We start from the raw sequence: 72,089 nt of genomic DNA on the forward strand, positions 1-72,089 counted from the left end.
TAGCAGCAGGCCAGCTGGTTTCAGAGGTAATAGCAGTGCCTGGAGCACACTGGTGTCCATTTTAGATTTAGACACGGTGCTGTTTCCTCCCCTCTAATTACTTTCTTCTTTTCCTCACACACTCGCATTCGATTCAGTGCTGTGAGGTAAACGCGTATTTATGCAGAACACTTCTTTGTGTTGCTCTGTGTGAGACTGCAGAGGTGAGCAATAAATCTAGTAGTAAACACAGATTAGATTTTTATTTATTTATGTAATAATCATAATAATAATAATCTATTGTGGAAACATACATGAAATAGAAACTCTGCAGAGTTGAGTTGGAGGTGAGTGAACTTTTTACAAAGTAGTTGAACTCCAGTTGAGCACTGAGCACTGTTCTTTGTGTTTAGAATTAATATTATATCTCCAACTCACGCCTTGACGTCGACGGCCCATTAAAATACTGGACGTGTAGACAAGCAACTGTTAAAACAGTTTCACAGTTGCTTGTCTTTTTGATTTTGACAAGTTGAATGTTCAACCAACCACTCTAAGGGCCATTTAATCCAGTAGTTATGCCAGTCATGCAAAGTAATATTCGAAAGATCACTTTACTGTAAATGGTGCTTTGATTGGTTGGCTCTGACATGTCTGCCTAATTGCTGCTCTGAGCTACAGTTAGGGATGAAGCTCAGAGTACTGTGACTTTGTCCACCCTTCTTTGACAGACAACCACACACTCACAGAAAGCGTTTAATTCCAGTTGGTCTTGACACAAAAAGCTGTTAGACTAAAGAGGTGTAAATGTACATGCCCATGCAAGTATGCAATAACACATGTGCAAACACAGAGACACAGCCACCAACACATGAGATTTTGTAACTCATTTGTGTAACCCACCCATGGACCGATGAGAGGGTGTGGAGGCTATAAAAACGCTGACTGCACCTATCTATGAATAATGCTTCTCTTTGTATACTTGTATAAATGTGTGTGTGTGTGTGTGTGTGTGTGTGTGTGTGTGTACACAGCTGAACAGAGGAAAGAAACGACTGATTCACTTCCAACCCTCTCATTGTATCAGCAGCTGTTTCTCTTTGATGTGATTATGAGTGGGAGAGGTAGAGAAAGATTGAGAGGGAGAGAAGGACACTGAACATATGTATGTGAGAGATAAATTAGAAGAAAGGATATTAACACTCAATGTGAATTGCTGCACAGGTGTAATGTTGTAATAGCCAAATAGTTCCAAGTCCTTTGGGGGCCACGTTACTCAAACCGGGTGTCCGACTCAAGTTGTTGTAAGTGATGGTAACATGTTTGAGTTACTTTTCGTATTGATGTATCTTGTGTCTACAGAATTCCACTATTATAAATTCACACTGGAAGCCGAGACTGTAGTCAAACACGGTGTCCATCCATTATTGAGAATGCCATTGAGACTAGACAGAAAACTTAGTACTTTGTTGCCTGGTGAGGGAGGAACACATGTTGTCCTTTGTCATTCAGAGATGATGATATTCAAATACATGCTGGATTAGTTGTTTTTTTTGTATTCGGCTCTTGTTTCAACTCTCACCCATACCCTAGTGTTATCTGATGTGACTATACACAACCATTATCTTGCCTTTTAACATCAAAAATAGTAGCAACATTGGTGATATAATCTAGGGCCCTCAAATAAAAGACTTAAAATATAAAGCCCCAAACGTTGCAGTCTCCAGTGTGACTGTTGAACAGAATGAACAACATAACGATGTATTTGCTGTTCTCAGAGCTGTATCAGTGGGGTTAAAAACTCTAGCGTGTCCTGACAGTGTCAGGCAAGGCCACGTGGTCATAAAATCAAAAAGGTTTGACCCTTTGTGGTCAAGAGATAAAAGTTGTGTGAGCTGAAAGTACATGGAGTGCCCAAAGTGAAAGGGTTTTTATTCCCCAGAGTGCATACATTTGCTCAGGTTCAGAACAGATTTCTTGTGCACAGCTGGAAATTGCTGAGGTCAGAGTGTTCACCCAAAATATTAGAATTCATCCTCCAGGAACCATAAATATCCCCAGCAGATTTAATGGAAATCTGGCCATTAGCTTTTGACATCTTGGGTAGAAAGTTGACAATTTGACCTGAAGGTATCCCCAGAGGAAAACTCTGGGGATACCTTGGGAAATGGAAATGGTTGAAGCATGAGTGTACAGTACGTTTGGGCGATGTTTCTTCAGAGCTCAACTGACAGCCCTCATATATATATCCATTTTGACCCTTTTTTTTTCTTTGAGCAAAGAAACAATACTAGGACAAGCGTGTATTCTATGAGGTATTTTTTTCACGATGGGCTTTTTAAAAAATTCTTTAATTAAATCAAAGAGCACACTGGGGAGACACTTCTAATCTGTTTCAGTAGTCAGCTTGAAGCCCTATGTATTTGTTTTTCTACAAAATAAGCATATGTGTTTGTTTTAGTGTCTGCGGGGTGCATGCAAAACATGCACTGTGTGTGCACTCGTGTCACTCGCAAGTATATTTTACTGTGAGTGAGAGCTCACAGGATGTGAGTTTTCCTCAGTGTATGTGTTTTTGCGAGGGGAGTATCCTCTTACGTGCATATGCCTACTTACTGTGCCTAGTCATGATCAAGTGTAATGCAGTGCTCTTCCTCAATTTAACTTGTGAGGGAGGAGCAGGATCAGCCCAATATTACTGCTGAAAATGAGATGTCACGCTCGGCTCACTTTGGAGCAGCCGGCCAGGCTCTCCCTAACTGATTTAGACTGTTTGTGTGGGAATGTCTGTGCTTGTGTGTGTGTTAGGGAGAGGGTGACACTAGTGGAGGGGGAGAGAGAGACAGAGAGAAAGAGGGAAAGCGGTGGATAAAAAAGGAAGAGAGGAACAGGAGAGACCAATAGAGAGAGACAGAGAGAGAGAAAGGAGCTGTGTCAGTTTCTCTGACATTTATTTGCACAAATTATTCATAGATAGGCAGTGTGTTGTGTTCTGACGGCCTGAGGTGGGTTGTGACAGGTATCCTGCACTGTGACTGGAACAGGAAGATAGGTAGCATCTCATTATATATAGTTCCACTTACAGACCGAGCCATCTGTCACCTTGTACCCTTCTGATGCATCATCGACAATTATTGACACACTGCTTGTCTGCCCTGGTAATGTTAATTTAAGAGAACCACAGCAGCCGAAATGAAGTGAGAGAAAATGAGTAGGGGAAAAAGATAACTGGACAGACTGAGAATGGTATATGGAGAGAGAGAATTAATATACTAGTGGCAGGGATATGATAGATAGATAGATAGATAGATGCTCTCAGCAGTATTTCTCATGCTTGTCATGGGTCCATTGCGCATTTCTTCATGGTCTTGATGCAGATGAAAAATCAGTATGCCTCTGAAAACCCTCTCCCCTTCTCTCATCGTTTCTCACATTTTTTCTCTGTCTGACTGTAGTCTCAACTCATCTATTCATCCACAATGCCACTCCTCTGCCTTTCCAATTTCTTTTGAAATCCTTTAGAGCCGACTGATTAATTATTTACTGTTATTTATCTATTTGTCTCTATTAAATATAGATACATTTCAACCAGGAGGTATTTCTTTTAGAAACATGTTGAATTTTGTTTATTTGCATGTTTGCCATTTATGTCTAACTTGAATTCCATTCACTAACACTCAGATTTACTGGTTTGTTAATGAACAATTAAATAAAGTAAGTGACTGTGCATAATAGTTTGAAATAGCTTGTTAATCTACAGGAAATTAGAAACAAAATTAAACATTAAAGCATGTTTTGAAATGAGCAGTGTTTCTTTTGATTGCAGTGTGATGTTAAATTCTTCTGGGCTGTTTATAACTCTAACGTCTCTTTTTATTGGTATTATTCTTTTTTTTTCAGTTCCAGGCCCAATTTTGTTACCTGTAACCCTGGCAGAACCACTGAGGACCTAGGAAGAGCAAAATAACCAACTAAATTTGGTGTACAACCTCAAACACCTGCCAACCTGCCTCCTGCCAACCTTCCCACACCAGAAGTTATTCATAAAGGATACGCTGCAGACGAGAGAAAGGAGCACTTTTGTGTCCTGACAAAGATAGCCGAGGAGTGAGAGAAGGGGACAGAGAGAGGATACAGGTAGATTCTTTTATATAAAAACTGGTTTTACCATGGACTCCTTTGCATGACCAATAGCTTCAGACATGTGTTTCTATATTGTCATTCACATGTGTGTTTCCCCAAGGATATACCCAGCATGTCTGACCAGTATGTACTTGTAGATACACAAAGCCCATACCAGTGAAGATATAATCTTACGTGTATGCAACAATACAAACTGACATGACCTCACTGTTACACATGTGCTCTGCTTTACAGTAGCCTGGAGCTTTTTGTCTGTATGTATATTTGCATATGTGCGTCATGAACGTTACATGACAAAAGTGTATGTGCATTGCGTGAGAGTGTGTGAGGCTTTTGGCATACAGTTTGGCAATGGGGTGAAAGCATTAGTTAGTGTCTTCACAGGCATGTATTAAGCCATCTTCACTGCCTTTATTGCTCTGATTTTACAGGCAACACTGTTATTAGTGCTGACAGTACTTCACTTACCACAGCTATTATATTCTGTCTGTGTACGCATATGTGAGTGCGCTGTGTGTGTCAAGCAAAAGAAGTAATTGTTGTAATTATTTCATCTCCGTTCTCTTTCCCGCCTACTGTGCTTGTGTTGGAGAAAAACTCACTACTCTAAGACAAATGTAACCTCAACTCAGTTTATCTACCTTTAGCACCATATTGTGGTGATCATATGTCATTATATGAATTGCTGCTGTCAGGAACAGACTTATAATCACCCCGAATAGTCAAAAATTCAATGCTTCGATAGAAAAAGCCTGATTCGACTGCCAATCTCGTATCTTCACAGTGGTGTTGTGAAATGAGGATCATGACATTTTGGCTATATGGGGGTGCCAAGTGTCTGATATTATTATAAATCTTTTTAAAGTGTGTGAATAAATCAAAAGTTGTAAAAATAATAAGTAATAATACGCCTCAGTTAAGCTATAAATGCACAGTGTAAGTTACAGTGACTAATGAATAGAGACTGCAGCAATTGGCCTGATTAAAAAAGTGTGCACCACTTACAATTTAGGATGTATCATTTCTAATATCTTTGCATTGGTAAAAATTTATTTATTTATATACAATTATTGGTGGAGTCCCTATGCCTTTATTGTTTAGAAATGTGACTAATCAGTTGGTATAAATTTGGTTACATTACATTGAGATTGATTCTTCCTAAAGTCTTTCCCTTATCTCCACTGTCTGTCAACTACTACCAATGCCAAGGTGTGTCAAATTAGATTAAGATTAGATTAAGAGCAGGAAAGGCTACACGTCCTTCAGAATTTCTAAAAATTAAATGTTTGGAGACACTTTGGACTTTTGAAAAGAGACACGGTACATGCAGTTTCCAAAATAACCCTAACCCTATACAGGCAGTGCGACTAACCTAAAAACTAACTCACCTGAAGTGGCGACATGATGTGAGTGTGGAGAAGTCTGCCTCCACCTCCCTCTCAGATTCAGCGCTAGCTATTGCCCCAGATAAATATTTTAGAGGTTAAAAACAAACTGCATAAATGAGATGCTTACGTAGTTGAAGTACTAGAGAAACCATGTGAAGTAATTTATGATTCAGTTAATTTATCATAATCACATCATTCTCTGTACTATATTGAATTGCATAGCTTATGCTTATTATTTTGCATTGTGTTGTATCTAGGGCTTGACATCAACTTTTTTGTTCACAAGTCAATGTGGCTCGTGGTTTTCCAAAGTTACTAGCCACACAGCATTTTCACTAGCCACATTTTTATTATTGGGAAAATACGTTTTATATAATTAAAGATGACTATGGTGTGCTAAAATTGGTGTGCGAAAATGTACTAATTTTATCATTAGCTCTAATAAGGTTTTGTGTAAAGCGCCTTTTTTGAAAACATGTTTGAAACATAATACTTAAACACATAAAAAGAGTAGCTTCTTATTGTATATAATGAAAGGGCTGTGTGGGTGTAATAAAAAAAGATAAAAACTAAACTGAAAATAAATTGTCATCAGAAACACTGTTTATTTACAACAGCTTTAAATACTGTAATACAATAAAATGATCTGCATTAGAAATAAGAGCAAAGAATAACAAATTATTTTTGTCTAAGAACAAATCCACAATTAAGGCAATGGGATCAACATTTTATGTAGGCCTATATAATTTTTTGTGCACTTTTGGATTGTTTGTTTTGCATCTGACTTTCCTCAGAGCACTTACTGGATTTATGTTGATCATCATGAAGCTCTGGTAACTCTGGGTAACTGTAGATATGTCCACCTGAAACAATACAGGTCTTTATTTTCCAGATTATTCCCATACAAACGCATCTCCTGTTTTCCTACATGGCATGAGTATTTTTATTTAAACATAGAATCAACTCTGGAAAGGTAGCTGTGATATGACGATGTAATGTGACATAAGGGCAGCCCTGCTAGAAGTTGTTTTTTTTTTCTTTTTTAAACACCACCATGTCCCTTAATCCTGAAGATATCTATGGTCCTGAAGATATTTTATAGCATTTAACAGCTCTTTCCTCCTGGCTTTTCTCTGTTTCACCTCTGCCTTTTCTCTTTCTCTCCTTTGCATTTTTTCTATGCACACTCACTCAGTGCGTGTTGATGTATGTGTGGTATAATCTCACACGACTGTTTGTGAGATTATACCATCAGGTTAAAACAAGACAGGAGGCTGACAGCAGCCCTCAGTCCGACGGCCAGTTTGATCTCCACAGTCAACTTGTTTACAGTGTTGTCGGTCAAGACAATAGGCTTCATGAATGGACCAATGAGCAAACATGTGCAGTTAGTACTCATGGGAGTTGTAGTGTCAGAGTGTCAAATTGCAATTTGTTTGTAATTTCAGATGCCAAAGTGGCTAGTGTGATCCGCCATAGCTGAAATCCACCCACCATGGCTGAAATGGGTCCTCTACAAGAGGCCTGGGAGTTTCAGGGTTCTGCACAGCATCTTAGCTGTTCCTAGGACTGCACTCTTCTGGATAGAGACTTCAGATGTTATACATCTGATGTTAAATATGTTAATCTGTAATCTAACGTAACAAAACCACACAGTCATTAAAAGGGACAAAACAACCCAAAGCCAATCCCTAAAGTTTAATAAAAACATTACAGTGAAAGCCACACCCAAGAAGACAGAAACAAGCAGTTATATTGGAAGCGCTAATACTCCAACTTTAGTGTGTTGCTTTGTCTTTAATTTGTGAGTCATTTTGGTGTGTGTTTGTGTATGTATGGTCGCATGTGTACACATAAGACTACCTACCGATATCAGATGTTACTCTCAGTAGCTGTAACCATATGGAAATGTATTTATTGGTGCACACAGTTACATCTGACAGTGATACAGTCACATACATAAGTAAATCCCCTTTTTTTTTTAGATTGAAAGATTTTTGTTTAGTCCACGTGTCCAACTCTCAGTGGGCTCTGAGGATGGCACTCTCAGTTAGTCAGTCATTTCAAATCACTTGGCCCCGTCAGGTATAGGAGCAGAATGGCCTCTAGGGGCCCCTTATAGGGCTTTTTGAGTCTGACAGGAGCACCAAAACTTTTTGATGCTTCTGATTGACAACTAGTGGGAGGAAATGCACTTAATAGCGCTGCCCAGGACATAGTGAGCGCATTGTTGTCTTTCTTCTACTGTATATTTAATGAACTAATAAGTTTGCATTTCAAGACTAAATCAATCCCCTGTGAATACAGGCTAACTTTGAATGCTGTTCACATAGATTGAGGATAAGTTCCCAGTGCAATTCCATAAAAAATCTGACCGTCTAGGTGACAGATGCAGTACCAAAGACACATGATGGAATAGTGTAAAACTACTATTACAGGGATGATTGCAGTGAGCCAAAGGCACATCATTCCAGGCGTGCTAAAGAGAGGATATTTAGACATTAACATTACTTCAGTTAACCAACAGAGAAACTATTAACCGTTATAGGCTATTAAGGGAGGCAATTATTGACTTACTTGATGGGATTCAGAAAGACATTTAGCCTGCCACTCTTAAGATTTCAAAGTCATTACCAATATTGTTCTGTTAACACTTCAGCTGTTTGCATACGGCTCCTTCCAGTCATATGTGGACTGTGCTCATGCACTATTGTTTCTTGGAGGGAAGCACCCCTGGCCTAATTAAACATGAAGGAAAGTAATAATCTATTCTGTAACCCTTTGTCAAGCAGGTAACAAACCATGCCCTGATGCTGTAAGCAGAAGAAGTTCATCCTTGTGATGACTGCCTCACTTGTTAATGTGCGTGCACTCAAAACTGACAGAATTAGTTGAACTTGCTAAGGAAATGCTTGCTTTTGTTGTTGTATGTTCCATGTACTGTATCACCAATCCCATGGTGCCACACTTAGCAAACAAATACCTGAAATAGTGAAAATTAGGCTTTTGTGACTGCAGCAGTGTGAATGCCAATGAAGACGAGATTGTTACAGGAACAGCCCGAGGGAGCTGTTGCACTGGGAGCACACAGGACTCACACTGTGTATTTATTCTTATAAGAGCTGACCAGTATAACCGCAAATGACCATTTAGTAAGTAAAGCAGAATTTTAGGTTAAGGTTAAAGGTTAAAATTGCAAAGTGGACCTCCTCACAGGAACCTGAAAGAAAACAAATAATCAAATCTATTAAGGGCTATGAAAATAAGATGTATTTTTGTGAATGTGAATGAGTGTGTGTGTGTGTGTGTGTGTGTGTGTCTTCAACATGGCTGTAAAAGTACATGTGGAACTACTCAAGGCCAGTTATTTAGACTGTGCTTCGAGACTATACAGTACATTTCAGCTGAGGCCAAGGATGTGCACTCCTGTTCAAGCACTCATTTTCACTAAAATGGGCCCTGTATCCACTCATACTGATGCAATAGTGCACACAAACACCTCCACTACATTCAGAGAGAGGGAAAGGCTCACTGTTGATGAGGGATGGATGTTTTTGCATATGCAACAGCCCAAGTGTCTGCTTACATTCCGATCTACCCCATTTAACCATCAATCTAGCAAATCCTGCTTTAATTATGAGCCATGCCTCCTCCTCCCCCAAAACTCAATCACAACAAATAAAAGAGCCTTTTCAGCTATAATGGGATTATTGATTGGGTGGCAGCCTAGAACTGAGACTTTGTGTATGTTTCATTCTGGCTATGTGTGTATGCAACAACTACGCAATGTGTCCATGTATTGTTGTGTGTGCAGTTCAGATGGACATTTTTTGTGCAAGTCTGTGTGTGTGTGTGAGAGAGAGAGAAAGAGCGAGAGAGGGGGAGGGAGAGAGAGGGATAGAGAGGGAGAGAGAGAGAGAGAGGGCTGAAGCATTAAATTACCTCACAGTTTGAGTCTCATCAAGGGTGTGTCATGTTTTACTGATGAGTTCTGAGCCTATTTTGATGGATACCCACTAAGACTTTCATTACTTTGCTTTTCTCATTATCTCAGATGTCAAAGTGGCTGTAAATTGTCCTATGTGGGTACTTTTCGTCTTGAAAAAGTTACTGCAGCTAACTTTAGATTTAATTGCCGCTAGTAAATTTGCATCTCAGGTAGCTGAGAACCAAAATGGCACCTGTAAATGACCTTTTTTTTTATTTTGACTCCGTGGTGATTCCTATTTCTCAAGTTTTTTGCTCGCCCTATCACACATGCACATTTAAATTCTCTTTAGCTGCTTTTTCACTGCTGCCAACCAAGTTTCAACACAGGCTTATTTAAAAAAAAAAAGAAGAAAAAAACCCACTCAAAACCATTAACTTGTGTCTGAATTGGACCATACCAAAACCATACTGGGGCTCCAAATTGTGTTTTTTTGTCTTTTTAAAATGTTTATCACCCATACATTGCTCAAACATGTTCATATCCGACAGATCTTAGCTTAGTGTAACTGTACTTAAATTTACATTCTTGTTTGTAAAACATTAGTCAACTGATTGTTGTATGAGCATCTAGTCCATCACTTACTGGCACTACAATTTGCTGAAAATTACACCCACTTACCCAACTGTGGATACCTCACAATTATATATGCCAAATTTGCTGTTTATATCTTTTGCCACTTTGTATGTAATTGCACTGCATTAACTTTTCTGAGAAAAAAAAGAAAGAATCAATCAAAGAATTAATGTCCTACATTGATGCATGCATGTGCGTTTATGTACGAGTCCAAACATTTGGATTTTAAATCATGTTCTGACTCATTAGTTATAAGCACACAATATTTGCTCAACACCCGCGCTTTGGCTGCCCTTGTATAACAACAGCGACAGAGTACAAGAAAACAGAGCAGCAACCTACTGATATTATTAGACGTTAGCGGAGATCTGCACTTAAGTCATGTCTTTTCCCACTGTGTGTTTGTTTAAGATTGTGTATTGCAATGATGCATGCAAATTGAAAACAAACTTCAATTCCTCATCTTATGTCCTCTTTTCCAGTCTCCTCTTTCATACAGTCACTATCATTGAGTTCACACATGCAGGCTGTTGATTAAAATTCAACAGTGAGGGAGAATGGTAAGAGGACTTACACTGTTTATATGCACAGATCTATCTATCTGCACTCACACCACTGTCGTCTATACCTCTGTCTGTCACCGATATCAATGGGGCATTTTCTTTCCATTACTTTTTTCTTTTGCTTTCTTGCTGTTAAGCTACATATATTTTTACTCCCCTACATCTCTTTGTGAAAAACAGTGGCTGGTGCTCTATTTCATATTCCACCTTGCCTCTCTCGCACTTACTCTCTTTATCTCTTGCTGGTTTACTGCCTCTCCTACTCCTTTTTTTTGTGGTGTTACTGTGGCTGCCGGTGTGCCAGTATACTGTGTCTAGCATTTACTAATCCTGCTCACATTAGGTTACATCACTGGCCCTTTCCTTTTTGATACAGTATTTGCACCACTCCTGATGAGAGATGGTAAAACAGTATGTTACACACATAACACACACACACACGCGCGCAAATCAAATATTTATATAAATATACATCAAAAGTCATGTTATGTTGTGTTTTGTCTCAACCCAATTATCTTTCTCCTGCTTAAAATCAACTTTTTTACTTCACATTTTTCCTGGCTCCCAACATTGTCCCTCATTCTTTCCTTCCACTCTTTGAAATGTTAATCCGCTTGCCAGGTCTGTTGGCTAATGAAGCTGCAACCTTGAAGTAATTATTGGTGCCTTGTCTGTGTAAGAGTGCCAGTGACAGAAAAAGAACTAAAGAGAAATAGCAATTATAAATGTAACTGCAAAAGAGAGAGACAGTCCAATATGGTTCTCAAGGTATAGTGTATCCTCAGTACACTGACAATGTAATGTATCAAGCTTTACTCTCAGTGCTACAGTGGTTGCTGTAGCAGACACCAACTATCACACCAAACTATCACTAAAATCACACATAGATACAGTACATGCACGCACACACACACACACACACACACACACAGATACAACACACCACACACACACACACACACACACGTTTGTTCCACTACCCCCGTGGGGACATCTCATTGAAGTAATTCATTCCCTTGTTCCTTAGTCTTACATTAACTTGAATTTTAGCCACATCTTAACCCTCAAAAAGCAGTCTCTACCATTGGGGTCCCCATGGTGACACTTGTCCCCCATGGGTTAGTGTGCATTCAGGTTAAAGTCCCCACCGAGATATAAGAATATGAAACACACACACTCACAGCCTGTAGCCTGTTTGACTACCCTTAATTAGAGAAGAGAAGAGAAAAAAGAGAAGGGAAGAGAAGAGACATAATGGGAGTGGGGGGAAGGGTGAAATGGGGATGATCTGAGAGGAGATAAAGAGAACAGAGGAGAACGCAAGACATGAAGAGACATCATTGCTTTGATAGCAGGGGCATGTACATAACGTGCAAATGAAGAACATTTAAGTCTGAGAAAGAGCAATGTGTTTTTGTAGGAGGAGAGTAGGAGGTTGCCCGAGCATCATTTTATCCTTGCTAATCGACGCTGACATTCACATTACGGCCCTGCTCTCCACCAGATGAAAACAGAACATTTTCTAGCGTCATTTTCTAGTACAGGCGAAAGGGGAAACTGTTAAAATGATTAATAGAAAAATAGCTGGTTGGTTGGTTTTTGGTTGTGTATTAATTTATAATCTTACTGTTTGCTGATGCCTGATGGTGAACTCACCAGTAATGATGCTTTCTATGATCCATTTAGTATTTTATACTTATGCTGGGCAGAACTTCGGTGCAAATTGATGGTTTTTAAGCATCAATTTACTGCCTGACAGACTAGAGCAGGCAGCCAATTAGTTTGTTTATTATATATTTTAATCACATGTTCAAATTTCCGTTATTGGACAGGAATTTACGAATGGACATGGTCTTCATTCCGCTGGACCTTATAAAATAACTAAACACAGTTTGGTCATATAATTCACCAGGAGTGTTACCAGCAAACCAAGAGAGTGGGAGAACACAAGAGAAGAAACAGCAGGAGAGTATTAGAGAGAAAGAGAGACACCCCATATGCAGCGAGCCATACATGTTGCATAAGCTGACCTATCTAGTGCTGTAATCAGAGCAATATGCTTGCAACAACCTAATTCAGAAGCAACTGCTAAACAATAGCAGTTCAGCTAAAAAAATATATATTGTGACTGACAGTCAGAGGTTGAGGCAGGGGAAGAAAGAGAAATAAGATCAAAGAAAGAATGAAGCATCATTCAGACAATCCTCCCATGGTGATTTTGTGCATCTACACCCAGCTTGGGGTTTTTCTTTGAGTGCATTTGTTTCATGGGCAGATACTCCTCACAGCAAGGAGTAGTGCATGTGTGTGAGTGTATTTTGATTGGATATCTATGTATATTTTATGAGTGATGTGACATTTCTAGGAGCATGTAATCTGTAACGTTCACTGTTCTCAGGAAAAAGGGGGAAGTAGGTGGGGGATGGGGGTTTACGGAGATCAGAGTATGGCCGTATATGTCTACTAAGGCCTTAATAGCCTACGCCGTTAAACAGGCTGTTCAAGTGTCTTCTGTTTCAGTGAGGTTTCACATCCTCCAGACACTCTTTGGCATCTTAATTGTCATAACCAGCATCAGCAAGTGTAGCTGTCATTGTACAGTATCACTAGTATCAACTATGCCAGTTACAGCAGGGGTGAAAAAAACCTATGAGGAATATAACTTATTTTGTTCTTTGATTCCCCATGCACGACTCTCTGGAGCTTCCTGTAGTCTAGATTCTCTGTCTTCTAATAAGGGAATGTGATATGTTGAAGTGAAGAGAGCGTCAGCAGCATCAGCAAGAATGAGGACACTCATTACCTGCCCTGTGGAGAGATGTGAAACCCGACTGAAATTAATCAAATACGTGGGTATTAGTAAGATATCGACTGAGAGGCTGCTTTTAGTCTACTTGAAGCTATTACTGTAATAAAAAAAAGCAGTTTGGAGAGAGAGGTCCAACGCCGATAGCTGTGAGGGAATCCACATGTTGTACCTGGCAAGTTAAATAGAACGATCACAGACTGCCTTTGATGGTTGCTTTAAATTCGTTGATGGAGGTTCTTCCTCAGTCTCTTAACCAAGTGCAGAAATTTGACACTACTTTTACTTCTGGACTGACATGCGACACCCACTGGTGTAACGATGAATGATATTAGATATCTCACTTCTTACAGTCTCACCGTTAAGAAGCATCTTTGATATCATGCAATTACTCGGCTGTCTGCGCTCAATCTTATTTATCAGTGTGATGACAATGGTTGTGCTATATTGTGTGGCGGCTGTGGCTCAGGAGGTAGAGCAGGTTGGCTGTTAATCGGAAGGTCGGCGGTTCGATCCCTGGCTTCCTGGTTGCGTGTCGAAGTGTCCTTGGGCAAGATACTGAACCCCGATTTGCCCCTGGCGGCTATTCCGCCAGTGTATGAATGAGTGTGAATGTTAGTTTCTGTTTGAGCACTTAGGCTCAGTGTATGAATGTGTGTGACTGGTGAATGCAGATGTAGTGTAAAAGCGCTTTGAGTGGAAAAGACTAGAAAGGCGCTATACAAGTACGGAGCATTTACATTTACATATGTGTGGAACTGCAGTGAAGTGGTGTTTATGTTTGGCCCAGTTGCTTAGATTAGACATCTGTTTGAACAGAAACCACTGATTGTAGTCTCACAGCTCTGCAGAGTTTTTCACCGTGTTTATGACATGAGTATCACCGAGTCAGACTTCACTTTCAGATATACTGTATTTTATTTTTATTTATCTTATTCCATTTTGAGACGATCTATCTGTGCATATGAACTTACAATAAAATTACTTTATGAAGCAATATGTGGCTTATTTTAACACCGAATATTGTAATAGCCTAATGAATGTCTGTTCACATTACTTTTGTAAAACAACTGACAGACACTTGCAGAATCTAAAATCATGCAAGACACAGGACTGATGTGCTGATATGCTCAGTAAACAAGCAAGCGTCTCAACTTGGTGTACACATGCCAGATTCACGGCTGCTGTGAAGAACTGAACTGAGGTGTCACTGATTTTGAGTTCAGCTCCCAAGCAATGCTGCATTTTATCCAACCTTTTGCTCTGTGCTGTTTTTCATGTCACTCTCTGCTGCAGCCTTCTACTCAAATGTGCCATTAAAAAGTTTGGATATACAGTATTTTTAGAATAGTTGCAGGAAGTTATTACTGGGCCATAATTTGTGTGAATGTGTGTGCAGTGGGGTCTCAATTAAGATGCACACATACACACACACACACACACACACACACACACACACACACACACACACACACACACACACACACACACACACACACACACCTATCACCACCACACACATACATAGCCAAGAAGATGAAACTGGAGCACTAAATGAGGAACAGTATGTCGTCTGAGACCTAGCCCTGTGTTATTTTAAACCTGGGAAGCATGTCAGGGTTATATTATCTAGGTAGCCTAGAACGAGAGCGACCTGTTAGTTACTTAGTGCACACTGCACGGGTTGGTAAATAGGTGTAAAGCCCTAAAAGTTGTTTAAAAGACAATCCAACTCACAAACTTTGCCCCAGTAAACAATATAGAGACAGAGAAGTTTTGCAGATCATTCAAGAGTGTGACATATTACAAAATGTAAGGTTTTCTTCTGTATTTTACTTCTGCATGGCTAGTTCTGAAGGAGAAACTTAAAAGTAACTCTCATGCCTAGTATATTGTAGCAGTTGTTGTTCCACCTTACTTTTCAGATCAGATAGTATACAGTCTTGTGTAAGCATAGTGTTGTCACATCTTGAAGCATTCATTTTTTCAACAGGGAATTGTAATGGTTGTGGATGGCACATACTAATTTTGTCATCCTGCCAAAAGGGGTGTCAGATCACAAAAGGTGTCGTTCTAGAGGGCATGTATTTTGTAGTTTCATTTGGAGTACTTGCAAAATCACATCATTCTCTGATGTAATGTTGAAAAACTCGGAGCCATTCTGCTGTATTCCCATGCTCTAGTAATATCATTGCCATTCATAGAAGCCAATTTGCTTAATGGATCATCGACATCGCACAACTACTCCGTTTCATAAAATGCATGGTGGGGTTGACTTTGATGTTTGAGTAAGCTTCCATTATTATGAGGAGAGAGAGAGCATTGGCTCACTGACTAATAGACTGACTAACTTGAATGTTGCTTCTGAACTTGCCTTGTGCCTCAGGAAAAATGCCTCTCCTCCTAGTATAGAAATATATATGAAGTTCAGGAACAGGACCACGCCTCTCTCTCCCACTAATTCAGCCACCTACGCCTTATTCAATTCCTCCAATCCAACCACCTGTACTTCACTCATTCCAGCCACTTGTGCCTCTCTTATCCCATCACCTGCACTGCGTATATAAGCCCGTCTAACCCCTTTCTCTCCTGTTTCTCAGTTCTCACATCTCTCCCCCCCAAACCCTGTTTCTCAACTCTTTTAATGGGCAGCACAGTGGCCCAGTGGACAGCATTGTGGCCTCACAACAAGAAGGTCCCGGGTTCAGACCTCAGTCAGCCCAGGCCTGTCTGTGTGGAGTTTGTATGTTCTCCCCATGCTTGCGTGGGTTTCCCCGGGTGCTCTGGTTTCCTCCTACCATCAAAGACATGCACGTTAAAATCCATAATTCTGCTATAACAGGAACCAAAGGGGGTTGATAAGCAAGCCACTTATTGAGACAAGCCCCCACACTGAGTCTCGATCCTAGCCGCGCCAGCCACCCATCTTAAACAACCCCGTTCATCCCTCCATTCTCGACCCCTACATCCCTCTCCCCTTGATCCCTCCATCATAAATACAACTCATTATCCAAATAAACTACCTTTTAATACCTCACATTGGCGTGAACTTTGTTAGTGAAGTAAGTTTTTATTTCCGTGTAATTATTCAGTTTCAGTTCAGTGTCATTTCTCTGCATAACTACACAGACTGATATGTTGTTTTTAATTCTGATGTAATAAATGGGCGTTGGCGGAGAGTTGTCTTTGTGACACCTGACAAAAATTACATCCTCTGCAGGGGTCATTAGAGTTTTCGTCGTTTCCTCCATTTCATATCCTGCTCTGAATAGTTCTAGCACAGGTTTAAAAATGTGACTACATACACCTTTCTCATGTGAAAGTAGTGAAATGCAGAAATACATTAATTACACCAATCACGCTGCTTGTTATTACTGTGTGCTTTTGCTAAAATTGTGATTTATATGTGTGCAATCAAGGCCCACTTGGCTTACAAAACAGTGAGAATGTGGCAGCGATCATTAGCGTTGCAGTCAGCAGTGTATGAAGCCATTGTTATCACAACCAAAGCCATTGTTCTTCCCATCCAGCGTCTGTTTCTGTATTATCACAGGCCATATGCTGATATGCCTACATGCACGTATCATCACAGGGAAAAAATACTGTCGCCCACGGACAGAGAGAAAGAGAGGACAGGAAAAACAGTAGATAGATAGATAGACAGACAGACAGACAGACACACAGACAGACACACAGACAGACAAACAACTGCTAGCACTCCACCTTGTTTATTTGAAAACACCACCGTGTGCATCATCCCACCGAGAGTGGGTGCTGGACATTGTTACTGCTCTGAGCAAAGGTACATCTGTTGATTCCCCCCTTTTTAAAATTGGATCTCCTGCGGTGGCTTGCTGGAGGGTGTCAGGTAGAAAAGAAAGAGACAGAAAATAAAACAGAAATAATTATGGGAGCATAGTCTTACCCCCGCCAAGCTGTCAGTAAGGTGTAAGAGAGTGAGGTCGAGAGAGATTGAGAATAACAGTTGAAGTGATAATGACGGCTTCCAAAATTTCCAAAGCAGCCCAGGGGACAATAGGAGTTATAATGAGGCTTGTTTTTGTTATCTGTTTCCCAGTGTCAACTCAAGAACAGCTGTTTACTTTCTCCAACATTGTTCTTTGTCATCACATGCTCTCCCTGTCTCTCCTCCTCCCTCCCTGTTTCTCCCTCTTTTTCTCACTTTTTTCTACTAATCACAAATGCTTTCCCTCACTCCCACACTTTCTTTTCTCACTCTGTCTGTTATCTTTTTCTCCTTCTTGCTTGGTGCCAGTTCTCTCGGCTTCTTTTCTACCTCCACCCCCCTCCCACAGCCCTCTTCTCACCATCTGACCTCATCACTTTACTGAAGCAAGGCAGATCCATGTCTTACTACCTTCCATCCACTTTCAATCTTTAATTCATCTCAACACACCTTCTGTAGATGCACACATTTGGATACAGTATAGCTACTTCTCTCCCTCACATGTTCCCTCTCCATCCCCCCCTTCTGTGCCTGCTTGACTGTAAAGACTGGTAGACTTCCATCCATACATCCATCGTCAACCGCTTATCCTGCGTACAGGGTCGTGGGGTCTGGCAGACTTGTGAAAAAAAAATAAATATACTAGAAAAAGGCATTCTTCCCTAGATGTAACTTTTGAGTGACAAAATAAATGTTAGAAGTTGTTCATACTTTTAAATAAAAATCTTCAAATTACCTTACTTTTACTCCAAAAATAAAAATAAAACAAACTTCTTTCTGTGGTAAAAAATGGTAAAATTTCTAAATTGTAATTGCTTCATACACACTATATTCCACATAAATGAGACCAAAGATGAGTAAAACTTCAGAGCCTTTTCACATAAATAATAATAATCTCACTCTACTCTCTACTCTTTTTATCAGGGATTTATACTTTTATTACTTTTCTAATTCTATCTGTACGAATGGGTAAAGGTGCAGGGGTGATTCTGATGACAAAAACAACAGTGCTGCACCAAAGAACCCTAGTTCATAGTTTGCCATATATTTCTGTATGAGAATGTTGGTAGAATTAAATTTGATTGAAATGACTACATTTGATTTACGCACCTTTCTTGAAGACTCATGTTGGGCTGCTTGCATTGTACTGAAGAATCTGGTCGCAAGTGGGAGACTAATGGGTCCCAGTTCAAAGGGGAGCACCCAAAGAAAAGAATGAAGACCGGGAGATAAAGAGAGAGAATGAAAGACACGTGAGATGATCAATTAAGGGGGAGCAGGGTTAAGAGTGGAAATCAAGGAAGATGGAGTGTGTGGTCGGAGTAGAGGAGAGAGGGAATGGAGTGCGAATGTAAAATACTGGAGAACTGTTTTACTGCGAGAACAGAGGAGTGAGTGATCATGCAATTGGGGTGAGAGAGAGAGAGAGAGAGAGAGGGAGGGTGAAATGGTGATAAATCTTGTGAATGTAGTCACAGGCTCAAGTATTTGCAGTTCTTTACTCAGCACTTGGTGCCAGTAGGGTGCATACTAGCCTGGCACTGAATGCTAAAAGTTAACTTTTTCTTATAATTGGTTGTCACATTCATGTATGTGTGGCTTTTTTTTTCTTCATAAACTCACAACTCTTAAGCAAAGGAATATTTGAGGACAGTGACATGTCAAAAGAAATCCAATGTGTGCCCACGTCATGTTTTTGACAAGGCTATGAACAAGATATCCAACGAAGGTTAAAGTCAAGGGCAACTGGACTTGGTTGAAGATACTGGAATACTTTTCCAGTATCTTCAACCAAGTCCAGTATATATAACCAAGTCTAGTATATCTCAAACAAAATCAACACTTCTATAGCACACATAGATCCAAATGCTATGTATATGCTTTTCTTACACACAGGTTTGATATTTAGCTCAGTGTATCTGTGGAGTAACTTCGTGAGGTCAGGTGTAACTTCCTGATTAACCCGTACTACGAAAGGTGGGTAGGTGTTAACCGAGGACTGTTGCCATGGCAATTTACGCTGCATCTCTAAACTGCTCTGAGCAGATTTTGTTAACTCAAGGTTACCCTGTATGCGGACTACACACCACATCTGTACCCAGTGTTAATGATGAGAAGTAGACTTTTAATACACATGACTTGATAAAATATATTTATGTTTCATCCTGACTAGTTCCACTGCGATTGCAGCTGAAATTAAGTTAGGAAACACATCAGCATCAGCGTTATACAGCGAGCACTGCAGCCTCAGTGATTTTAGGGAGGAGATCTTAATTAAATAACGGGACAGTTTCTTAGATGTAGCCCATCTGTAATCTATAATTTAATTATCCTAAGTGTTTTCACATATTTAGATTGACTATTTTAAGTGTTCAAAAAATATGGAGCCAGGGTCGGGGTTAATAAACCAAGAAAAAAAAATCCTAGATGAAAGAGGGAAATTTACAAGAAGAAAAATTGGAAATTCCCTGAAATTAATGTCACAAAAAAAAAATCAAAAATCACTCTGGTGTTTTCTTCTGAATGCGCCCAATCCACGGCAAAGTCCCTACGGTACATGATAGTGATTGTGGGCTAAACTCACGAGTATTTCCTCACTGCTAAATTTTTACGATTGTGAAGTCTAATATAACTTTCCAGTGCATGCATAATACACTGCAGACATGTGTGTGTGATGTTGCAGCCTTGCAAAGTGAAGTTTCTCTCATAAATTTGTGACTATAATGTCAGAGAATATTCAAGTTTTTTATCTACAAATAGATTAATCTTGGAAATTAAATTCTGATTATTAGGACTAACCCTCTCCACTGGCACCATTTTTTTCCTATTACAATGGACCCTATGTGCAGTTATATCTTTACATCTTAACATTTACATTTACATTAATAGTCCATAAACCTACATAATAGAGATTTGAACTACAATAAGAACACTGAAGATAATTAGGCTACAAATTTACTGCTATTTGTGGCCAGCCGCCACGATAGATTTGCTGTTAAACTTGTCTTTACATTCATAATATCTTGACACTACCAGCGTGCATTCCTCTGGAGAAATACGGAGCATGCACCGTTGTGAAAAAACACAGAGTTAACACGGACTGACCAACATCTACCGTTTAACTCCAGTGTAGGCGGCCAGATTTTGTCAATCCTGAGTTTTCCTGATAACCCCGAGTTAACTCTGATTAGGTTGAACTCCCTTCGTAGTACAGGCCACTGAGCAGCTTGTAATGTTGACTAATCCCGTGTACTGAGTAATGTGTGCGTGTGTCCAGCTGAGGAGCAGTGAGTTCATTAAAACATCTACTCACATCTGGAGCTACTGTTTAATCCCAGAAACAAAATGTACCCTTCTAGTTTAACTCCCATTGTATCTGTGTGTGTGTATGAATGTGCATGTATAGTATGTGTACAGGATATGTTTTTATAAGCATAACTTGCTGTGCACACAGTGTTTATTTACATGTGATGTGATAATAGCAGGCAGAGAAATGCCTATTTACACAATGTGGTTAGAAAATGTTATGCTTGTGGCATTTTACAATATTGAATTGGAGACATTACAATAATTACCACAAACAAAGCAGACCATCCTTTAGATGTTTGACACCCTCTGCTAACCTTGTGTACTCTGCAATTTACTCCCTCTGGGTCAGTCTTTCCAGCAGGAAGGGATATTTTAGACTCAAACACAGATTACTCAAGAGGCAATAGGGCATTAAAGGGGCTATATGTAGTTTTTTAATTAAACCACTTATCAATTAATTACTTTTTTACTGCCTATTTGTGAACATGTTGTTACCTCACATAAAAATGAACCACACTCCTGCTTTCTTGGTCCCTTGGAATAGCCACTATTCTGCATCCTATGTGAAGGAATGTACTGGATGCAATGCATTTTGCGCTCCCAAGCCTCTTGCCTACTGATTCTGAACGGTACACACAGCAACACCACATTTGAAGTCTGCTAACACCAAAAAAGCAACTGGCTCCCAGCACAACAAAAAAGTTTCATGTGCTGAATCCCGTCAGGCCAAACAAGAATTCACAATAACTGTGATATTAACTGGGATGCTAATTTTAGCTAGCACAAAACATGCTTAAAACCAAACTTCTTTTTGCAACTAGTGGAGTGGTCCTCTGCTGGCCATTAGATAGAATGCAGGTTTGTTACTTCTGCATGGATTAAGAATTCAGAGGTTCCCGCTTGTATTGGACAGGTAAACTAATATATATATATAAATATATTGTGATTTTGTGCTTTAGTTGGGTCATGTTAAGAGTTGTAACGGTATGGCTTTCCACATTATTTCACTAGCTAACACAATCGATATTACTATCCTATGTACCACAGTCAAAGTGATTTTATTGTGCAAAAAATGATGTAACGGTACAAAGCAAATGTGGAGCAATTTATTTATACTAGCCTATAGTGATGCAAGGCAGGGGCAGCCAGCTAATTTAGCATGGATCACGCATTTTTTGCTTCACAACGTTCAATAACATTTATTGTTGTTTTAGCAACACTCAGGTACACAGCTTATTTGCAATAATGATAAAATAAAAAATCATACAATAATGATACATAATGGCGCAGGACAACAAAACAGTGGAAGACCCATTCACTACAGTAACATTACTTTCACAGTAACAATCTCATAGATAATATTCAGTCTTGCTCACTGACTGTCTTCATTATCAGCCAATAAATCATAGTTATGTTCACTTTACTGAGTGAAAGATGCACATGTCGGCTAAATGCAGTCAATGTAACATTCATGTAAGGAGCATGGATTAGTTAAAAATATTACTGTACTGGGAGTTTAACTGAGTTTCTAGCATGTTGTGTGATGCCGTCTCTTATTATGTCCCTCATGAGTTTGAGCACGTGCAGGAGCACAAGCTTAGGAGCGTAGTGGTTGTAACTAATTGACTTCATGGAACATTTGTCTCTATTTAAGAAATGAAAACATTTGCAGAAACAATGCACTTGGTAAGGAGCATCCACTGCAGCTAAATGTTAAGGCCAGAGCAGGTCCTCAAACAGCTGCTAGACTGTGGTTTCATATCAGACTCTGTATGGAGGATATATGTGAAGACCTACAACTTCTGTGTAGAAAAATCTGTTGTTTATTTTCACACGAAGTTAGCACCTAATTAATTTATGTATAGAAAATAGACACATTTTACTCGGATGATACTCGGTGATACATTATTTGTACCAGATACTCGCTTCAACCAGGGATTCGCTCAACCCTAGTAGAAATTGATGTTTTTCTACACTTTATGATAAATGACTGTAAGCAAGATATATACTAAATCAAACCATGTCCTTTTCCATGATAAACTGTCAGATTATTTCTTTTAGTATCTGAAACCTTTCTTGACATATGCAAAGTAATAAAACCAAAGCCACCAAATAAGCTGTGGGTCTTAGAAGCTATAACTATTCAGTCTAAATATTAAAATAGAAAAGAAATATGCATGTGGAAACCACCAACTCCAGACAATCTTTCATTAATGTTTAAATGCGGTATGATGCATGGACTGACTCTTTTATTACAGCAGTCAACCAAACTTATCCAGCTTCATTCAGCACATAAGTGAAGAGGAGGTGCTCAATGAGACGCACAAACAGCTTCACATGCATATCTATTGTTTGCACTGTACTTAGGCCTGGATCATTGGGGTGTTCTGGTAGACAGCCATATCCCATCCACGCGACACCAGGTAACATGCCCTTTCAACGTGGCAACAGGTGGTGCACCAGCCAGACAAAGTGTCAAGAGACACGGTTGGGAAACCTCAGCTCTCTGTGTCTGTGCCTGCTGCAGATTTTACAGTAGATTTTACAGTACAGATTTTGCTGCAGATTTTTAGTAAGCACATGGACTGTGTCTACCTATATGCGTTTTCATCTAAATGTGTCTTCATTTGTGCACACAGGACTAACTGGATTTTAAATATTCAAGAACAAATGTATAGATTTTAACCATTCCTAACCGTCGCATATGATTTCAATGGGTATGTAACACTATGAAAGGAATCTTTCAGCACATGTTTTATAAATTTTCAAATCTCCAGTATATTAACTGGAAACATTACAGCATGCAGCATTTTAAATACAATAGTTAAGTATCATTGATATCTGTGAGCTGTGACACTCAGGGATATAATGTAAGGGACGTGAATGTACAAATATAACACAGACATTAAGAAACATAGCTGGGTATGACATCTATGTTATGACAAGCCAGTATTCCCTTGGTCTACTTTTGTTTTCATAAATATTTATTTAACTCAGGGATGTGCCAACTTCACCTGTGCTCAGTTCTTCTGTCACATCAGTTGTCTGACCAGAACATGACACATGCATCAAGGGAGGGATAAAATAAATCATTAACTTGTGTAATCATGTATTTCAACATCAAATTCAACAACAGAATAAAACATTTTTAAAACTCATAAACAGCGCAAGATATGGTTAGATGAAACTTTAACGAGCCTCGTGGTGAAAGTAGACTGTGGCAGCAGCAGGTAGCAATGGGATGCAATAAGAAGGGAAACGAGAAGGACTCAGTGGGTGTCATGAGCACATCACATGTCCGTGGTGGAGCACAAAACCCATCAGGTGTTTTTAGTGAATGAGTGACAATGTCAGCAGTCAGGTTTCAGTGCTAGCGTTGAGATACAAGAAGAGGCTCCAGTGGGCTTGTAGTAGTGAAAACATTGTCTGGTCTGATAAATCCCAGTTTCAATTGTGACTGGGTCAGGGGACAGGTGCTGAAAGAACACTGATCCGCGTAGAGTCTCTTCAGTCACGTAGAAGCATCTAGTCTTTGTCTCATGATAGTCCATGACTGCAATCTTACAAGGACTGCAATTGTGGCTGATAATTCTTGCCATTTAAAAAAATGCTAAGTGGCAGTTACTTAAAACTCCTAGTGTGAGATAATACACTTCACCATAGGGGGGTTGTGCTTCAGGGACAGCAGGGGAGACAGCAGGGGAAAGAGCGAGCATGGAATTTGGGTTTAGGAGAGAGAGATAGCAGGTGCGTATTATGACTACACAAATTGCTAAACATCAGATAAGTGATGATTATACATTACAGCCTCAACAGGATCACAACCGATTGACAGGATAAGGCAAGACAAGCTGGCCTGTGCGGGCAGGAGACAGCGGTCAGCACTGCATCCTAATGGAACGTTTTCATCCTTTTTATCTTCTTGCTCTTTTTACCGCCTATGATTAAAACATGCTGAAATGACACACAGTTCAGTGTCCTATAGCTGCATTATCTGTGCTACTCAGGATGATTTATGGGTGCAGGTGAGAATGCTGTTAGAGGTGGCTCTAAATGAAAAGTGCCCTGAGATAACTTCTGTTATGATTTGGCGCTATATAAATAAAATTTAAATGAATTAATATATGCTGGTAAAAAGCCCGTTACAAGCCTCCAGCACACCGCACAACGTGTTTGAGTCTGTCCGTGTGTGTCGGTCAATGCATGTGTATGTGTGTTGAAGCACACACCCCAGCTTTATTTGGAGTTACATGGAAGGAAACGGGAAGGTGTTGAGTGTTTCTTGTTTCTCACATCACACCTTTCACATGAACACAAACCACTGAAAATGTTGCTTTTTTCCTTCTTCTCTTCAAAATGTTTGGTTCTGAATCGAGCTGTTTGTGTGCCTTTGACATCAGCTCCCACGAAAGTCGTTCCATTGGTAATCTACTTCTACATCTAAAAGTGTCAACACACCTCCCGCAATTAGTCTTCCTTGCAATTTTCCAAGCTCGACTATCGATGTGGCACACTCACGTCTGCGTCTCTTTACAGATCTGTTGCACTCTGGGCCTGTTGGCATCTCTATTTTTCATTCCTTGCATCTGTTTTTAGTTTAGCTCTCTGCCTATTTCTCCTTTCTGATTTGTTTTCTGTTTTGTTTATCAGAGCCTCATTTTCTCTATTTCCCTCCCTAATTACACCACTTCATCTAAGCTCTCTTCTTCCTCTTTGGTTGAGCCCTCTGTCTTCTCGACCCCAGTCCCCCCATCCTCCATTTCCTCTCTCTCTTCCTCACTTTTGCTCTCTGCTGTGTTTTCTGTCCTTCTCTGCCCTGTCCCTTCTTTTTCCGTGGTATGAGCCTTCTAAGAGAATCAAACAATGAATTTTGTCTTTGCCACGAGTGAGAAAATTAAGCTCATCTCTCCCTCTCGACATATTCAAATCTCACCTCTCCTCTGCTCCCACTCTTTTCTGTCATTTTACTCTGCTGTGTTTTGCTTGTGGACCTTGGCTATTTGTTTAATGTGTAACCTGTTATCCTTATCTGACTTTTTTCAGGATGCATGTTCTTCACAGCAGACCAGAAAGTCCTTTCTCATTATTTTTGTTTCTCACACATGCTGTCATTCTGTCTCTCTGTCTCTGTCTCTCTTCCTCTCTCACTCACTTTCTGTGTCTCACAAACATGTCTGTCTCTGAGATTTAACAGGCAAGGGAGAGTTTCATAATGTGATCTGTCACAGCTTGTGTTATATCTGGTGTCACATCTTTTGTTCTCTTTATCAGACCCATTCCACAATGTCCCTGTTTCTCCCCTTTTCTCTGCTAGCTTTGTATTGTATTTACTTTATTATGTGCCCATAAAACAATACTTGATTTAAGAAGTGGAAGCACTTTTCTTGATTACTGATTTACTGTTGATGTACTGCTAAAAATGATTTTGGATGTGGATACAAAAGAAGGTTTACTTGTGGGACTTTTTTAGGCACCATTATGGAATAATTACAAATAGGCAAGGGAAGCTAATTAATAAGAGAGAAAATAGTGTAAATGTAGGCCAAGTCTAGAAAAATGATATAATTGTCTGCAAAGTAATTATGGACTGAGGTGAAACATGAGAGAAAGATCTTCCTTACTGAACTTTGGCCCAAAGCTATACTTATAGTGGTCTGATTTTATTGATATAATACAGATGCCCATTAATCTACTACCATTTTTCATATTAATTAAAATCCCAAGCTTATGGAAAAAAACCTGGCAACATCCAAGAATGATGTCTGAGTCATTAACACCACGCTGGGTATCACGCAGTGATACCGAGTGATACTCATATTTGCAGATTTGGCCCTCCATGAGTGTAACCAAAGGAAGCATAAGGATAAGTATTGGGTTCTCCCTCTATTGTCCTCACCACCAACAGAGGTGACAGGAAGAGACGGGGACTGAACTACCAACAAGGCCATTCATGGACGACCCCAGGCAGGTTCCACCTGCAGCTGCACCCAGCAAAACATCACAGCAGGGACAAAATGTTAATTTTGATATGGGATTGTGTCATAAGAGATTCAGTGGATCAATGTCAGGGTTCAAAGTAAAGAAGGCTTTAAGTTGGATCTTCACTACTAGCATGAAACAATAGATTCTAGATGAGCATGAAAGCCTCTTAGGCCTCTCAGCATTAAGATCATTGCGTTTCAGATTCCTAGACGCTGAGCTGTTGTTCTTAAATCTGAGCAGATTACAACAATACTAACAAAAAAGTACCACTCGTATATCATCCTTTTCTTCTCAGCAAAGATTATTGTTAAACTGAGACAAGATCTATCTATTTATTTTTGTATTTTGTTGGCTATACCTGGTATCCCTGTCTGATGCAACATGATAATGCTAGCAATCTGGGTCACTGTGACATGTAAGGAGCGCCATTCGAAAAGGACAGGGAACGACTTGCTCCACAATAATTTACTCTTTTATGTAATTTCATCATTACCTCCTTTTCTCTCCCTCTCACTCTCTCCACATCTTTCCCCTTCTCTGTCTCATCATCCCCCCCCCCCACCCTTTTTTTTTGCCGGCAGCCAGGCAGTGGCCTAGTTTAGCAGTGCAGAAGGTTTGTTAGCATCACCCCCAAACCAAACAATAATAATGTGGACTCAAGGGAGAACACGGGAAGGTTCAAATCTACCCATGTACAACTGCAAACAGATGGACACCTATACTGTATACATGCTTCCGTATAAGTGCGGTGTGGGTGCAGATGCTCAGAAGTGTATTATAGAAGCACAAGTACATGCACAAAAACAAGCATACACCCCCAACCACAAGCACATATACATCCGCATTGTTGCATTACTGCCAATTTAATCTCTTTGGAGTATGTAACATTTTGCTATGAGGAAAGCACACCTGCTCCCTGACACAAAGATTCTACTTCCTATTGTTCATACTTACTATATACTGTGACAGTAAGTACATTTATGAGAGTAAATCATTGACATACATTCACTACCTCTAGTTTGACACATATTGTTTTCCATAAGAAATAGCCTCATTATATAAGTTTTTAGTGGTGAAAAAAAAACAGTACATCATATTTTGTGTAATAAACTAAATTAGGGGGAAGCGTGTTTGGTATGTTGCTGTTGTGACAGTGTGTAAAAAACACATTCAGTTTCATGTCTTTTGAATCAAGCCTGAAAACTGATGAGCATATAAGAAAGTGTCTTTGACTGATCATCTCTTCACACAGTCCATCTCTTTCCTCCAGATCACCCTCTCCAAGTTAGAACGAGAATTTTAAATAAAATCAATAATCACACCCTTACTGTAACAAACAAAGGGATGATGTGATGCAATGAAGTGAGCGAGTGAATCAAAGGAAAAGGAGAAAGATTAAAAGGTAGAGAGAAACAGACCTACAAATGTATGAAGTGTATGTTTGCGCATGACTTTCTATCCACATTTGCACATACAAATAGGAAGTACACGTCCCATGTGTCAGCACAGGCCAGCACGTGTCACTCCATTGTCTGAACCAGTGTTGGGTTTCAGTTGACCCATGTTATAATCTGTTGCAGTCAGTATAGGATGCTGGCCTGCAGGCTACTGTATGAGAAACCATCCATCTGGGGCCCCAGACAGTCACTGCCATCTCCATTATTATTAACCATGACTCATTGCCTGGATCCACTGTTGACTCATAGATAATAAAAAAGAATCAATATACACTGGGAATAAGTATGTCCCAAAACTATTCAGAAGAGTACTGGTTAGTAAGTTAAAACAGTAATATAAAGTCTAAAAAAATGTTTTGTTTTGCAGTAAAACTGAGTCATTTTACTTGCAGTCACCTCTGATTCATAGGGAAATTCACCAGTAATGATTCTTATTCATCCGGGACATGATTATTTTGCCCACTGATATTGGAAACAATAAGATGAAAAGGTTTTTTTCTGCACACACTTGCATCCAGTGTGCTGACAAAGTATGACATGGTGAATGGACCACAGGGCTGAACCAAGGTGGATGCCTTCTGACTGTGTCACACTTTCAAATCATTTTCTAATATAAGATGTACTCTGCCACCAAGAGCTATTCCTTAAAGGAATTCTTAAATCTTACCAAGATTTAAATGAGAAAATATACACCATGTCTGTATGGTAAACATTAGGAGCCATCCACCCTGGTTCAGCCTTGTAGCTGTGCTCCAGTCACCATGTCATAGATTTTCAGCGCACTGGATTCAACTCCCCAAAATGGTGGACTGTTTCTTTCACTGCTACACCCAGAGCAATCTACAGTACCTATCATTACGCAGGGCCAGTCGTGGACCTCTGTGGCTTAAATGCTTAAATTACCCCAACTCTCCAAATTATTAATAGTCCTCACATACAGTAACAATACACTACAGAGACACTTATTTCTATGATAAGAAAATATAGCTAGTGTGCTACCCACAGTGCTCCACAATGTTTCCCTTTAAAGAAATATTATAGGAAATCAGCGAAATAATTATTAACATAATAATAGAAAAAAGCGAAGGCTCAAACTGACATTTGAAAATTTAATCCATTTTATTTGTTTTTCTTTTATTATGAGAGGTTCCCTTGCAATTTTTTTTTCTTTTAAAGCAGAATGTTTTGTTAGAAGGACCCAGCCATCATGTGGAAAACCCTGTATTGTTTGTCTGCAAGGGCACACATTTACCCAAAGACACATTATCTTGTACTCTTTTCTAATGAACAATCACAGAGGAGAAATATGATGTAAAATGTAGGAAGAAAATAGTCCTAGGGTAACCCTAATACCATTGCAGATGCACTGAAAATTAAACATTGTCCTGGGTTAAAATCCTAATGACCCTATAATCTATTGTTGATATTTTATTTCATATTGCATTGCTATTTATTGTTGTTATTAATTGTGTATTGTCAATTGTAGAGCAACACTGAAAAAACAGCCCTTTACTGTAAAATCATGTCACATCAAGGAGATCCCTCCGATAAGCTCAGTGCTGCCAATATCCCAACATCATCAACCAGATTATTATGACTTACTTTACTGTGAGAAGGGGGTAATTTAGCAAGAAACCATGTTTCTCTGCAAACAATTCAACACTCAAAAGGGAAATTAATCAAATATAGATACATTTAATAATGTATATTTTATAGACACTGAGACATGCTTTTCAGTATCTGAGTCTAAGAAGAGGAGTGAAAGAACAGGTGATTTGTTTTTATTTTATCCGTAAAACCAAAAGATGATGATGATAAGTGGAGAAAAATGGGCAAACTGCTGTTCCTGACTATGTCAAACTGAATATTTGATACAAGGAAATGTCTTGTGTTCTCAGTGAACCCTTGAGCAACCTCGGGGTCTAGTAGTAGTATTGTCCCATTCAATGACTTACAGTACAGCAATTTCACCTCACACATTCATGCATTCAGCAGGAACTCACTTGTTATGGTACTGAAAAAGAAAGCTACAAGAAATAAGGTAGACTATGTTCCACCGGAGGGGCTTCATAGCATTACATTACGTTGTCATTGCTCCCCAAACACAGCAAAGGAACAGTGAAAATACCTGGAAAGTTGAGTTGTGCGGTTAAACGTGGCTATATGACTGGAAAAAGTTTGATCAATACTAAAATTATCAATCTTTGTAATCCAACTGCACTGTAGAGTGGAATTTTGCCAATAACATTGATGATCTTAACTAAGCTGTCCTGACTCATATTTTTATTTTTTTTCTTAATCCAATGAAGCCCAAGTCTCAACCTGGCTGTAAAGGAGTGCTGCTTTAACCTACTGATACTTCCTTCTCCTCTGTGTCTCCCCCTTTAATGAATACACTGTATCAGACTGTTGCATATACATGCCCACATTCATGCATATAAACAAGAAGAGAGGCAGCCGTAGCAGCAAGTAAACATGGCAGTGCAATGTATAAAATTATAATTATCCAAGCGCAGTCTAAAATAATAAAATGTATAGCTGTTGAGAGTTGTCATGCCAGTTTAGCTGGGATCATTTTGGTCCAGATTTTGGCCACTGTTCCCTTTTTCCTCATGTATCATCTTTGCTTCTGCAGCACCCTCCACCACCCTAACCTCCTCCTTCTTTCTTTGTGTTAAAGCTTTTTAAATACGGTTGTCTTGGCGAAGATCTGATATCTGTTTACAGCTCTCTCGGAATTCTGTATAGTAAAGTTAATGTGCTTATGATTCTGGGGGATTAGTGCTCCCGGCAGAATCCTCATTGCTGCTTGGATTCATTCAGAGCAGAGCATTTTGCACCAGATATAACCATATTACCATTTGCAATAAATGTTCAATTCTTCAAGTGTTTCTTACTGAAGAATAAATGAGTGATCAGAGAAAGGTTGTAGGACGAGAAAAGAGACATCAGCTCTTTGATTTGTTTATGCCTCTTAATTTGAATATGATATGAACCAGTGCCACAGCGTGCCATTTGGTGAATATATTCATGCAATGTTAGAGCTCATCGAGAGCATCTAATTTTCCCAAACTCCTTGGTGATGCTGGTGCCAAAGAACTAAACAAGTCAACACAATGATTTATATCTGGCGGGGGGAAAGGAAAGGGAATGTTGTTGAGCTTCAAGAAACAAAAGAAAATCTTTGTTTTATTTGTTACAATTGTACAAACTGTTTCGCCTGCTCTTTCTCTGTCTTTTTCCTTCTCTGACTTTCTTTTAGCATGGTGGTTTACCTTCAGGCTTGCCGATGGAATTCCTCAAAATTTTGAGATGCAATTAGGCATCTAGAATATTTATGACTCACACATAACTACTCAGCAATGCACATTGCTCTCCCAAGTGGGTTTTTAGGTCCGCCTTCATGGAAATGTGCACACACACACACAGAAATGCAAAGCCTTTTGTAGTTTGTTTTGCAGTTTGTCGTAATTCGAGATGTGCATCGTGATGGGGTGTTGAAATGACCTCAGCATGTTCATTCCAATGAGCTGCCATGTCATTTCAGCCATGTGTCAGCCACCACATCAAGATACAGTATGATTTATTTGATTACTAAAACTCTGGGTGACCTTTTTGTTTCTCTTTAGGCAGAGTAGTTCCAGCCCTTCTTTGATTTGTGGATGCAAAACTCATCACAATCCATCCATCCATGCATTTTCTAAACTACTAATCCTGCCCTGGGTTGTGGGGAGCTGGAGTCTATCCCAGCTCACACTAGACAAGAGGCGTTTATCACAGGGAAGGCAAAACTAATCAAAATCTAACATCAAAAGTTATTGAACACATTACGCCTAGCGGTGCATTCACACATCTCAATGGCAGTGCCGCCCCACTCTATCCATATTAAGTCTGCCATGGAGGAGTGTTGGCCAAATGATTACTGCCTTCATCTCTGAGTTGTGAGAATCACCACAAAAAGAGATATGAATATAATTGTGGAGCTGCTTTTTTGAGAGAACAGCAGTTCACTGTATGCAGGTTACTGCTGATTCATCATTGCCCGCACCATCATTCTTCATCCGTTCTCTTGACACCCCATGTTCTGCGTTCATTATCCATTCCCCATTTACTCTTTCCACACATCCATCTCTCCTGTGGTGCTTTTGCTCTCCATACCATTGTCATTCTTTTCATCACTCAATTTCTTCTTCCAAAACCTTTCAAACTTGAAATTGACTTCTATCTCTATATTTCAATCCCCCTCCCCGCTCTTCCATATTTAATGCATCATTGGTTCCATGCTCCCCAAGAAGTGATTGTACTTGCGTGCCTCCAGCATTGTAGCATTGTTGCTATGGCAGCACTAGTGCAAGTGGGTAGAATAACAGATGCATCTGTAGTGGCAAATGTGTTGTGCTTTGATAGAATACAGCTGAACTTCTGGTCTTGTATGTTAGAAACAGTAAAAGTTACATCCACAGCTGCCCACACAATATATGCACGTGTATGTGGAGTAAGAGAGCCATTCTCGTAATAGAATCTAAGTGTATTTGTCAGAGCTGATGTTGGCAAACATGAATCTATTAAGTTTCTGCAAATGAACACCTCCAGGACATAATAGCCAGAGAAAAATCAATAGACTTTATAGCCTAGAAAGCTTATATTTTGTGATTGGGAATTCTGTGGAAAGAAACTGGAGAGAACTGATTGAGTTGTGATCAATAAAAGATGTGTTCTGATTAGTAGAGCTCACGCCCAGAGTGCGGTCTATATTTTATTTTCTTATCTATTCCTCTTCATTAGCTGCAACCAGGTCTGTTTAGCTGTCATTTAAGCCCCACCCACTTTCCCATTCAGCTGTTGTTTGATCCAGAGATACCAGAGTTTCATATTGTTTAATTTATTTTAAGCTGTATCTTCTACAAATCACAGATAGCTGAACAAAATGCATTCATTTTCATTGTCTATTTCTTTTGATCCTGTAGCCATATTGAGGCAAATTGGTTAGGAAATTCTAACCATGAGGCTTACCTTAACGGCTGTTTGATCATCTCTGCACATATCTATTCCTTGAAACCACCCTGGGGGTGTTTTATTTGACTTTTCTGTCAATTAATGTTGGCATCCAATTACCTGATTGACATTTTTTGATTATCTACAGTCAAGCCCAAAATTACTCATACCCTTGGCAAATTCTGACTTAAAGTTACTTTTATTCAACCAGCAAGTTGTTTCGATGTACAAGAGGCATCATTGTGGAAAAAATTATTACTCATCTTTTTTTTACATTTGAACAAAAAGTGGCATGTCCAAAATTATTCATACCCGTCTCAATAATCAATCGAAAACCCTTTATTGGCTATTACAGCAATCAAACGCTTGCTATAATTGCTGACCAGCTTTCTGCATGTCTCCACTGGTATTTTTGCCCATTCATCTTTAGCGATGAGCTCCAACTCTTTCAGGTTGGCGGGTGTCCTTGCCATCACCCTGATCTTTAGCTCCCTCCACAGATGATCAATGGGATTTAAGTCAGGACTCTGACTGGGCCACTGCAAAACCTTAATGTTTTTGTCTGCTAACCATTTCTTCACAGCATTTGCTGTGTGTTTTGGGTCGTTGTCGTGCTGAAATGTCCACTGGTCCCCAAGGCCAAGTTTCTCTGCAGACTGCCTGATGTTGTTGTTGAGAATTTTGATGTATTGCTCCTTTTTCATGGTGCCGTTTACTGTGATTAGGTTCCCTGGTCCACTGGCTGAAAAACAACCCCAAAACATTAGGTTCCCACCACTATGTTTGACAGTGGGGATGGTGTTCTTAGGATTGAAGGTTTCTCCTTTTTTACGCCAAATGAGACTACATCATTGTGGCCAAACAATTACATTTTAGTTTCATCTGACCATAAAACAGAAGACCAGAAGTCTTCTTCTTTGTCCAGATGAGCATTTGCAAAGGCCAAGAGGGCTTTTGTGTGCCTTATCTGGAGAAGTGGTTTCGTCCTTGGTCTGCATCCGTTGAACCCAGCGGTGTGCAGTGTCCGTTGGACTGTCTGCCTTGAGATGTTGCCATTAGCAGAGCCCAGATTCATCAGGATGGCCTTGGTGGTGATTCTTGGATTCTTTTTTTTTACCTCTCTCACTATCCTCCTAGCCAGCACAGGTGTCACTTTTGGCTTCCGACCACGTCCTCTGAGATTTTTTACAGTGTGGAACGTCTTGTATTTTTTAATAATACTTTGCACTGTAGCCAGTGGAACTTCAAAACATTTAGATATGTTCTTATAGCCCTTCCCTGACTTGTGGCCAGCCACAATACGCAGCCACAGGTCCTCAGTGAGCTCCTTTGTCTTAGCCATGACTGTCCACAAACTAACAGCAGAGAGCTTCTAATTTTCACCTGTTGAGTTGATTAAGACAGCTGTTCCCAATGACTCAGGGTAATTAGGATGCTTTAGAACAGCTTGGACTATTTGGATTGGTATAGATCTTTGGATTTTCCCATAGACTGTGACACTTTGCAAAGGGTATGAATAATTTTGGACATGCCACTTTTTGTTCAAATGTAAATAAAAGATGAGTAATAATTTTTTCCACAATGATGCCTCTTGTACATTGTCTTATTATCTTCTCGTAGACACCTGTGTCATTTCTAATCAAGAAACAACTTGCTGGTTGAATAAAAGTAACTTTAAGTCAGAATTTACCAGGGGTATGAATAATTTTGGGCTTGACTATATATGAATTCCAGTCGCACTGAAATAGGCTAAAGGCTAGTTGGACAGTTTTTTGGGGGGGTTTGTCTTCTATTGTCGATCCATTTTGGAGGTCTTACTTTGATCCCTTGACAATTTCTGTTCAGAAACATCTTGTCTGAAAACATCACACTTGTTGAGCCAATCTTTTATGTACGTTTAAGTTAGTTATTTACATTTCAGAACATAATATTATGGATTTGAACCTGCTGGCTTGAATCCGTAACAGACAAGTTAAAATTTTGCTACCCAAACATTTAGGCTGCATTAACCTCTTATGTTCTTGAAGGCCAGCAGGAAAGCATTTGAAAGACCTTTCCTCACCATATCTACCCTTGCTAAGGCATGTAAATGCGCATGTTTGAAGTGTAGAGAGCATTTTTATCATTTTCTACAGCGAGATGGTGATTCCATTCTGCCCTCAATGGCATTATTTACCCAGGCTGAAATCTCTGACATTTCACTGACCTCAATCACTGAATCCCCACTACCCTTTGTAGTTCACATCATCCAATTTCTGTTTTCCCTCGGCCCCTGTGTGGCCGGGGTCCAAGCCACATGTCCAGCTTCTCTCCGCTGCTATTCCCCAAATCCTGCCCTAGCTCCCACAGTAACAGAAACAATCTGCTTCTTTCCACACGGTTGCCATGATTGCTCTTAAGTTTCTAACCCCAACTCTGTCTTGCTTTAACCCCAACTCTTGGTTGTATCTACACTAGAAATGTGTCAAGCGCCCTGTCATCTCACCGTGGAACCACGTTACCTGTCATCTCACCGTGGAACCACGTTACCTGTCATCTCACCGTGGAACCACGTTACCTGGCCTTGCACCCAGTCATTTGTAGTGGAAAAGAAACCTTGGTAGTAGTGGTGATATAGTGGTCAGTCGGGGGGCTTAGGTGCTCTGCTCCATTTAGCCCTAGACCTTCGGGCCCTTTTCTGTCACGCTCCATTGCATCACTTCTTCTTCCCCCTGCGAGGCATGCAGGGAATGGGTATGATGTCATGCATGAGCAGCCACAGATGACAGTGGTCTAAAAGTCAACCATTGGCAAACAAATATACACAAACACACAGAGAAGGTCAGGGAGGACAGAGAGAAAGTGAAGGTGTAAAAAAAAACAAGAGATAAGTTGGAAAGATCTTCTAAAGGCGTACATGACGATGAAATATGAATTATAGATCAAACCTGAGAGAGGTAGTTGAAACACTCTTTCCCCTACTATCCCTTTCATTCCATTCCGCCCTTTTTCTCTCTGTCTGCTTGTATTCCTACCTCTTTCTCCAAAGTTGATCTTTTTTTTTCAGCCCGGATCACTCTCATAATAGCAGGTTGCATCCAAGGTGATTTGTGTTTCAGTGTCTGTTACTTTGACTCTGTTCTTTGTGGCTGTGAAAAATAAGATAGGAAACAAAGATCAAATGCAGCATCTCGTCTGTTCTGTCTCAGCTGCTGCTTCCACTGCCCTTTCCCTCTTCTTTCTCCTTCTCTCCTCACTTTCTGCTTCCCCCTTCTCATCTTCCTCAGTCATTTATGTCTCCCTATATGTTTCTATCCTACTTGAGCAACAAATAGCTGCTCAAGGCATGGGGTATAAAGGCAAGATGGTCCAAACCTTAATGCAGTTTATGTAACTTTTTATGTTTATAGACAAACATTGTATATATAGATATACATAATATATAGGAAGGTGCACACTTAGAAAAACAAATACATATCTTTATGTATTTATGCTGCCAAGAGTGAACAAGCAACATTTTGTTCAGCACGGCTTAACAAAGTAGTGCCTCTGCTTTTGTCAGGTTCGTCTTATGGCCAGTGAGAAATGATCTGTTCCACTCACACATACACACGGTGAAGCTCTCAGAGGAGCCTCATCTGTCTGTAGTTGTGTTTGTCTCATCTCTAAGGCCTGTGTGAAGTGGAGAGGAAGGAGTGTTTTGCTCACAGCCCCGATCTCTCCGCACTACACTGACTGTACTCCAGGGAACTGGCCTGGACGAGAAGAAAGTATAACAACAGTGCACGCTGATGGAAAGAGAGCAATGCAGGAAGAGGTGAAAAAGAGACAAAGTGAAGGAAATGAAGAGACAGGAACACATATCAAGGCTTGGGGAGGGATTAGAGGAGTTTAAAGACAAGAAGAGGTAGAGGGAGAGAGACCTTGGAGGAGGAAGGTAAAGAGCAAAAAGCAGGCAGAGACTGAACAAGCACCTTTAGGAGATTCTTGTCTGTGGGGTTTGTTTGTGATGAACAGTTTGTCAGTCGAATGCCAGAAAGGCAAACTCGTCACTGTAGTCACAGCGAACACACACAAACACACTTTCAGCTACATGCTAAAAAGCTTTCTGCAGCATGATCCAAAATATTTGGAAGGGCAATCCAAGTCATTTGCTCTGCCCTTGCAACAGCTCTCCTCTTGTTTCCCCTCCTACCCAGGTTCAGGAAGACATCCACTATGGGTGGGAATCCCTGTGTGTGTCTTTGTTTCCACGTGTGTTTCTGTGTGTGTACAACTATTTATAATGTTACTCTAACTTTTACATGCAGAAAGTATTGTGCTACTTGATGATGTTGGGGTTACATATAGTGGATAGCAGGGATTAGATAAATGTGTGAGTGTGTGAATGCAGAGTTTGTATGTTTGTGTATGTGTCACAGATACAGAGTACTGTATTCTTCTTTTGTCATAAAATCACTGAACCATCAACTAAGCACCTCATCATGCTACATTGTCATAGCAGTTACCATAGTGACCTGAGTCTTTTCCCAAATTACTGAAGTGAATAAAAATAGGATTCATTCAAGGTCATAGCATCAGCCTGTGGACACTAAGAGGGGTTGTCGGTTTAAATCCCCCCTTGTTCAAGTTGAGAAGCAACAGGTTTGGCCTAACAATTAAAACAAAACACTGAGACCAGATTTGTTCAAATAAGTGTCCGCCCATCGAAACATTCCTATCTTCCCTCTTTGTTACCTTTCCACGAAATGAGCACTTGAATTGCTTGGGGCACCCACTTGAAATCAGTCTTTCAAGTCTGTCTAAGGTCTTCTGACTCATGGTAGAATGAATCAAATCAAATCCATTTAGCACCATAAAGAGAATGAAATTGTGAAAGGTCAATCAGTGTCAACTCAGAAAAACACGTTTGGGAAAAACACGATCAATTTATGTAACCAGTTTAACAGAAAATCTCTTTTTATTGTGTGTCAGACACTATTCTGTGATTCTGTCTCCGTTTTATAGCATTTTGTATTTTGCATTCTTAACTACTTGTTTTTTTGGAAATTAAGTCAGATCCAGAATCTTCACCCCCAACAGCTATTTATTGATATTATCATTTTGTCCTGAGACTGTCAAACCTAATTTGATGCCCTTAAGATTGCCTAGCAGGAGTTCTCAGTGTTAGCTGCTGGAGATGAGAGCTACTAAGCGATTTCCCTTACTTGCTTATCCCAGTTTAGCAACAAGTGTTGAGCTATTGTATCTTATTTGTTCTTTTTTGACTGAGGATATTCTATTCCTGTTTTGTTTTTTTTGTTCTTTAATTTGTTATTTCTAAATTAAACACCTTCAAAACACTGGGATGTCGAGTCCGCCACTGACCTGGGGAAATGTCATTGTGCTGTGTGCAGTGTGAACACTCACAAACAAAACATGAATCCACATTCTGCATAGAACATACAGAAATATTTGGAGTTTGTTTGTGCAACATGTTTTATAAAATGTTTTGCATTATGTTATATATATTTTAAAATAAGTGTAAAAGTTCCATTTTTGAATATCCTTACTTTATTGATGAGTATTTCTACCTCAGCAACTCTTTTTGACCTTGGTTGTCTCAGATACATCTACAGGGCTTTTCTTAAATCTCACAATATACCTAGGAGGCAGAAGGTCCTTGTCTGATTATATAATGTGCTGCTGCCTGAGTAAATCTGTCCCTAATTACACACAGATCGTGAGCACAAATTGAATGAAAGATTCAGTGCAAATGTGCCCTGCACTTTTATGTGCATAAAACTGCCTCTCTTCATGTCAGCTCAATGGGTACATATAATTTACAGATGACACAATTCAAAATGACAGCATCATATGCAGCCAGCAGCACAACAGGTTCCAGTAAATACATTCACATTTGGACTCACAGTGGCTCAGCTCCAAGAGTCATGTTGGTAATAGAAGCGATATGAACCCTCTCCAATTCCTACACCTGTCACAGTCAATGTTCATTTGGATGCTATTAGAATTCAGTTTCATCATTGTGGCTAATGAAGCGGAAGAGACACGCTGATTTGATGCGAATGCCAACAGCATCCAATTCTGTTAGCATTAGGTTTAATTGGCACTGTCAATCATAAGTGTGTTTCCATAGCAACAGTGATGATCAATATGAGCATGTGTAATCAGGTAACCCAGATTTGTATCATATGAGGGGATGGATGTGATATATATATATATATATATATGTGTGTGTGTGTGATGCAAGGATTTTACAAAGTAGGTGTCAAAAATCTTGTCCTTCACAATGTGTTTTGCTTTAAAATTGTTCTTCCAAAGATGGAAGAAAACTGATCTTGAACATATTTGGTAAAATAGATGTGCTAAATCAAAATCTCTTTTAATTTACCAAATGATGTGTTCTGATGTCTTGTAATTTTACCTTTACATTCCAGAGCAGATAGCACTTGAATTTGATTGATTTGTGTTTAAGGGTTCAATTAGTAACTTCAGTTCCTCTTTGTGAGGCATGGCAGTAATTCAATTACAAGATGAGGCTTTTGAAAAGTGTTACTGGATGTATTTCTGGAAAAGGTGGATGTAGGACAGTCAGATACCTGCAGCTACCCATGCACCACCTGTTCACCTGCTACCTTCCAAGATTTTAACCATTTCTGCTGCTGTGACCCGCTCAGATTACATGACTGTATATGCTCCACAAGTACAGGTCAAAAAGAACTCCCATGAAATGTTTTATATAAAGGTATTGTTAAAAATTACAAAAACAATTGCTTGCTTGTATATAGTATTATAAAACTATCAAATTTTAAAGTAGTATGTACACAATAAGATAAATATATCTCATAGTTTTCATGGAATCAAATCTTACAATGCACATCAGCAGTCTGCAGCAATGAAGTAAAAAGTTTGATCTCATTTTCATAGTTACAAAAGAATCAGTGTTATGAGTCATGCTCTTTCCCTTTGAGACAGGTGTTCTGCATGTCCCATATTCCAAATTATGCAATCATATCCCTGAACACGCACACATACAGAACTACTGTGCTTCCTGCCTCCCTCATGTGAACCTTCTGGGTTTCACTATGTGGAGCACCAAATGAGATCATGTCTCATGTGGAGGGAATAAACCTCAGACGATAGAGTGAGGTGTGTGCAGGCCTGCATAGAGCCTGGGACATGAACAGTGGAACAAATCAAAAATGTAATATCTATTATTTATGCAGATAGTATGTGAAGGTGGCGGGGTAAAGATTTCAAAAGATGCCAGTCCCAACTGAGCAAACAAAGTTTTTTTTTGTGATGTTAATAACTGAATTTATTACAGATTGACAAAATACAATCAAAATTGATTTATTGATGTGTTTATAACAAAGATTATGACTTGATTATATTAAAGATTAAATCAGAATCAGAATCAGAAGGAGCTTTATTGCCAAGTAGTGTTTTACACATACGAGGAGTTTGCTGTGGTGATAAGGTGCTACACGTAGACAAACATACAGTCAACATAAATAAATGTAGAAATATATAAATATAGAATGGAAGAACAACGTTGCAGATATATACATGTGCATTATTCTGGGTCTGTGCCGTGCAGAAGTAACGCAACGGAAGAGAATATTGTGTACATATAAATATATAAACTGACAACATAAAAATATACAACAACAAAGATCAACAATCAACAACAAGAAACTGTTTTTGTGGCAAGAGGTTTTGGTCCTGATGGACCGCTCTCTCCTGCCAGAGGGGAGAGTCTGAAACAGTTTGTGTCCGGGGTGGGAGGAGTCAGTTGCAATCTTTCCTGTTCGCCTCAGAGTCCTCGAGGAGTACAGGTCCAGAAGAGAAGATTGCAGCCAATCACCTTCTCTGCAGAGCGAATGATATGCTACAGTCTGCCCTTGTCAGTGGCAGTGGCAGCAGCGTACCAGATAGTGATGGAGGAGGTGAGGATGGACTCAATGATGGCGGTGTAGAAGTGCACCATCATTGTCTTTGGCAGGCTGAACTTCTTCAGTTGCCGCAGGAAATACATCCTCTGCCGGGCCTTCTTGGTGAAGGAGGTGATGTTCAGCTCCCACTTGAGGTCCTGGGAGATGATGGTGCCCAGGAAGTGGAAGGAGTCCACAGTGGTGACGGGGGAGTCACACAGGATAATGGGGGAGGGTGGGGCTGTGCTCTCTCTGAAGTCCATGACCATCTCCACGGTCTTCTGAGCGTTGAGCTCCAGACTGTTCTGGCTGCACCAGATCACCAGATGGTCGATCTCCCACCTGTAGGCAGACTCATCCCACTTGAGATGAGCCCAATGAGGGTGGTGTCGTCCACAAACTTCAGGAGCTTGACAGACTGGTGACTGGAGGTGCAGCTGTTGGTGTACTGGGAGAAGAGGAGAGGGGAAAGAACGCAGCCTTGAGGTGAACCGGTGCTGATGGTCCTGGAGTCAGAGACATGTTTTCCCAGCTTCACGTGCTGCTTTCTGTCCATCAGGAAGTCAGTGATCCACCTGCAGGTGGAGTCAGGCATACTCAGCTGGGAGAGCTTGTCCTGCAGCAGGGCCGGGATGATGGTGTTAAAAGCAGAACTGAAATCCACAAACAGGATCCTGGTGTAGGTTCCTGGGGAGTCCAGGTGCTGGAGGATGAAGTGAAGGGCCATGTTTACTGCATCATCTACAGACCTGTTGGCTGTCTGTAGGCGAACTGCAGGGGGTCCAGGAGTGGATCTGTAATGGATTTTAGGTTGAACAACACAAGGCGTTCAAAGGACTTCATAACCACAGAGGTCAGGGCAACGGTTCTGTAGTCGTTTAGTCCAGTGGTCCTTGGTTTGTTGGGGACAGGGATGATAGTGGAGGCTTTGAAGCAGGCTGGGACATGGCATGTCTCCAGTGAGGTGTTAAAAATGTCTGTGAACACCGGAGACAGCTGATCAGCACAGTGCTTCAGGGTGGATGGGGAGACAGAGTCCGGCCCAGCTGCTTTGCAGGGTTTCTGCCTCCTGAAAAGACCGTTGACTTCCCTCTCTGTGATGGAGAGAGGAGGGGAGGGGGTAGAGCTGGCCAGCTCTGAGGAGGGGGGGGAAGAAGTGGTGGACTGAGGCTGAAGCTGAGAGGAGGAGTCACAGGGGATGGTGTCCGATTGACTCTCAAAGAGGCAGTAGAACTGGTTCAGCTCATTTGCCAGGCGAGAATCATTTATGGAAATATATTATGTCATCAAAACAAAAAGTGATATGGAGATTGGGGTCATATACAAATAAAATATATGAATGTTAAGTTGTTTTTGCTAAATGCATTTCCATTTGTCTGTAACCCTCTCCTGGACTACTAACAAGACTTGCAAAGACAGCTTACTCATGTCTTACTGTATCATAGAGCCCTTCACAGGTGTTCAGGAAATGAACACCTGAAAGTCTGTCAAATGTTTGGCTTCATTATTGTGTGTCTTTGGTATTAATATAAAACAGGCAGATGGAGGGACATGTTTTACAAATCGAATCTAACCAGCTCCTGTCCTGTGTCCAATTTGTTTCTGTCTCATGACTGAGCCAATTTTAACAACTATTTGTACAGTGAGTCCTGATGACCTTCACACTAATCTGGCACTGAAATACTTTAGATCCAGTCAGATTGTGTCAGGATCCAGTTTTGACTGGAGCTCACACAGGTCTTCAATGAGCACCCCTCAACATACTTAGTATTATGTTTAAGCTATTATTATTCCCATCAACCATGAGTGGGATGTTTGTTGTGCTGTAGCTTACCATAAAGTGGTCGTTTTTAGTGCAGTCAGGGGCACATAAAATCAAATAGGTCATTGAGTGGCTTGAGTGATTGAAACTTAATGCATCCACAGTGATTTGTGGGTGCATTTGCACCTGTTTTCTAGCTGTCTGTTTGTGACTAGATTATACACATTTTGATGCAGCTTTGTCTTTATATCCATATGTTATATCAACCTGTCAAACATAAGCATTAAGACCACCTTGACAACCACATGTGTTCTATCTCCTTTACCTTGTGTCTTCTTAATAAGAGGAGGCAGTTAACCTAGCAGGTGTCTATGGTCATTTGATCTACATGACAATGTAACATTTCACACACGTAGTAGGTATTACAGTTTTCTGCAGTAGAAGTAGTAGATTAAAAAATGGGGGATGGACCTGATTCTGTGCTGACACCTCGAGGGAGCGTGGAAAAGTCGGAATTAGAAGGAAGTCTGAATTCGGAGTACAAAGAAGAAATCTGGCCTGTTCGTCAGAAAAAGATACAGAGATTTGCATTGTTATATTCATGGAATGATGATCAAGACAATGTAAAATTGAGATGTGAGATGACAAAAGTTGAGAGAGTACTACATGTAGAAAGATAAACAGTAGTACATAATATCATTAACAGCACACCAATAATGTGTTCAGAATAAATCTTTACAGCTTTGACTATGCATGTCTGTACAAGTGACATGCATGTTCTCAAATGAGGATATGCATGTGTTTGAGTATGTGTGTCTACACAGGCATATGCTTGTCTGAGGACGTGTCCATTTCATTGCGCATGTTTGTGTAATGTGTGTGTAATTGTATGTTTTCCCAAGCCGCTGAGTCGGCAAGAGGACAATGTCTACCGTGATGCAACAGGCAGCTAATCCTCTCCTTATGTAAACGTTTGACTGCTATTCAAATGACATGCAGATGGGATAGAGAGCTTAGGTTTTGGCAGGATAGTGTCATAACAAGGAATGTCTGTGGAGACAGTGTAGTGTCAGCATTTGGGTGATTAATGCTGCTCTTCGTGTTTAAAAAAGGAATCCTCCTCTCTGAGGACTGAGGACAGATTCACAGGTGCACATAGGTATCAGCCAAAACTTGATGACCTCATAGCCTTACGAGGTGGTGGATCAAGTGGGGTGTGTGTGTGTGTGTGTGTGTGTGTGTGTGGGGGGGGGGGGGTGACTAAATGCAGACACACAGTGGTCTAAAAGGGGACCTGTTGGGGCATTACTACATGCATATCTTTACATGACAAGAAACAGCATCAGCTGAAGAAACAAGCCCCGGAGGTGAAGTGAGATGGATTTTTGGATGCCTGCAGGTGCAGCAAAAATAATAATGCAGATGCAATAAAATGTTACAGGAAGTTGGTGGAGAATATAATTTATTTAGATTTTAGTTTCAATACTGTTGTCATTTGTGCAAAGAGTGCAGGCAATATATGCAGTGTGGACAGTATAATATTTATGCAGAACAAGTAATAAACAATAGTCTTTGCCATCATGTATCATTTATCACATTATATTGAATTTGCTTTATTTCTTATCTTTCTTTTGTTATATTCTCCCCTATAGATTCTCCATTATTCCAAGGGCCCATCCATTTGAGTCAGCCACAGCGGAAGAAAAAGGAGAGACTATGAAGACAAGCTGTGCCACCCCGCACTGCAGCCCAAGATATGACATAACATGGGTCCCCTGCTAATTGCCATGATGGTCATAAAGCTGTGACTGGCATTGTGAAGGTTTCACCCCTTTTTCAGCACCCAACCCCGACCCTCTTTGGAAATCTATCCTAACAACAGTGTTGCTTCCCTTTCTCCTGCAAACACAACCTTCCTACCTGCCTGACCCGACATTCCTCTACTTAATAATTATAGCTTATCCTCTTCCTCATTTCTTTTCATCAACATTATGCAGGGTGCTTCTTCCACCTCCACTCTCCTTCTTCTTATTCTTCCCTCTCTCCTATTCTTCTCCCACTTTCCCAACGTGGTAAATGGGGACTGCTGGCTCATTGAGGGAGACAAAGGCTATGTGTGGCTGGCCATCTGCAGTCAGAACCAGCCACCGTATGAGACAATCCCCCAGCACATCAACAACACGGTCCATGACTTGAGATTGAATGAGAACAAGCTGAAAGCTGTGCTCTTCAGCTCCATGTACCGTTTCACCAACCTGACTGACCTCAACCTCACCAAGAATGAAATCAGCTATATTGAGGATGGAGCCTTTGCAGGACAAGCCAACCTACAGGTGATGGGAATATGGATAATAAAAGATTAACACAAGAATCTTGTTCAGAATGCATTAGAACTTGAAACTAGCACCTTATAACATGTCACTGAACTATGTTCTTCATTTGAATTTGAAATAGAGTGGGACATTTCATTGTAGAGGTTTCGTTTGCTGAATGCATTAAACATGCATTTGAAGGAGACCATAATTAGTTAAATAGTATTAAGAATGACGGTAACTGTGTTTCATTATAATTTTCCTCAGTAAACTCAGTTGCAGGCATAATATCCCTAACAACACAGACATGAGGGTGAGTGAATTGGCAATCATTAGAGTAAAAAAAAGGCTTGGTTACAGACGTTCTCCAAGTCTAAGTATACATGATTGTTTTTACAACCTTGATTGGGCATGATAATATATTACTCAACAACTTGATGAATGAAGTCTGAGGCATTGCTTCAACAGCATCAACTGGGCAAGTGACACACTGTGATAATCACACAGGTTGTCAACAAAACCCCAATTTTACCATATTGTTTAAACCATCAACAGTACAAGAACATGAAACCTGAAAAATGAGAGGACAGTTTGTTATAGTTTGCATTGAAAGAGTGCACATGTGTACAACTTAATAAAGACAAATAATTGTACTGTGCGCTGTGTTGCTTGCCCTTCTGGTGTCTGTTGTAGACAATGCTGCAGCATGACCGAATCCATTAGTTGAACTGAATGAAGATTTTAATACCAGCAGTACACATGATGACAAAACTAAGCCCACAATGTAAAAAGTTTAAACTTTTGTGGGTCTTTTTCAGGTTCTTCAGCTGGGCTACAACAAGCTGACGAACTTAACAGAGGGTATGATGAGAGGGCTTGGCCGCATGCAATGCCTCTTCCTCCAGCACAACCTCATTGAGGTTATTGCCAGCAATGCGTTCTGGGAGTGCCCCAGCCTCAGCAGCATTGACCTGTCATCAAACAAACTTGCCCGCATTGACCCATCCACATTCACAGTTCTTAGTCGGCTGATGGTGTGTGAACTGGCAGCAAATCCATTCCATTGCGGCTGTGATCTTTACAGCTTCCTAACCTGGTTAGAGTCCTTCAACAATGTAACACACACCTATGACCGCCTCCAGTGTGAGACGCCCCGGGAGATGTTTGGCTTCCCCTTACTCATCGCTGCTGGCCATGCTGGTCGGAATGCCAAAAACATTTTGTACCATCACTGCCGAGATGGAGTGATGATTCCAGGAATGACCTCTCTCCCACCGGATCTGGATGGTCCTTCTGGGCTCGGACCAGAGATGTTCGGTGGCGTGGGGCCGTATAACCAGCCGACCACATCTTCCTCATCTACTGAACACAGCTTCATTCCCAGCATCAAGCTCCATCATGTCTCATTGTCATCAGCCTCTCTCCTTGTGCAGATTCCAAGGCCCTACAGCAAAATGTATATTCTAACGCAATACAACCACACATACGTGTCTGACGTCATGAATTTGAAGAACAAGAAGGAGATGATCACCCTCAACAAACTCAAACCACACACCAATTACACCTTCTGTGTAGCATCCATCCGCAACTCTCAACGTTACAACCACACCTGCCTCCAGTTTTCCACACGGGCACAAAATCAAGATGACATGCTCCCCACGCCTTCCACTACTACTCACTACATAATGACCATTGTGGGCTGTCTTTTTGGCATGCTCATTGTTTTAGGCCTTGTCTACTATTGTCTACGTAAGAAACGGATGCATGACGAGAAGAAGAAGTCTATCTGTGTCAAGAAAACTATTCTGGAAATGCGCTACGGACCAGAGGTGGCAGCAGCAGTGGCAAATGATCTATCATCAGTCCACAAGCTTCAGGAGCAGTCCAGAGAACATCGCCAGTATCAGCACCACCATGGAGGTAATATCCCCATGTCCACATCCTCTAGCTCGGGAATGCTCCACTCAGCCAACACCAGTTCCTCTAGACTTTCCTCTATCCCGCAAGTAGAAAAGATGGCTACTGCGTTTTCAGAGGCAATGGCAACAAGTAAAGGAAACTATATGGATATAAGAACTGGAGGGGCAGGGATGGAAAGGATGGGAGATGGTGGGCACGGAGGGATGAGGGGGGGAGACTTGAGAGATGATGATGGAACTGATGTTGGGGATGACTCAGATGATGATGGACATGGCTCTGCATCAGAGATTTCCACCATTGCCATGGAAGTGGACAAGGTTAACCAGATCATTAACAACTGCATTGATGCACTGAAATTGGATGCAGCAGTGGCTGCTTCAGGGGCCTCTACTAACCCCACAGCCTCCTCCAATCCCACCTCACCTCCCCCCACCAGCACATCTTCCCTTACTCGTGGCCTAATCCCACTCTCCCAAGGGGTGACCGAGACGTGCCAGGCCCTTGGTCCCAACAAAATACCCCCCCCACCTCCTCTCCCTGCCTTGAATGCCCCGCTCTCTGAGCGCCCAGGAATCAGTGGTGGTGGTTTTGTCGTCACTCCTCCCTACAGGCCCCCTCCACCAGCCACTGCTGTACGTCCCATTCAGCGGCAAATGAGTGCAGATGCAGCTGTGGTTATTGTTAATGCTGTCAAGAAACAGTGCAGTACGACCTCTTGTGGCTCCATGAGTCGGGACAGGGAACGGGGAGGAGCAAGGGTATATAGTCTGGATGTTCCTGAGCCAAGAAGCCCAGATGCCTGTAATCAACAACAGCAGCAGTACCCAGACCGGGCCAGTCCCGTGGGCTGTGGGGAGCCCCTGGAGAGGCTACCTTTAGTAGGGAGTGGGAGCTGCATTGGAGGGGGTGGTGGTGGTTGCGACAGTGGTGGTGTTGGTGCCCAACATCAGGACAGCCAGAAGCCGCACCATTACCATCAACAGCAACAAATACAACAGCAGCAGCAGCAGCAGCAGCAGCAGCAGCAGCTGGAGGTGCAGCAGGACTACCACTGCTCGGAGCACCGCCACTCTGTCCCAGCTCTCTACTATGAAGGCTCCCACCAGGGCTCCCCAGCCCAGAGGGTTTCCTTCCTAAAGCCCTTGACGCGCTCCCGCAGGGATGCAGCATCTTACTCCCAGCTTTCGCCTGCCCGCCACCATTCCAGTTACTCTGGCTACTCCTCCAGTCCAGAGTACTCCTCAGAGAGCTCACTGCGGATCTGGGAGCGTTTTCGTCCCTACCGGAAAGGCCAGCGGGATGAGGCCTGTTATGTGACGGCCGGGAATGCCCTTCGAAAAAAGGTGCAGTTCGCTAAAGGCGAGGACCTGCATGACATCCTTGATTATTGGAAGGGTGTGTCAGCACAGCAGAAGCTGTGACTGAGGGACCACAAATAAGCAATGTGGGAAAAATAATTTGCAAACTTCTCTGAGGCCTGTAAGCCAGAGAAAAATGAAGAGAAAATGGTAGGACAAAATTTTGCCTTTGGATTATTTTTGGCATGCTAGGTGTATAGAATATTGTCCTAAGAGCAAGGACTGTGAAACTGTGCCTGGGATACGCGAGTCATTAAGGTGTTTTCTTTTACACTTCATTGTAGCACCATTTCTGGATCATTCTCTTTTAGTGTTTATGGGTTTTATTATAGCACAGAGAGCAAATGCCAACTGTGTAATTTAGTACTCTTTGAGTGATCACATTTTGTGATCTTATGGACCATCTTTATCAGTGCCATGTTTTAATCTATGGGTGATCACAGAAGGTAAACGTTGATACCCTTCATTTTAAGCTTGTGTGATCAAAGATGTTGTTTCCTGTTTTGTATTGGGTGCTGTATCAATTTGCAGTGTAAACTTGGATATGTTTAGACTTATAAGTGAAGGGATGCCGATTAGCGAACAGAGTTGTCAAATGCAGGACCTCTCTCTCTTCTATGAGATCATTCATGCAGCTGAGGAATTTGCATTTCAATAACATCTGTCACCCAGAAAGAAAGAAGAAATTCAAAGGACATTAACAAACAAAGAGAAGTGGGCTTGAGGGGCCTGTAGCATAAGAAAATCGTGAGAGAGATTACAGTAGAACCTTAGTTTAAAATAGTGCTATGATTGCACCCTGGGGTGTTCAACACATCTTTCCAACTAACACTCTCGAATGGGTCAATGAATAGTGTGAGGAACGTTGTCCCATAGCTATCCAAAACCGCCCTAAACAGTATTTGTCCAAGTATTGATCAGAACTGTGAGCATAATTTGAAGGAGTACAGATGGCAAAATAATGTTTCCTTAATGAAGGTATTTAGATGCTACTTACCTGTACAATTGGGAAATTTAACTAATAGCCGAATGAGCTCTTACAATCCTGTTAAAAAATGGCATGAGAGATGTGACCCATATGTGACAGAGATCAAGAGAAATTGAAAATTGAAATTGGGCATAAAAGACAAAATGGAAGACAAGTAAGGATACCACTGCCACTGTGAATGTAAGCAGATTATAAGCAGGGTATGGGGAAATCTATTTGCATCATTGAGCACCACAGTACATTCCAAATCCTTTCTCTAACATGAAAACTGAATGAGGCACAGAGGGAAAGGACACTTCTAATTACTGCCAACGTGTCTGTTCTGTTATGGAAATTACTATTGTTGTCTATTGATAACTTAATTAGCCAACTTGTGACAGGCATGTTCGCTTGCACTTTACTCTTCATGATTGTGTGTGTGGCTGTGTGGTTTACAGTGGTCAGTGGGTGTTGGCATGCCTTGTAAGATTATATTGTATTTGCCCAAATTTACCTAAATGAATAGTTGTCAATATCTTTCCCAGTGACTGGATGTCTAAACACTTATAGATTATTAATGGCATGGGCAGATATACAATGGTAACTGTATTTTTCCAGACATACATCACATGACTGTGATGCTTAGATATACCACTGTAGCGCAGTGCCTCTTGCTAACACAGCCATAATCTAGTCTCCATTCATTAAAAGTGTTATACATCCACTGGGCCTTTTCTATTGAAATAATCTAATTATGATTTTCCTAAATGAGAGTGTCATTGCCTGGCATTCTGACAAAAGGCATCCTTGTTACCCAAAGTGCTGTGTAGCTGTTAAATTTTTGCATCATCAGCTAACATACACAATCGGAGACACCCTACCCTAAAAATGTGAAAACTTAATCAGTGGCCCTTGCTCCACATTTTTATTCAGGGCTATATTCAAGAGAAAATAAGTTATAGTGACAAGTTTAATTTCAGGAACATTTTTATCCGTTGATCCTCACTTGTTTATTGTGGATGATGTTATTTGGCCCGCCTCCCACCACCTTCCCGCTCCCACGGGTCCAATGGGATATGGGTTTGGCACTAGCAGGACACTGAATCTGTCCTGTTCCGTTTTATTAAATGAGAAAAGTCAGAAATTGCCTTTCTTGCAGGCAGGACCTGGGTCTGCACAGCACATATCAACACTGCTTTTCTTCTTTTGTTGAATATTTGATCTTTAGCATGCACTTGACTCCTTTGAATAAATGCAGGTCGAACTGGAATAAGAATGCAAATGTGAAACGGTGGTATATAATGGTAAATCCATATTGATCTATGTATTTCTTCATCCCTCTTTGGTTCCATAAAACATCTATCCCTGTCACTTTTTCCTTGTTTTATTAAGATGTTTCCACACAGTCAGGTTCAGAGGTCATAAACCTTGGAGTCAGTGTTGTGCTGTGAGTGTTTACAGTTGAATTGACCACATGAGATCAAGAGCCTCACTGTCATCTTTTAGTAACATGTCTGGGATGCACCACCTCATCCGCCTTCTTTTTATGATAAAGCACCATGTGAAGAAGATCAGTCTTGGAAATGTTTAGTCTCCTGCTGATGTCCTATTATCTGAGATAACAAAGTTTCCAAAGGAACGTGTTACTGTAATTGACAGACTTTCACTTAATCAGAAAAAAGGATTTTCTTTGCTATTACATTAAAGGAGTACCTAATCCCACAGAGAGAACATGGTGTGTTAAACTTCCCAGATCCTCAACTGCCATAACAAGTTTACAGACATGGACACTAAGGATAAGTGTAACAGCAAATTAAAAATGATCAGTAATAGCAGGATCATTCCAGCTGCCATTCATTTTCATTCACCTGACAAAATGGAATGTGACAGAAAATCCTGATTATTACTGTTTCCATGGACGACTTTTCATTTCATACATTTTCTATTTGAATTAACATATTTAACACACTAATGTATTTTTCAGGAAATAGATTTTCAGGGGACACATGTACATTCAAGTGCTCTTCTGCTCATATTTGGATGAAGCTCTATGATGATATGGCATTGCTGGCTCAACAGAGAACATTTTCAGTGTCTGTGTGAGAAGTGCCAATCTTGCTAACAATTTATTAACAGTGTTTTCACCATAGCCCACATGAGTGCTGTTGCCGTAGTTGGAGGGGATATTGTGTTTCTCATCATTAATAATTACTTGAAATCCTGCTGCCAAAATAGCCACAAGAGTGTCATGCAAAATGGAAATGAAGACTAGTTTACACAAAATTCAAACTTGACTAGCAAGTCTTTTCTATAACTCAGTCAATTTTCAAACAGCAGTAAAAACAGGTACAAATATTAACAAAAGAGGCTAAGGAACTTGTTTTTCAGCAGCGCTGCACTCCCAAATAAACTGTTGTTGCTAGAATTGGTGGCTTAGACCAAACATTTGTGTTAATTGGCCTTGGAGCTTTCGGGGTAATTCATAAAGTTTTAGTTTTTTTGGGGTTATTGGAGAATCATCTACAATTGTCACTCTACAGGATTGAAGCTTTCAATAAAACAGAGCACATTCTAGGGTTATCACCAGCTCAAATAATTTACCAGCTGAATTACTAACAACTAATAACTCAAGCAGTATCATACCTGTTTGGATTTTTTTGTCCCACAAAGCTAGCATCAAACAAAAGAAAAAACTTGTCTTCCTTCCCAGCTCATATACTCGTGGAACCCTGGAGGGTAGCTCACTGGGAGATCAATGGTCCTTTTTGTGGAACTGTCCTTGTTGTTTGTCTCAGAGCCACAGAAAAGCCAGACGTGAGAAAACCACCTAATGTGCTGTTAATGTTCAGTCCTTTTGTGGGAGGCTAGCTCGGGTTGCTTCCCCTATCTTGGTATACCATAAGAAAATCACAGACGCTTTCAGTTTCTAACATGTTAATCCTTTGATGCCTTGATTTAAAGTCTGATCCAATTAAACTAAACACAGTTTCTTTAATAATAAATCAGAGCTCAAAATGGGGTGTGGGTTTATGTCTAATCAGATTCTAAATTACTAAAGGAGTTAAATGCTTCCATTAGTAAAGACCACAGAAACATTTTTACAAATGTGATTAATGCTCGAAGCACTGTCTGTCAAAGTGTGACACTGCTTCAGTGTGTGGTCATCGTCATTTGAGGGTAATCCGAGGATGCAAATTTAATACTAATTACTAATACAGAGAAATCTGACTAACTCTTTTGCTTGACCATTTACTAGATCATATTCTTCTACAATGAAGAACAAAAATTTACACAAATCTGTAGATTAAAACTGAAAGTCTGTGTCAAAGCAGCCAGTGTTTTAACATACATACAGGCCAATATATAGTATGAACTATAATAGGTATTGACTGATTATTCAACATATTACAATGCACATTATTCTTATTTCCACATTACAGAAAGATGTGGTTGATAATAATATATAAACCTACTAACTGAAATCAATGTAGACTGGTAGACCAATGCCTAGATGCAACAAGAGATGATGATTTAGACTGAAAGAGAGATTTGCAAAGCTGAGTAATTAAACGCAATTAGTCACAACCAGGAAAAAAAGGACGTAAGTTGAATAATCCATGTCGACTTGTTCACACCAACAGCAAACTAGTTTTTTTCAGGCTATTACGTGGCATTAGAGTGATTTTCTCTCTCTACTACTTTCTCCTCCCCAATACCCATGAAAACACACACACACAGCACACAAGCAGACACGCACACACACACACACACACACACAAGCAGACTACAAAAATGGAACCTATAAAAGTGAGTCACAATGAGTCACAGTCTGACTAAACTGAAATGACTCTTTCATGTAAGGCAGGTAATGGGCAAGGTCTTCAAAGAGAAGTGAGCAATAAGAGAGGAATGGCTGAATTTAGGGAAATGCAGGCAGACATCTGGGATAAAAGATGTGGACGCGTGGCTACACTAAAACACACATGTGCATGCATAACAGAAGTGTACTGTGGGAACAGCTCTTGCAAAACATTCAGATACATATGCATTTCTCATGACTGAATGCCGCCCTCCTTTAAAGCCTTAAGAAGGACAGCTTCATTTCCACTTACGTTTAAGGCAGGTGACAGGCACGTATTAGCAGTGACAGTGGGTTACAAATCCTTTTATTTGGTATCTTTAGACCTTTTGTCTAATAGTCTATTAAGTCTATTAGCTTACTGTGTGGGAGATTAGCCTGTGTGAATTATGTGCCAAATTTGATAAATGGGAAACTATACTGTGTGTCTCCTCGTGATAGCCACAGAAGGGCTCATGTGATAAAAAAAAAAGTCAAATGCATGCCAATTTTAATATTTCTCTTTTTAATGTGAATTTATATTTATCAAAAGAACGAAAAAGGAAGTCAGTTGAGACAAAAGAAATATGTCTTAGCGTGACTGATTTCTTGGTCATTCTTCACACTTTAGGAGGCAGCTCTGACAGTCTGAGCACTGCCAACGCTGCCTTCTCAACTGCCAAGCACTCTAAAAAGGAGTTGAAAAATACAAAATCCCCAAATTAAATAAAAATTAAATTTATGTTGAAAGCATGCACTGACAACAAAAAGTCCTCATCAGAATCTCTAATATGGTTTTGCATCTCTAATTGAACAACCATGCAGGTTGACACACAAAGCTTTGTCTGTGAGCTATTCTGTGCTCCAAAACAAGCAAGTAGTCTGCACATGGATGGATTTTGAATTTCATTGGCAGTTGTTTTTTGAGCTGCAAACACATTTTAGATAGAGAAACCTCTGATAATTCTAAATAATAGGCTTTCTGGGCAGAAGAGCATTTGAAACTCCTAAGGTATGCCACCTGATTGGACCGTGGACACTTTTTACACATGTTTATTTACACTGACACAATATGCATTAACTCTGCAAGGTTTATTTCCAAAGATGGACAAAGGACTTAAAGAATCTGTGAAATATCTGTGAATTTTGTACACTACATAAAAGAAAAAAAAAATGCTATGGTTAAAAAAAGCTTCTATGGATGTTTTATACTCAGCCTGATATCTTGATATGTCTGTGTGTTTCTCTATTTTCAGTTGGCTGTTTGTCTTTGTTTGTTTTTGGGGGAGCTATTTTTGTTTGGGGGGGGCGTTATTGGGAACTGAGGGATTGACTTTTTGTACTTGCAATGATATCAATGAAATATGTTATAATGGTTTAAGAACAGAGAAAGCTTCACATAGTGTACTACATAAAAGAAAAGTTGTTATATTTGCATGATTCCCTGTATTTTTTGAGAGACAAAAATATATTGTTGTGTACAATGAGTGAACGTACATTGAAAACAAAAACTGTAGGGGCTGATATACAGTCAAGTACCTTTGATTTGAACATTTAGGCTTCAGCCGTTTTATATTCTCTGTGACGTTTTATATTACATTCTTATTGGTTTTCATTTGGGTGGTTATACTGATTACTGACACTGCAGTTACCCTTGCTACTGTTTTAGCCACATGCTGGTGGGGTGCGCAGTGCAAAGAGCGGGTAAAAATGTCTGAGGCTGGTGGGTGTTTACATCCATTAAATTACGAGAAACAGCACTCCATTCTTCTCCATTACAAAGATTATTCTCCATGGCAGACATGCAAAGCTATCTTCTTTGGCTTGAGGCCGGGCCCTGTCACAGTTTGTGGTTGTATTTTCTCTGAACTCAGCTGTCTCCTTTATGGAAGTTGTTTGTTTTTTTTTCCGTTAAGGGACGTAATATATGTATAAGAATACATCTTTAAAGAGTGTGCTCAAGTGATGCAATCACACACACTGTGGACTGTCTAATGGTCTTAACCTAATCCCAATCCATCAGTTAGAAGTCACTGGAAAATCAATGCAGCCTCAGCGGCTTCTCCCTCAGCTTCAGCCCACTCGCTGTTAGCTAAATCAGTGATTTTCATTCATCATCCTCTGCTCTCAGATCCTGCTGGTTTTCTATCCAACTACTTAACTGAATTCACTTTAAAGCCATGTCTTTTATCATCACTCTTTTATTGTACACTAGTTTATTATACACTCTTGTACATGCTTTTTGTGCACACAGAAAATACTGCAAATGGACTTGAGACAGTAACAATAGATAACCACCACTGTATTACCTAAAATTATATCTATGAAAAATGTATTTATATTCCATAGCACTCAAAAACATCTAACATTGATCTTTTTTAGATCAGTTAAATTCAAATGAATGAGTTTGACCACAGATAAAGTGGTTTCATCGGGTAGAGTAGAGCCTATATGAGACAACAAGGAGTCTTGAGCACATTTCATTTGGCACCCATCCAAAAATGTGTAAGTAACACCTACTGCAGCTCTGCTGATACATTAGTTATTGCATTAGGGTCCATACAATGACAGCAGCCATGAGTCATAGTCATGTTTACATTCTGCAGCGATAATACAAGACTTTATAACCATATATTGATTGTTTTGTGGCACAGCCTTTGCCAAAACCTGAAAAGGCCTCCCCATGTCGAGTACAAAGAGAACATTAAATGCATTAAATGCAACCTCCAGGCTAAGCCAGGTCCTCAACATGGCAATGCCATATCATAAGTTTGTAGAGTTCTGTTTTACTTGGATAAAATGGCACTGTAGTCTGATATGGCAGCTGTTGTTTATTGGTACTGGAGCTGAATCTGTAACTCCCAGTTCTCTAAATCCAGACCCGGAGTGGCGAAACGCCCTTAAAGGTCCCATTGCAGTGAGAGCAGATGCCGTTCTGTGTCAGAAGCACATCATACTTATCTATGTTAATGTTTTCTGTTTGCAATTCTGAACACACAATCCTGTGCTGTTGTGGTTCTCCGAATGATTGAATTTGTCCATGCCAGAGATTGAATACTCAACTCAACTGTCAGTCCACAGAGAGAAGGCAGGGAAAAGGGGGCACCCTTGACTCATTGAGGAAATTAAATGACCATGGATTGATCTGTTCAAAAGCTAATAGTGTCTTGGCCTTGCAGCAACAAAGTTATTCAGCATTTGTGTAAGATGATGCAGAGACAGCTGCCATTAAATAGACATGATGATGACTATTATTCAGTAAGGCTATGGATATCGAAACCTGCCCAGTCAATCGTCAGCGATTTGAGCTGTAATTCCTTTAAGGTTAGGGATACAACTTTCCACAAGTCACTGCACAATGTCACATACCATAAAGCTACAGGACGCATTTGAGAAAAGCACAGTGCAGATGTATAATAATGTGTTTAAGTGGTTGAACCATTGCATTTCATTTGCTTTAGTCACACATTTTATTTTCATTTTAGTTAATTAGTAATTTTTTTGGCATTCTTTTTTCCATCACTTACAAGGAACTGAGAGTAGAGGCGTTTCACTATCTTACAGGTTGTACCAGTTGAAAATATGTATAAATTGTATAAATAGCCCGTTTCTAATAACAGCATTTCCATGATCCTGCCCGGTACAACACAACCATCTAATATACAGTTACTGAAGCGTAACCACCATCTGTGTGATCCCTAAGCATAAGGGTCAAGCAAATTCTCACAACAATATCAAATGATCTTAGTGACTATTCGGACATGTATGTAACACTTGTGTCAAATATGGCTCTTGCAAGGTTAACAGTATCAGGAGGCTACTTGGTCTCAAAAGGCAAGAGCTAGAAAAAGGGCCTTCTCTGCATCAAATTAAAAGTCCCATGGTCAAGTTCTATTCAAATCTTATGTGACTCTCCCCTCTGGTTTCAGCTCTACACTTATTAATGTTTAGAGACCAAAAGGGAAAGACAAAACAAAGGTTTGGATGATAGGAACAATTCTTGGCTTTTTTCTTTCTTTAATTATTTGTTGCTGATACTGACATTTTTTCCCTTTGCGATTTCTGTACAAAAGATCTATTTCTATATTTGCAATAAATTTGTAATTAAAAATGAACCATATGTACACAGTCTCTTTGATTAACTAGATTTATTTATTTTTTTATATTTTGGGGGATAAATAGTTGTTGCTTATGACTGACTAGTTTATCGAGACATGTGCTGACATGTAGCACTACACTGTCAAATGAAAATGTGTGTGTGTTTGTGTGCTAGTCTGCCGTGTGGACTACTATATACACTATATACGATATATGCTACTCTATCCTTTGGATGGGCTCTGTAATTGAATTATTCATGCATTGAGGGCTGCAAAGCACCTGGACTGACTATTGTGAGACATTGCAGAATTTCCTTTACCGACACATACACACACCACTGGCCACTTGTACTCTCCATTAAAACCTCTCAGTGTTTTAAGGGTCCTGGTACACTGGTGCGGATGGGTACTCAGGTAGGGGGGGGTCAAAACTTGATGACTCACCAAAATGACAAACACGTCCACCTCAGTTACGGTTCCACAGTGAGTATCAGATGTTTGAGTCCAGTGTGAGCAAACGCTTTGCTGAACACACAAATTTAATGAGAAGAATGACAGAGAACAACCAGGGAGTTTTCTGAACCTGAAGGCAGAGAGAGCCATGGATCTGGGCTTTGCTGGTAGCATTCAAAGTGCTGGTGGGACATGTTTTAACAACAGAAGAATTGTTGGTATTTACACACTGTATTTAGCAATATTGCTAAATTTGATGTAAAGGCGAAAACATTTGCCTCATTTAAAGTGAAACCAGTGTGAAAAATAACAGCAGTACACTGTTACTCTAGTTCTATGATTAGAGGTGGACCCTACAGACGTTGATATGGACAGCCCAAAAGTGGATGTAGGCCATTGAGATGAGCCCTCCTGCTGTCTGATTTGCATTCTGCTTGATTATGCTCTCTACTCTGGTCTCTAAATACAAGTGGAGGTGTCTCTATGATGTAAATTTGGCACGATTAGCCCAATAAAACAAATCTCACTGCAAAAAGTACAAAACACTCCTGTACCTGAATACTGTAAAATGTGCCCATGCCTGTATTCCACTGTTTTTCTCTGCCCATCTTTTATCAAATCAAAAAAATTCCCTCTCTGTGTGAATCTTGCTCTCTCTCATCATATTTTTCCTCCTGTTTTTCATCATTCACCCACTTCCCCTCCCTCTCTCTGACCCTGTTCTTATCCCCACCAACCTCCTCCTCTTTTCATTGTTGCCTCAACCTCCCTGCTGAGAGTTGTGTAAGTCAAACTTAGCAGCTATAGAAAAATATCCCATATTTCTAAATATCCATAACTCTGAACCATCCTTGTTAAGCTCTTTATCGCTTGAGGATTAGGGGGTTGGATTAACCCTTGACTATCCAGTCTGCATTTTAAACTAACAGTTAATCCCGCCTGCTATCTGCAAGTGCCCTTTCACGCCATACTTCTCATTGTGTTACTACATTGTGTGCGTGTTTGTTTTTGTGCATGTAAAAAAGAGACAGACACAAAGAAAATAAAAGAACAGATGATTAAAGTACCATGCAGGAAACAGAGGCGCTGACCTCTGAAATTGTGTGGGAACTCCACAGCTTTTATTGACCAGAGAATGTGAGACTTGCTGTAATCTCTTTTTGACCTCACATCTCTCTCTCTCTTTCTCACACACACACACACACATACACACACACATATGCACACTGATTGGAGAAAATGACAGTAACCCCCTCCATGCAGAAACTAAATGAAGCTCTGGGTACGTTCCACCAGGAAGACTATCTTTATTCATTCACAACCTTCTCTCTCTCCATGCATTCTAACAGCTGACTATGGACACTGTCTCTTTAGTTGTCAAATCAGATTTTGCCATGACAATCATGTAGTCACTATCAAACTTTAAATCCATTTTCTCCTCTCCTGTCAGCTGTCATTTCAGAACGAATAGCTGCGGCCCAGTCACTCCTGAACTGTCCACAAGAATATGAGCATCAAAATATTATAAATCAGACAGTATGTGTCGGAACATGATTATAAAATTTTTTCTCAAACCATTGAAGTAACTTAAGTTATTTGAGGCTGTTAGTTACTGGACTGTTGTAATTTTGCTATGTAAACCTGTAAAGTTTTAATCAGCACGTAGTGAATGTTAAATGAGAGTTGGGCAGTGCATAATATAAGCCTGTGGCACAGCAGTGATGACTTCATTAATTATTTAAATCTTCTCATTTGGGTGATTTTATTAATCTAAATGCTTATCTGAAATGCATCCAGGGAAGCTGTTGCACACAGATTCATACAGTGAAATCATTGGGAACACAGTGGCCGTACTCAGGATGAGTCCAGCACCATCAAAGCTGTCCTCACATTTATTTATTTATTTTCAGCAAAAGTTTCCTCTTTTTTCTGGCATGCCAAGTTGATATTTTTCTGGAGTTTTTAGTTTTGCTGCTTAAATGTAATGACAATTGCTGTAGTGGCTTTACTGCAAGCCTGGGATTGATCTAATCACTAAAGTAAAATAAAAAATAAGGCAACAGATAAAGGTGAAGGTGTTCTGTGCTATCTGTCACCAAGACGTAGCAGGAGTTCTTTCAAGTCCTGAAAGTTGCGAGGTGGGTCCTCCATGGATAAGACGTGTTTGACCAACACCTCCCACTGATGCTCGATTGAATTTGCTTATACTAACAAATAAAAACACATACAGACACTATGACGATAAGCATAGAACTAAAGCAACTCATATGTTTACAGGTATGATCACACAATTGCAAATAGGCCTATTCATCCTTTAGCCTATCAACTCAGCGGCAAAGCGGCCAGAGATGTTGGGTCACAGGTCACAGTAAGTGAGCCCTTTCCAACATACAAGAGGTAACATTCGCAACTTCCATCCCTGATCATACTCTAAACAGAAAGAAATCTGTAACTCACCCATCAGAACTTCATTCTACGGGCCTTTTCCTAACAAAGTCAACAAACTGTTGCAAGAAAGATGACGTGAGGATATCCAAGCACATTTTCGCACATGACAGGGAAAAGATCACTGGACAACTAGTCTGGAGAAACTGCAGTGTGAATGCTGGCTGTTGAAGGCTGATGCTAAACTGGATTGCTAAACTTCATGCAAGCTCTCATTTCAGCCTCTGTCTTCAATAAGCAGTAGATGCTCCTGTCTCTTTAAGCCCCCCCCACCCCACATATGGAAAAACAGCTCTGTATGACATCATTAAGAGTCAAGAGTAAAGCTTTGGCCATGTTTAACATGAGCATCCGACATTGTAACATCATAGATAAGACAGAAAATATAAGAAGCCTAATAAGTCTCCTTTTGTGTGTGTGTGTGTGTGTGTGTGTGTGTGTGTATTGTGTCTGTCAGTGTATTAATGTGTGTGTGTGTGTGTGTATGTGTTCAGTGAAGAGGACACAAGCAGGCGTTCAGAAAATAGCTTAACTTCAGTCCACCAATCAGAACAGAGGACCCAGTCCTTTGAACTTTAATCAGCTGACTTACGTCACCAGGGTAACCCTGCTCTACAATATAGACAGATAGGAAAATCCTTCTGAGACTTTCTGTCAAACAAACCTCCAGTGAGACAAAACTATAGGTTGTATCAGCAAAATGACCTGACCAGCAGCAGCAGAAGGCATTTGTGAACGATGTGATATGTTTTTTGTGTGGATAAAGTAAAAAAAAGTGAGCTCTTCTGCGAGTTAAAAAACTGGTACGTTCTGCTCTGCTCCAGCCATTTTGACACAAATTTATAATGGCTTCCAACGGAGGACTTGGCTGTCACTCTTGTCCTTTAGAAGGGCCAAATCTATAAATCCGAGGGATTTAAAAAGCCCACGTGAGGAACCACAACAAAATTTATTATGTTTCTGGTGTAAAATTATTAAAACATCAACATACACACCCACTATAAACTCAAAAAAGCATACAACTTCAACAGCGACTGTGAACAAACCATAAAATATTTCAAAACGCTGAATACATCATTAATAGATTAACTTCTTGTGACCAATTTACAGTTTAAATCAAGTCTGCAGCTGAAAATATGCTGAAGTGGTGAGGATGATTTCAACAGTCTCTCCATTCACTTAGAATGGGAAAATTTTCCTGGAAAACCTTGAATATTTTGGAAAGTATTCAAGGTATCAATGACAAAAGTAATAGCACCCTATTCCTCACTGAGCCAGACAACTTGGAGTTTGAACGGAGTTCCTACGTCAATGGTGCATTCTTGCTTACAGCATTCACAACCAACAAGATTTTCCAAGTCCCAGCATGCCATTGTTACTTCATAACTTTTAATAAAATAAACTACCTAATGAAATAAGTTGCAGGTAGAAATTATATTTATTTTGATAAAACATTCATTTTTTCAACATTTTAATAATAAAAAAACGAAACGTTTAAAATATATTATAAAAGAAAATAGGGTAACCAAGAACATTATATAAGGTGAGGGGTATAAATAGCAATCATTCAATTAGTGAACTAATAGTGGAGTGAGATGCTGGTGTGGGTTTTAAATTAATGTTGTGAACGGCGGATGTGAGGACGTACGGGTGAACGCTCAGGTCCCCCCCAAGCACCTGGGCCCCGGTGCATTGAACCGCCTGCACTGGGGGTAGTTACGCATGTGCACATGCACTCGACCATCCACACGATGTATTGTAAAAGAAAACGTGATTCATCAGACCAGGTCACCTTTTCCGTCGCTCTCTTCTACAGCAATCTTGCCTCTGTTGGACCGGACCACACGGGCCAGCTATGGCCCTGTCGCCGGTTCACTGCTTTTCCTTCCTTTTGATACCCACTTTTGATGCTGACCACTGCAGACCAGGAAATTTAAGCCCCACAAGAACCGCAGTTTTGGAGATGCTCTATCCCAGTCGTCAAGCCATCACAATTTGGCAGTTGTCAAAGTTGATCAAATCCTTTCGCTTGCTCATTTCTCCTGCTTCTAACACATCAACTTTGAGGACAAAATGATCACTTGCTGCCTAATTTATCCCACCCACTGACAGGTGCCATGGTAACGAGAAAATCCGTATTATTCACTTCACCTGTCAGTGACAGTGACTAACGTTATGGCTGATCGGTGTATAGTATTGTCTTTTGGGACTTGCAGAGGTGAATTTCTTCACTTCAAATTCATAAACGTTTGCTCACCAATATTACCAATGAACAACCAAATAAAATAAAAAAGAAATTGCTTACTCCATCCAAGTGGTGTCTGGCCATTTAGATAATAATTCAGTTTGAGATATCTGTCTCAGGAATTTCACAACTTTGTGAAACAGCACTGAAAGAAATGACATTTAGAAACATTAATAGCAACATCTCTTTCCAGAAACAGTGCCATTGGTACTCTGGACAAATCACACCTACAGTTGTCTGCAGTTTTCATTACTTTGTACTGAATAAATCCTCCCTATGAAAACTGTGGACAGTGGTCCATGGAAATCACCCCATGCACCACCAACCTCCAACCTCACTAGACAATGGACTACTCATATTTCCCTATTTAACCCCTTATCGGATACTCAAAAAAAGTTAAGTAAAAAATGTACTACTACATGACCAACATCGCTGCTATCAGAAGAACTCTTGTGAAGTTTGAAGGTCAATAGTCAGTTTTATGTCATGCTTTATTTTTCCAAAATTGATTGCAGCAGAACTATCTGCTCTGAAATTGAAAATCTGCAAGGAGTCAACAAGTCTGACAGGCCAAGATTGACTTTTGTTTCTTATAAGGAAATAAGACATGGTTTGAATTAAAGCACTTTCTCAGGATCTCAGATAATCGTTTCATTTTCATAATAAGAATTATTTAATGAATGGCTTTTATTATCAGAAATTAAAATAGCAAATCCATACAGACTGTGCAGAATATTAATTTGTGACATGAGACGTTCTGAGATGTGATGAGGCACATTTCTCTGCTTGAGTCCAGAAGTAGAGCTATCCAAAGTGGTTATTTGGGTCATATTTATGAATCTCTGTGTAAAGGATGTTTGGATTCAAGGAACACTATAGTGGAAGAGACAACATAGGAAGATGACTGCCTATAAACATGGCTACACTAAGAGCTAAAACCTGCTGTCCCAGCTTAAAAACTCTCCATCCCTCTGCCTTTGAAAGTTTTATGCATTACACATGCAAACCAGGCATGAGTGTGTGCACAAAAATAGGCACAAATAAGCCAAAAATAAAGATAAATCTTCTATAAAAAATCCTGTTAATAATTCATTGTCCCAGCTCTTTCAACGATAACCTGTGTATTTTGAGTCTTAAAGGGAGAGTAAGTGATTCTTCAGAATCCTTCTTCAGAAGGATTGTTAATATTTGAACTCAACTGCCAATCAAATACACCCCTCTCTTCAATGCTCCCTCGGAAACTCCGCCCCCCAAATTTAAAAAATCTCTGAGGTTTCTTCCCTTGCCGGGCCATATAACTTTCTTCTCTGTTTATACTCTTCAGACCTTTTCCTCTTTGGCTGTGTCTCTGCCATATCTTCTTCTTCACAGTCCAGCACGTTCAAATGTGCTGATGTATAGAACTCTCTCTCTCCCACGGCCCCTCTCCCCCCATCACTCCTGAGCATGAGCACTAACTCCACCTGCTGCTGATTGGCTGGAAAGAACCATGGGAAAACCTGATTTTTTTTTCAGAGCACACAGAAAACGGAGAGCTAGCAAAGCGTGAGGAAATATTCGCTGAATTTAACAAAAAGTATATTGGATTCTAATCACTTCCTATGCCTTTAAATTGTTCCTTCCAAATACTGGGGAGAAGGAGGGAGGTTTGGAAAGTGTAAGAAAAATTGTGACATTGAAATTTCGCTCTAAGTAATTACTTCAGGTGGCCCTTTCAGTGCAGAGGGCTAAAAGCTATTTCCTGTTGTTTGTTTCTTTTTCATAGACATTCCAAAGTTATCTTGGTTGTGAAATTTCTTCTCTCATAGGAAACCAGCACATTGCTTTTTTTTTCTGGTGCTTTAACGTTTGCATGATGTTTCAGTGCATGGCCTAAAACTGGATAACAGAATTGGTTGTGCATGGAAAAAAATTCTTGAGTGCAATTAAAATGCATTAGTGGTTTATGTTCAAGGTATGTTCCTTGTCTGTCTTAGAAGACTTCTTGGGGCAAGATGACTTGGCAATGATAAAAATGATTGTGGTGTGGAAAATTGTGGAAATTCCTGCTTACAGAACACAGCAAAGGCTCTAAGGTGTCAGTTGGAGAATAACATGCACAACATCCTTCCAGGTTGGACTGATTAGAGGCACTCTCACAGAACAGAGTAAGATTATCAACCTTTCTGTTGCTCACACATCCTTCAAACCGGCATGTCAGAGCTCTGTGCAAATAGAAGAAGAAGAAGTTTCAACCAAGCTCCCTCAGAGAGAAAAGAGGCCAAGGACAACCCCTATTAAAGCAGCAACCTAGATGTGGCTGTTTATGTTAGGAACTTCTGCAGCATTTTGACTATATTTCCTATTCTGTATGAAAGACTAAATAGCCTTACTAATTAGACGACTTTATCATCAACATAATCACAGGATAATCAAATGATAAACCATCTTCTGAGCATGATGACATGTTTGTAGGGGTATGTATACAACAAATTTCCCTGATAAATATCAGATTTTATTTGGTGAAAATTGAGTGCTACTTATTACTGCAGGACTGACAATTATGGTTAGAAAGATACAACGATTGTGTGGGGAAAGTGGTGCTAAAACTATATCAAATCCTTAACTCATCCAGGATCAGTAGCTGTATTTACTTTGTTCTGGCAGTCTATACATCAACATGCTCCTCAACACAGTGAGACACTATTGCTAGTTAACACTGTTTTCATGGTAAATACCCAATGGGGCTCCATACTCTCTGTTTGCATGGATCAAACAGGCATAGTCTGTTGCTCTACCCCAAATTGCCAAGCCAATCACAGACCACAAGCGAGGTGAACACCAGGGGTTAAAAGGGTCTCTCAGGGAGAGAGAGAGGATACAAACACCACCTCTGGGATACATTGTTGGTCCTTTTCCTATGGACATGGTCATTCCTAGCAATCAGCTGTTAGAGCATTCTGCTGGACCTCTGCTTGTACTTTTTTATCCTAAGAAAGAAGTAGACAAAAGCATACCATCTTTAGATATTAATTGTCAAACATATCTTATAGAAGAGAATAGATATTATGATACATAAAATCTTCTAATTTATGCTGACCTTGAAATAATATCCTTGAAATAATGCAAGTACACACAAACAGCCTGTTAAAATCTTGTACTATAGTGAGCGTTGATGAACAGTATATGGCTTTGATGTTGTCTCATAACGAACAAGTACAGCACTTTCAGCTACTGCTGTTAAGGATTTAAAAGCCTTCCATGGCACCATGTAATTACTTTGAACATTGTGTCATCCTAGCTCCCGCATTAAAAGCATGTCAGGAATCACCCTGTGCAGTTATAAAACTATTAACGCTCATCTGAATGTCTCTTCATCCGTCTTTTCCCCCTTCTTTTATTTTTTTAAGCCTCCCCCATCCCATAATCCTTTCTTATCTCGCTTTAGTTCATCACTCCTTGCATGGTCTCCTCTCAAACCTTCGGCTGTTGAGCAAAGTGCACCTAATGGAGAATCCATGCCATCAGTCAGTTTGTCTGTTTTCATCCTGTTTTTAACAGCACAAGAGCATTTTCATCAACCACATCTCTCATGAACTCTATCCACTGGAAATGTACTGTCAGTTTTTGTGTGAGTTGTGGTACAGCAGTGTAAGGTATTTGTGTTGAATTATGCTGTGAAATTACCAAATGGATAACACACAACTACATGCTAACATGCTTAACTAAGAGAGTGAACATGGTAAATATCATCAAATATTGTGGTTTTAATCTGATACATGTGATGGATATGGTGCTCTCAGGCCATTTGAGGTCCTCACAAATGTACCATAAATTGAACAAACCCAAAAATTGCTTAACATTGCTACAATATTAGCATTGTCATTGTGAATATTTTAAAATGCTGATGTTAGCATTCAACTCAAAACATTTCAGTCACACCAGTGTCGACACCGACTGACTAGAATTTGTTTTAATTGTTGTTGCACTTGACCTTGCGCAGCCCCTCTGTTTTTAGGTGGGTGTGGAAACTCCCAAATTAGAGCCTGGTGGATGAGAACTGAACATTATATTAGTTTTTCAATGCAAATAATTACAATAGGAGCAAACCATCAAAGTGGTTTTACCTTATAAGGTGTAAATGTGTGAATGTCAAAACGCTCCAGGTCATTCTAGATGTTGCTTATTTATAATAATGGCAGATCTATTAACTACATAAGATGCACAAAGTCAAGCACACATTTTTAGAAATATATATATGTAACAATTTCAAAAATCCCCCTCTCACCCCTTGCGAGGTGGTATGTGTCATCCTCAAGCTTGGGTCCTCTACCAGAGGCCTGGGAGTTTGACGGTACTGCGCAGTATCCTAGCTATTCCTAGGACTGCACTCTTCTGGACAGAGACCTCTGATGTTTTACCTGGAATCTGCTGTAGCCACTCTCCCAGTATGGGGTCACAGCCCCCAGCGCTCCGATTACCACCGGCACCACTGTTGCTCTTACTTCCACATCTTTTCTAGCTCTTCTCCTCTTTCAGCCCTTGGTATTTTTCAAGCTTCTTGTGTTCCTTCTTCTTGATGTTGCTGTCGTATGGGATTGCCACATCAATCACTGCAGCCTTCTTCTGCTGTTTGTTGATCAATACGATGTCTGGTTGGTTAGCCATCACATAGTTTGTCAGTCTGGATTTTAAAGTCCCACAGGATCTTAGCTCGGTCATTCTCAACTACCTTTGGAAGTGTCTTCCATTTTGACTTTGGGACTTCTTTGGCACCTGGGGTCCTGCCTGGTGTGGTAGACCCCAGCCTCTATTGATCTTGTACTGAGAGCCTGTTCTTATGCCGCCATGATTAGTGCTTCTGTGCTGTCCTTCAGTCCAGCCTTTTCAAGCCACTGGTAGGATTTCTTGATATCAACCAGCTTCTTCTATTTGTCTGTGGTTCATGCTGTGCAGCGGCTCGTCTTTCCCTGAAGGTTCTTTTCTTCCTTGTCCTCACCATCATGCTTCTGCTGCCTGAGGTATTCATTCATCATTGGGGGCCATCTTCCTAATGTATTCCTGGATCTTTGTTATTTCGTCCTGGACAGTGTTCTTGACACTCACTAGCCCTTGGCCTCCCTCGCTACGCTTAGTGTACAGTCTCAGGGTGCTGGATTTGGGGTGAAACCCTACATGCATTGTGAGGAGCTTTCTTGTCTTGATGTCAGTGGCCTCTATCTCCTCCTTTGGCCAGTTTATTATACCAGCGAGGTATCTGATGACTGGCAGTCACACAGTGACTTCAGACTTGACTTGAGACTCGTCCTCATAAGACTTCCAACTTAGCTCGGACTCAAGGTGCGGGACTCGTGCACAATGTTTATTTTTAGGAAACGTCTGATGTATATATAGTTTTTAAATTTTTTTTACTTATTTATTTACCAGGGACAATGCACATTCATTAACACTACAGTTAGACTTTACTGTAAATGTACCATTGTTAGTTTAATAGCTTATTTTTCTCCGTGGCCCCTGAGCAGGTTATAACTAATTAGTGCCCAACATCGTAAGCGCAGTGCTTCAACAAGCAGAAGTACAGTATATAAAAGCATTAAGATTATGCAAAATGCTGAAGATAGATGCTTGGATTTTAAGTGGCTACAAGTCTGATTTGCCTTAAAGGAGACCTATTATGCGTTTCCATATGTTATGACTTATCTTCAATGTCACAGTGTCAGATATTTATGTTAAACATGGCCAAAGCTTCAAATAATGAGGTAAAAGTATTCAAAAGAAATCCCTCTGAGCCAAAACCTCTGATTTTCTCCTGTTCGGAATGCTCTGTTTTCAACAGCTTTTTCTACTAATGGCTCCGTTTGAAGACACAAGGAGTCTTGTCACAACAAGTGTCTTGTCACAACCTGGCTCAACAGTAGGTGACAAAAGCGGGAAACCCCACAGTCTGAAAATAATAATAGATTTTAATAAGCAAATTAAGCAAAATATACAATTGTAGGTGTCTGTCAGATGAGTATGTATGCAGTGTATGTGTGAGTGGAATGTATGGGTGTAGAACACAAAGAACCAAACAAAACAGAAGCAGTCAGCAGGCCAGAAGAAGAGAGGGTCAAATCATCAAACAGGCTCCTTTAAAGCCACCTGAGCCCTGCCTGCTCAGCTGTGTTGCATCTCACACCAGGTATCAACTCCACCCACCAATTACCTGTATTAAAGGGACAAAACACAGCAAGATACAAACAACAAGAGAGGGCCCAAACCTGGGGCCGTCACAGTCTGTACCACTCAGATGTAACTTGCGTCAGGTCTTAGCCAATCAGAAGACAGTGGGCTTTGAGGGGGGGGGGCTTAAAGAGAAAGGAGCATCTAAAGCTTGTTTCATACAGAGTCTGAAATGAGGGCCTGTATGAAGGGCCAGTGTAAGATAGACATTTTTTTTTTACTTTCAATCATACAAAGCTGCCATACATGAGTCACAGAACAACAATATAGGACTGGAAAGGCAGTATAATAGTTCTCCTTAAGTAATGTGCACTGACCATGTGCAATAAACCATATTAACCACAGATATCTAGTGTAACATTGAATAGAAACTGAATTTCCCATTACCCAAGCAAAAAGCATTGCTCCATACAGCTGTGTCACTTAATTCATAGTTACTATAAGCAAGAATAGAACATTTAATTATATGGCTGTACAGCAACTTAAAGATAATTGTAAGGTATTTTTATTGTAATTACCTCTAATAATCACAGTAGGTTCCTGCTTGAATACAAACACAGTATGTCATGAAATAGAGCTGTCCTAACAACATGACATAAACTCACATGGCTCCTCCAACCAATCACGCTCATTAAAAACCTGTTGGAAGGGTCCTCTGCATTTTTAATGGAGAGTGAGCATTCAGGATTCTACCAGATGTTTAATTCATTGTGCTTCAATATAAATGGCATGTGATGAATGTTGAATGTGTTTTTAAACATATTTGCTCATCCTGCTGATTATGCAAGAGCAATGCATGCGTGTTCTTTGCTACATACATTTGCTACGAGTTCAGTGTGTATGCACATGTGTTCCAGTCTGTCTGTGCAAGAATTGATCAGAGATAAGATGGCATTGAATGTAGTAAGGCACAAGGAAGTTGAGATACTATGTATTCATGTGCCTTCACGTATTTCTGTGTCAGATTTCCACTAGTTGGCTGCTTGTGGACTACTGTACTGATATTAGCACTCCATAAAGCACTAGTAGTCACAATTCATTTGGGGGACTTTCTTTTGCTATTACCCTCTCTTTCAGTTTTCAGTATTATTAATTGTCAAACAATTATTTCTTTGCATGCTTTTTTATTGTTAGCTTTTCATTTTCCAAATGCAATTTCAGTTGGACTTCAACCATACCATATAGCTGACACGTGCAAAAACTTGTGTTAAATATAGTGAAAGCAATGTCATTCAACATAATCCAGGGTTTTGCAGAATTGTTCTATATTGATGTTATTGTCTGGTCTACCAACACAAAAAGTCCCATTTGGGCAGACGACAAAACAGTACTTTAATATGACAACCATCACTATTGCACACATAACACTTGCAATTACATTTTGAGAGAATGAAGGCATCAGCAGCTCTTAGCTCCTAGGCTTCCTTTTTTTAAAAATAAGTACATTTGGTGAACTCTCTGGTGGATCCTTGGTGGTGTGTATCTGGGTATGTATGTGAGAGAGGATGAGAATCACAAAAGGGATGAATGGAAGAGAGAGGACTACACATTGATTCAGCATGCTGAGTGTGGTGTGTGGAGACCTGAGACCTGCACATCAAAGCAAGGTAACTGGCTGATGCAGGTAACTTCAGGAGTAACTTTGTGACTTTGGGTGTAACTTCAATTAACTCATACAACGAAAGGCGAGATTTACCAGTGGTATGCTGTCTTGGCAATTTACGTTGCATCTTGAAACTGCTCCAAGCAGGTTATCTTTGTGGTTAACTTGAGGTTACCCAATATACATAGGCTATAATAAGAGTACACATTTGGACTCAGTGTTAATCATGAGAACTATTAATAAAGACTTGTCTGACTTGTTGCGACATGCGCTTTCCACTGGGGTTGCAGCTGAAATGAAGTTATTCTTAACACAATAGCATTACATTCATGCAGGTAGCCCTGCAGCCTCTGTGATTTAGGGAGTAGATCTTAATTCATTAATAGTCAATTTATGAGATGTAAACAATGTGTAAAACTGAATTATTCAAAATGTTTTCACATATTTAGATTGACTATTTTACATGTCCAAAAAATACAGAGCCAAGGTCCAAATGACTCTGATGTTTCTTCTGATTTGGCCCAATTCATGGCAATGTCTCTAAAGTCCCGATGCATATGACAATATGGTGATGTGGGCTAAAATCAGGAGTACTAAATTTGATTGTATAATTAGATTTTCCACTGCAGGCATAACACACAGCAGTGGCATTTGTAGTGTGATGATGCAGCCTTGCAAAGTGACACGATGTGGTTCCTTGACATAAAAAACACTTTTCAGAGAGTTTCTCTCATAAAATGTATGACTGTAATGCCAGAGAATATTTAACTTTGGTTTGAGGTTTTTTTTTGGATTATTTCCCATCTTCCCAGGCTCCATAATTTTCAATTTTTCAAATTACAATGGCCCTAATATGCAATTCACAAGACAAATTAGGAAATTTCATCAAAAATACTGTAAAGTTACTACGCATAAACTCCAGTTAAGTTGACACTGAATCAGCTAACCAAGATCTTAAGACCAATGCAGTGAGTCAGAGTTTGCCAACCCTGAATTTCCTTGACATCCCCAAGTTCCGAGTAGGTTAAACTCCCTTTGTAGTACAGGCCTCTGTTTACCCCTGGGATCCTGCTCTCCAGTGATCTATCAGAATCTGAAGCCAAATAACTGCAGTCACAGTTTATTGTATATAAAAAACACATGCACCAATCAGGAACTCTGAGATGTTAACTCAAGTGTAGCGATGTCAAACCTCAGCTCAGCCTCTAAACATCCCAGGCTTATAAACACCAGACTCTAAGTAATCGCCAGTAGCAGCGTTCTTGTCACAGCTTTGCACACAAAGGCCATTAGCAAAGGCAAGGACATAATTGTACCTGTGAGACTCTAAACAAACAATGGAATCTCAGCATCTGTCTCTCAGGACTAAGAAAACAATAGTTCAATACTACATAGCTTAACATGTGTATCCACTAGCACCACTCCATATAACAACCTCTTTGATGCACTACACACATCACAGCCAGCGTTATGCAGTCATCTGTTAACTTGAGTGCTTTTCATGTAAAATCCATGGGCAAATTGCTATCTCACATTGTTATTAACATTAAAAGTAATTTCAGGCATGAGCAGGAAGTAATGATTTGGTCATTAGTCTGTTTTCCACCAGGGCGCTACAATCAATAATATAGTGTGTGAACCATTGCGGTATCCTTAGCTTAGAATCCATTATATCTCAAGGTAATTCATTTCCAAAGGTTTTTGCATTACTTCAACATCTTTTGCAATGACTGGATATTCCCTATGCCATGCTTGATATAATGATGCACACAGATAATACAAACACAAAGCGTTGCTCCAATGCAACAGTCATTGTTAAACC

The 72,089-nt window shown here is 40.1% G+C and overlaps 1 protein-coding gene across 1 annotated transcript; it reads left to right on the forward strand.

Annotated features, from left to right (window-relative positions):
- The first annotated feature begins 44,627 nt into the window (after positions 1–44,627).
- On the forward strand, positions 44,628–48,481 carry LOC123987045 (protein phosphatase 1 regulatory subunit 29). The gene is made up of 2 exons (XM_046075599.1): positions 44,628–45,161; positions 45,959–48,481. Exons 1-2 carry the CDS (start codon positions 44,820–44,822, stop codon positions 48,479–48,481), a joined length of 2,865 nt encoding a protein of 954 aa, XP_045931555.1. The 5' UTR covers positions 44,628–44,819.
- Positions 48,482–72,089: the final 23,608 nt, after the last annotated feature.

This window comes from Micropterus dolomieu, linkage group LG02, assembly GCF_021292245.1.
Source record: "Micropterus dolomieu isolate WLL.071019.BEF.003 ecotype Adirondacks linkage group LG02, ASM2129224v1, whole genome shotgun sequence".
Lineage (NCBI taxonomy): Eukaryota > Metazoa > Chordata > Actinopteri > Centrarchiformes > Centrarchidae > Micropterus > Micropterus dolomieu.

Excerpts from the sequence above, each read along its gene's own strand:
- LOC123987045 (XM_046075599.1), top strand. The coding sequence starts at position 44,820 with ATGCAGGGTGCTTCTTCCACCTCCACTCTCCTTCTTCTTATTCTTCCC. Across the intron at positions 45,162-45,958 it reads CAGGACAAGCCAACCTACAG|GTTCTTCAGCTGGGCTACAA; the intron begins GTGATGGGAATA and ends GGTCTTTTTCAG.